Source organism: Melitaea cinxia, chromosome 20, assembly GCF_905220565.1.
Source record: "Melitaea cinxia chromosome 20, ilMelCinx1.1, whole genome shotgun sequence".
NCBI lineage: Eukaryota > Metazoa > Arthropoda > Insecta > Lepidoptera > Nymphalidae > Melitaea > Melitaea cinxia.
The window spans coordinates 11477176-11549264 of NC_059413.1; the positions used below are offsets into that span (position 1 = coordinate 11477176).

A 72089-nucleotide genomic window follows, 5' to 3' on the forward strand; every position below is an offset into this window, starting at 1 on the left:
GCGGCCCGCTCCGGCTTCGCATGGGTATAAAATATATAGCCTATGTCATTCACTGAAAAAATGATTAAAATCGATCCAGTAGTTTTGATTTATTCATTACTGCCCGCGCATAGAATAAACGCTTCATATAAATCATATGCTGTAAAGGGCCATAATATAGATCTATATTAAATCAACAAAATGTATATAAGAGTGTATGCTACCTCAAATTGCTTATTTTCCACCCGGCAGGATGTCCATATCTTCCAAACCACTGAATATTTAAGTTTGAAATTTATGTATAGTAAAGTTCAGGACATAAACTATCTTTCATATGTTTCGAAAACACGATTCCATAAAATTTTCTCGATACAAAAAAATCGCAAAGTTACCTCTATTTTTGTATTAAAACCTTAATATCTCAGTAAATATAGAGGTTATGGACTTGAGATTAAGCATGGTAATTGAAATAAGTATGAAGAACATTTTATATGTTGCGTTTTTTGAAAAATAACTATTGATAATGTTTGTGGGGAGAAAATACATATAATTCGCGCGATGAACAACCAAGCGCTCTCAATTCTCATGTGTATTTAGTACGGGTGAAATCTGAATTCGTGCTGAAGTATTTAGTTAGATAAGAATTAATGCTGTATTGGTTAAAATCGCTTCGAAAATTAGCCATTATTTGTCGTAAAAAGTAAATGACAAAAAATTTTTATTGTGGGATATCCATAAGAGACAGACATATACCATAGCAGAGTTTTCTGTAGACCTTTTCAATGTGTACAATACTTAGTACATTATTTTGATAAATCTCGTAGGGTTCAGCCTGCGTTTGCAATGTAAGCGGAAAAAATGTAATTATTTACGACATCACATTAGAAACCTTAAAAATAACAGATTTCTCCACTATTTAATAGATATTATTATACATATAAAGCTTCCTCTTTAATCACTCTATCTATTAAAAAAAAACCGCATCAAAATCCGTTGCGTAGTTTTAAAGATTTAAGCATACAAAGGGACATAGGAACAGAGAAAGCGACTTTGTTTTATACTATGTAGTGTTACATGCATAATATAGCAGAGGAACACTGATAGTTTCTAATATAACGTTATAAATAAACACATTTTTTTGCGCTTATATTGCAAATATTAGATATAATCTGAATCTCGAAAACGGCTCCAACGATTTTCATTATATCATGTATGCAGGAGATTTCGGGAGATACAAATCGATATAGCTAGGATTTATTTTTAGAAATTGTCCTTATATCCCTGTTTTTAGGCAATGAAAAATTAGCAACAATATCGTTAGAATACGAAGGCGAATTTCACCACTATCTCTAAAGATGTAAAAGTTGGAAAATCGACAGGTTCTGAAACGTATAGACACGGGTTCAAATCCTCGTGTGTACAGATCGATTACTTTTTCCCCTTTTTTTCTAATTGTACTCGTGATTTTTTATTTAAATAACCAGTTCATATTTTTATTATTATGTGATTATGTTATGATCGAAAGTTCATCTTTTATCAATATGTAATTCGTATTTGAATATGATTTCCAAAAAACACGATTTACTAAAAAAAAAAAAAAAAATTTTTAATCTTTTATTTAATGTGAGTTTAATCACTTATTATGTCACCTCCGTAACAGAAATTATACAAAATGACAACAACAAAAACAAAGCCATATACCAATGAATAACATTATACCTAGTTAAAAAAATAAAATAATAATACACCGCGAACCAAGAACAAAGCCACAGTTATGGGTGATTTGTTCTCGGTCCCCCCCGCATATGACTTTTGACACTTACAATATGATTGATCTAATCTTACCTACTCTCTTAGATATACAGCAAATAGCATCATGATGCACAGCACCCTACCATACATCTAATCCGGTCGATAAACATCGTCAATGACATCACAAATTGGACAATTTGGAGAATTAGTTTTTCCCATCAAGTTTATGATCTTATTGGATGAAATGTGACCAGTACGCATTCTCAACAAAGCCACTACATGTATTATGAACCATGGGTAACGAAGCGGCTCAGACTGTACTGAAAAACAAAAAACTTTTCTTTCAATTGCAAACGCTTGTCAAAATACTGGCGCCTTTTGGATCTGCAGAGTGCGTTTAAGTTACTAAGCCAATCTGAGTGTTACGGCAAACATGCATATCAATCCCTTCGTAAGCTGCTTGTAATAGATAAAGCTTATTACTCGGTGCAGGATTACATAGTTGATAAAGATGTGTGGACTTAGTGACGCTGTATTTCATGCAACATGTTTTTAATTTTGTTCTAAAACACAGTTTATATATTATTTTCAAAAGAGTAACTGCGGAGTTTCTTGCCCATTCTTCTCTGCAGAATCTACATTCCGAATCGGTGGTAGCTTCACTTTTACAAAAATAATAATTAATTTTTAAAGTTTTAATTTGTGTTTGTAATTGTAAATAACGATTCGAAAGTGCTCTTGGAGCCTATTTGAATAAAGCTATTTTTGATTTTGATTTTTGATTTTGTCAGGCTGATAAGTCTGCCTCATCCACTGGATCACAACAGTTTTATTTATTGCATGGATTTTGCAAATAGTATCTAGAATGACTACGGTTATCGGTATCCCTTGAAGGCTCGAGGATATCAGAGCCAGATGTTGAATGCTACTTTTAGAATCAGAGAAAATGACAAAATTTTACTGATATATGTGCATTATATATGATAAGGCTTCGGAGATCGCTACGAGTTCACAGTTCATGATCGATATGTTGGCATTGATTTTAAATTTAGCTTTAATATTAAGCTGATGATCAAATAAAGAAGCTCTATTATTTACTAAGGGTCGACAGAGATCTCAGTCTCGGTTTCGGCATTCTCAGCTACAAATTCTACCGAGAACTCTATTTCGGTTCTCGGCGAAAAATCGCCGAGCTTCTCGGCCATAACCGAGATCGTTGTAAGTAGGTACGGTATAGGGTAATGGGATTCAAATCTACCGCGCGCGTCCACATTCGTCACTTAGTGGCAGTGCGTGAGAGGTTTATCGATTGTGATTGGTCAAACATGGCGGCAACAGATAAATTCGACTTATGGGCAGCTTATGATTTCATAGGCTTGTGAAATGACCCAATGACCAATGACGAAAGCAGTTCAAGTGCTGTGATAGAAATAGCGCTTAATAGCTTGCTTAGAGTGCAAGACTACAAAAAAATACAAATATATTTGGGTATTGATATTTGTCACCATATCAAGTACTTAGGCCTGTAGTAAAAAAGTTTTTTTTCAGCACCGCCTACTAGAGTAGCGAGTGAACAGCTCTTTAGCAGAGCTGGTCGATTCTACGACGTGAGGCGACATTTTTTGAATGGTGAATACGTACAAAAAATTGGTTTTTATGAGCTACAACATCGTGTTGTACAATTTTGATTATTGAAACTATATTAAAAAAAATTGGTTGTCTGTAAAATTGGTTTACAGACGGTAGTTTAACGTGACAACGTCACAACAAAACATATCCTTGGACGTATAGGCCAATCGAGTATATGGAATATAGATAGATGTGGATCGCCGAATATATCGTAGAATCGATCGAATCGAGCTATCGATATCGTGGAATGCGTATGGATAGTAAGTACATATATGTAATATAGATAGATGCGGAATCCTTTTTCGTGTATGCCGCCGGTGTTCATCGATTTATTAGACGTTGTCTCGTCAAAAATATTATTACATTCTTAAATACTATATGATGCGATGTTTGCAGGCAAAATACAACGTAGGTAGACAAAAAAATAGTCAAGTAAATACGCATTATCAAAGATTACTTCAAAAATTGTAATCAGATCTCGATGAAACTTAAATGTGACCACATGATAAACATCGACTTTCGATTAAATTAAAAATCATTAAAATCGGTACACCCAGTAAATAATTATGCGGATTTTCGAGAGTTTCCCTCAATTTCTCTCGGTTCCCATCATCAGATCCTGGTTTCCTTATCATGGTACCAAACTAGGGATATCTCCTTTCCAACAAAAAAAAAAAAGAATTATCAAAATCGGTTCATAAACGACGGAGTTATCCCCGAACATACATAAAAAAAAATTATATATATATACGGTCAAATTGAATAACCTCCTCCTTTATTTATTTATTTATATTTTATTGTACACCACAACTATATTTTAAACAATAAACACATTAAAAAAAAAAAAAAACATTTGCAGACTGTGAAGTACAATGGGCGGACTTATGGCTATTTAGCCATTTCTTCCAGACAACCCAATTAAAGGAAGGATAAATTTAATAGAATCTCGAGACAGGGTAGGTGGTGCAGTTAAGTATATGATAAACTTACATGCTAATACATACACACTAATACTTATACAGAATACACACATAAATACATACATATGTATTTACATATACACATAATACATAACCTTATTATAAAGTAATGAATAAATAAAAAATAATCATTGTTATTATAATTGAAAAAATTAATAATATACATACATATTAAACTCTGAGTGAAGAACATATTGTACAAAACTCGTTTTATATCGTCTCCAGTTTATGATAGTGACTTTTCCTTTTTTTGAAGTTGGTTAATAAACATGATTGATTAGGCATAATTATGTCTTGTAGCGCCATCTATTGCCGATGAGGCTTATTACATTGCAACTGATAACTCACACCGCTATTTAATAGCAGTATTTAAATACCAATAATAGGTGGCGCTAGTATACTTTGAACAAAGAATAGCATTGATTAACCTATTTAAGGTTGTCAGCTATGGAATAAATGTTACGTTTTAAAAGTACATATTATATTAAAAGTAGATACGTAATTGTACTTATAGCAAATGAATTTGACTAAGTACCACGTTTTTAAAGAACCGTATATAATTTAAGATCGAATAATAGCAGAGAAAGTATTACAAGATTCTAAATAAGTATTTGACCACTGACTACTTAATATCGACTTTCTTTTGGTTTTAAATAAAATGAAGTTTCTGATGTGACTAACGTCCCCAAAGTGTAACTAAAGTACGTTAACTAAACTACCTACGTACGTAACGTTCAAGGCTGATATTGTAAAAGGGCCGCAGCTAGTAAGTACACGTTTTGTGCTTGACAAAAGACTTACCGCCAGTTTTAATATTCTATCTCTGAATTTTCTGACTGGAGATAGAATTTTAACGTCAGCTCTATACAAATTGTGTCAAAAATCTATCGCTAGTAGGCAATACCACAGATGAACTGAAGTAGTGAGTATTGAGGTAGGGCACAGCAGGAAAATTCCTGCTCAAAATATGAAGCAGCCCGATTGGGGTAGTACCTCGACTTTATAAAATATCTCAGCTAAATAATACAAAAAAAAAAAAAAAAAAAAAAAATAAATAATGTGATCCTGTTGGTGAATAAGGTGACCAGAGCTCCTGGGGGGAATTGGGCATGGGTTCGGCAACACGCTTGTGATGCTTCTGGTGTTGCAGGTCTATAAGCTACGGTAATCGCTTACCATCAGGTAAGCGTACACACGTTTGCTGACCTTGTAATAAAAAAATGCCTCGTTGATGAAGTATTTTTCATTCGTAAGGATTCATATGCCTGGCCTATAAATAAAATAAAATCAGCATTTCATTTTTGTTAAAACAAACAACGGTAACAAAGTATAACAAAAACGATATCCTGAAATTTGAAGCATTTATTAGTTAATCATCCAACCAGTTACTAGAATTTGCCTAAATATTTCTTGGTATTTTTGTTTCGTTTAGACTCACGAATTTCACATTAGTTTTATATGCTCTGACACATTAGTATTGACCGGAATATTGGTATATGTAGTTGGTAGTGACCATATTTTTTGCATCGTAATTTGGGTTCAGGGCTTCTGGCCGCTTTCGAGTCTTGGTGTAATTATGTATGCATACATACAGGTAGGTGTGTATATTTATTAAAAAGACGTTACAAATATATATTTGTTGTAGGTACATATATCACTTAGTTGTTACCTAAATACCGACTTAGGAAAAGATGACAGTGCCTGTATGTTTATTTATTTAAAATAACATCCACAGTCCTAAATGCCCATACCATTTGTACAACATCATGAATTATAATTATACTTAATGTATGGTAAATTTGTTATGGTTATAGTACTTTATATTGAAAATCTTAATTTTTATTTAGTGCGTGCATGTTACACATAATTGTTATTATATTATTTTCAAGTAACACATTAGATTTAAGAAAGCTGGAGCGAATTTTATAATAACCAATACCAAATCTTTTATTACAATCATATAATACATATAGAGAGATACTAGCTGACCCAGCAAACCGTGTTTTGTTATATGTTATTAGCTCTCTTACGCCGAGTTGCACGAAACAAAATTAAAATTTAAGTAGAGCTTAAACTAATTTAATCACAAGAATTTCATACAATTCTTGCGATTAAATTAGTTTAATCACTACTTCAATTTAAATTTCTTTTCGTGCAACTCGGCGTTAATCCCAAACCCCCTTATAACTTAGGGGTATGACAAATAGATGTTGGCCGATTCTCAGACCTTTCCAATCAGAAATTTCCAAAGAGAAATAATAATTTAAAATATAAATTGTGTTAGCTGACAATCTTCCGATTCAGAAAAAAATTGCCTTCAATTTACATTTACAATAATACAACGTACACAATGTAGTAATACTACGTATATGTATAATACTCAGGGCCGGCCCTAGCCTATTCGGCGCCGGGGTGCTAGCTGTACCTATCGGGGCTTAATTTTATGGAATGACAGCTTCGTAACTGACAACTACCATAGTACTTACATTACCCTGCAGGGCGCCCGTGTGCCGCGCACCCCTTGAACCCCCTGGTAGGGTCGGCCCTGATACTACGTACCTAGGTAATCGTTAAAATAGGTAATTAAATACGTATTATTTGAGACAATTAAAAAAGTACTCGTAAGATTTCGATTAAATTTCATCATCAAAATCGGTACTCACAGTAAGTTATGAGGTAAAATATAAACACAGTCGAATTGAGAACGTCTTCCTTTATTTCGAAGCCGTTAAAAAATGTCTTTTCCATCCTGTATTATATTGGCGAAAATATCCGGATTACATTCGGAATTATTGAAAGCCATATTTCAAGTGAAGGCGGAAAAATATATAAAAAAAGTGTGTGTTTACTTATGTACGCACGTAAGAAGTTATATTTCATTGGTTAGGTAACTTAACGTTGCTAACTTCTTCTTCATTGACTAGCTAACTTTAGTGTGTCGGTTTTTATCGAGACGGACATCATAAAAAATAACTCTCATAATTTTTCCCTAATGCGCCAAAAGAAGTTAACTTCAAAAAATTAAAATAAGAAATATTTTATTAAATAAGCGTAGATATTTACTACTTTCTTTAATTAATTATTAATATTAATTAATTTAATTTATAAGTGTTTAACTTTTATAGTTTAACCTACATTTATAAGAGCATCGATATGTACATATTTCTATGGTGGATTAAAGTCTTACGAAATACCCTGGAGTAGGTCGTAAGAATTAATACAAAGAATACTTAACAACCGCTCTGGTGTAGTAGTGCGTGTGACGTGTCGGCGCCCACACATCGGCAGTTTTCGGGTTTGGTTTCCGCTCGGGATGGATGTTTGTATTTGTAGAGATATTTCTTTCCAGTTTGGATGTCTGTCCTTGTGGGTCTCCCCACCGTGCCTCGGAGAGCACCTTTAGCTGCCAGTCCTTGTTGTTATCCCAAATACTTGATAGCGATCGTTACTCATAGTATGAAAAATATCCGCCAACTCGAAGAGAAGCAGGTTGTTGGATTAAGCTCCAATACTTCTCCTATATGGAGAAAGAGGCCTATGCCCAGCAGCGAGATGTTACAATCTGAATCGTGAAGTAACATGAAAATTATTTTTCTCAAATATTTTATTTTCACTACAATGACTCATGACTGTAAAATAAATGAAAACTATGTTTCCACACAAGACGAACTTTTATATTTTTAATGACAACAATTTTACAAATTTTAATTATAAAATAAGTTTAGCCAAGTTATCTCTATAAGATACATCTACTAGTCAACTTATTACCTCACGCTAGCTGAACCCTGTGGTTTCATCCGCGTCTATTTGATGAAAAATGTACAAAAATATTATATAGCTTTGCTCGGTAAATGGGCTCTCCAACATAAAAAGAATTTTATTTATTATATTCTCAATTGAAATTTGAAAACCGTGAAATCAGTACGTTTTTATAAAAGTTTTCCATTCGAGCATATCGACACCTCCGACGCATAAGGTCTTAACGCCCTTTTTATTGAAAACCCATATTTTACATTATCGTAATTACGTATATGAGTTTTATAAATTCCTGAAATCAGAATCTTATTATTACTTTTAATTAACGAGTTTTAGAAAATTTAAATTTCCTTCTCGTTTTCGAGTAGTGACAAAAGTAAACTTTAAATGGCCATACTGTAAACTTGCCATATTCTGTATACGACCTTATGCGCCGGAGGTGTCGATATGTACTTCATTATTTAACGAGTTCAATAAACAAACTCTTCAGCTTTATATTACTAGTACAGGAAACGAATGATAACCCACGTAAAGTTAAGGTAACAAACGAGTTACCTTGTTAAGACAACGCCCCATAAGCCTCTGTCATCATCGACACGTCATGGTATCCAATAACTTAGTATAATTTCTACATAACATTAGCGAAATTATGTGATTACTGGTAACTAGTAAAATCCATTAATTACCAATAAGTAATAAATTAGTATTAGGAATATTTTCTAATTTCATTCCGGTTTATGGGTATAGCGTAAATACGGCATAAATACTTATACATTAGTCTGTACCACCATTTTATAAGAGTACATGTTATTTTTCGGCACTTGAATATTTTTATACCTTCTCTTCTTTTGTTTGCAAATAAATGAGCTAAGTTATTATTAATGTACTTCCTTGAAAGTTTTTGGACGATAAGTAAAAATGGAACCAGTTCAACTTTCATTTTGGCTTAGCTTTTTTTTCAACTATGGGATCGGTTTATTTCCGAAGTTCAAGGAACGTATTACTAAATACAATCACTAAAGAGTTAACAATAAGAGTCATGCTGTTTTATCAATTGTGAATGACTCAAACTATGTAAAAAAAACCATTTTTTACGGTTTGTCAGTCATCTTGGTAGCGAGGTGATTTTTCTTTTATGGATCTGTATATTTAGCTTTTTTTATTTTAAATAAATATTAACAACAATTCTAAGACATGTAATTTGTTGTATTAGATGAGTAATGTTATCGTAAATAGCGATTTAATTTACTTATTTTTATTACCAAAGTATAACTTTAGACAAATATATTTGTTGGAAGCTTTAAAATTACATTTTTGTAAATTCTCTTAAACTTAACCCATCTTTATATTATATTTAGTGTAGAATAAGATACACATAATCCAATAAAAGAAAAAAAAATTAATCCTCCTTTGAACATTTAGTGATGAAACATTAAGTTGCTTTATGTAGTTTATTCCAAAAGTACGATTTTAACTTTTATTTCAATATAAGGACCAAAAATTTGTGTCAATCGTTATAATCGTAAAAGGTCTACCTGTACGTAGGGCGTTGTTTCTTTTACAAGCGATCATTGTGACATTTTTTGATAAAACAAATTTAAAAAACAATAATAGCATTGTTATGTATCTCCCAACATCATAAAAACACTGCTTTTGTCACAATTACTATAGAAAATTGGTTGTTGACCATCTTGTACACTCAACAGCTAAAATCTTTCTAAGGTTAAAATGACACGAGCTCATACGTACTCGTACGTACTGTTTTATCAACAGCAGAAATTCGTACACATATATATCACTACAAATTACAATACTATTTATATATTAAAGGATAAGTATAATGTCACATTTGACATTTTTTTTTTCAATTATTCACATCAGCATCCTGGCCTTATTATTTATATAAAAGGTTTCTTAAGACGTCACAAATAAGTTTTCTATACGTTCAATATAAAATACGTAACATACTTAATATTGTGAAACGCTAAAAATATTTCAATAGGGCACACAAATATGGACGATATAACATTATAACATTCACTGCACGATATTATCAACATAGTCCTATTGATTTATTGCTGGTCTGTTTAAAACTTCATTATAACCAAAAACGTCACAAAACGAATTTAGAATACTAAACTCTTTTCGTAAATATGTTTCATACGGGAGAACTAAGAGAATTGAAGTAATCATCATTTTTGTATTCTAACTACGAAAGTAGAAAATACAAAAACACCAGAAATATTTAGTACAAAAATAAAAAAAAAGCACTCGCGCCACATCAACCTACATTGGCGCTTACACGTCGAATGATTTTTGGATCTGCGTGACGGCGTCGCTAGCTTCGCGGGTGGGGCGGCTACAATCTTCATCGACCACTGCATTCCGCTCCGCACACGACGATTCACGAACAGTGTCGCCGAGAGCCGAGGCCCGTGAGACGGACAAAGGAACGATATAGGGTCAGCGTTGAGCTGGCGTTGAATTTACATTGAAGAAAAAATGTACATAGATCGTAGTGTGTTTATCGGCCGTGGTTAAATAATTTGCAAACTGAATTATATCATTTTAGTCTAGATTTAAAAGGTTAGTGACAATTTGTATAAGGAGAGTTAATATGTATACAAAAGTCTTTAATAGTGGAATATTTCATGCATGCAATGGCGTCTTATAATTTAGTCGATTACCGTTTAGTGCGTCAGCAGCTGTATGTTCAAATTTAAGTGGAAATAGAATTTATACGTTAATCTATTGTACGCTATTCATCAAATTACATAAACGAGCTTATTCAGCTTGACTTAATGCATTGATCAATGATAATTTGTAAAATCGAATTATTAAATTTCCCCAATTAATATTTCATATATGTCCTCGTTTTACTAATCATTTAACTATATATTTTTTTTCTTTTAATTCGTAAGCTGCTCAAGCGGACCAGCAAGAATTACATAACTATTAAAATGGTTTGGACGCTAAGGTATGTTATACGTAGAAAATATATACATTCATGTAAAATGAAGCGTAGCCCAAATTTTTAGTTCCAATTAATATACCTAATATACACAATTTTTCGTAAGCAATAAATAATGCAAATCTAGTATGAAGGAATATTAACATGAAACGTAATTGGTTGAAAAATGTATTTTTATAATAGGTATTGTATTTCTTTATAAGAAGTACATACATAAATCTGCATCAATTAGGTATTAAAAATATCGTTCAGGCTCCTAAGGGTAATCGTGCTGAATTATAATAACACGTTATAGCCACTCAGTTATAAGATGCAATTTCATACAACGCCCCAGGTATAATTTCCTGGTAGATATCTACCTACATCTATTTTATAGTCTGTAACGGAACAAACAAAATGCGAGTTAGTTCATCGCGCGCAGAGTGGGATAGCAATTGTAGCGGGCCCACGAGCGGTAGCCATTTTGTCGTTCATTTTATTCGACGCTTCGCGAGGAAGGGGACACGAGTGACGGCGCTGGCGCGGCTGTGATCCTGCATTGTTCAGAAATTAGTTATTGAAAAGAACTTGTGATATTGCCTCAACGGCAGATTAGAAAGGAACTAACACACCATACATTTTTAATACCATAAAGGAGCAAAATCATAACATTAGCGAACGCGAGTGATTTATTCGTCCACATGTTCGTCTTCCGAATAAATTTCCTTTCATAAGTGGTCATCTAAAACAAGTGCTAACTCCGTTTTGTCTTTTTGATTTGGCGTGAATAAAAAAGTTAATAGTAAGTAACGATTTGGGACTCCTTTTATTTGTTATAGCTTCAAATTATTTTTTTTCTCTATATAAAAGTGGTTATAATAACGTGGATTCAAGTGCATTTGTGTCTGTGCTGGTGACAAATTTATGCTCGTGTTAGTTTTTGTCGAGCATTGACGAACTTTACCGAAAGTTACCGATGTTGACCGAACTGTTGAACGTAGTGTTGGCGTGCTTAAAAATATAATCTTAAAAGAAATATTTTAGTCTATTCCAATTTCGATATAATAATTAATAACAATAAAAACTAGAATTTTAAATTTTTAACCATAGTGAAGTTCTTTGACTAAGAAATAAATCTCAATTAGATATTACAATTGACTATGATTTTTAGGGTTGCGTATTTTGAATTTCGGACCTCCTATTTCATCGTAATTTTTAGAAATTTCTGACTAACGTTTAATAAATATAAATTATTTTAATTAAATTAGGTATGATAATTAGTAAATTAGTAGGTTTCAACTGTTTTCGGACTATATTCGTTCATAAAATTTTTGAAGTTATACTTCTTTTGGCGCTTTAGGAAAAAATGATGAAAGTAAATTTTTACGATGCGCGCTCACACTCACGAAAAACCCGACACCCTGTACGTCTACCATGAGTTTTTGTTACAAGCGCACATGACATAACTACAGTAGTAAACGTAGAAACGCAACAGGAATAGTTATCTATACCATACCTATTATGAGTATTTCTAAATTTCACTATAGAGTCTATCGAGCACTCGATAAGACTTATAGTTTTAAATCCGTTATATTGGTATTAGTTACTAATATCTTTATCTCTTTCTTCCGTATACAAAAAAGAAAGAGTAAACATGATGACTTTCGAATGAAGTGAGGTCTATACGAAGTTTAAAATAATCCGACAAAAATGCAAAGCAGCATATTACAGTGTATTCATGCGAGCTCAAGAACTTCTAAATTTTTTCAATTTATTCCGTCAGTTTAAATGTCTAACTTAAGTTGTTGTCAAACACTTGTGAAACAATCATATTGTTTAATTGTTATACAATAATTCTAAAACAACAAAATATAAAAAATGAGAACTAATGCTTCCCAGTTCGAACTTATGGTGTATTATATGAAAAAGTAAGTGTTTATTTAAGTGTTATGGTTATTTCTTTCTTTATTAACGTAAATCGTGATCATAATTTTATAAATAAATTGTATAATTTGTATTATATTATTATATTATTTCGTAAATTGAATATAGAAAATAATATTGTTATATCGTAAATTGTGTTTTAGGAACGGGGCTATGTTCTACCAAATATAATGCAATTAAATAGTATATAAACCTAATAATTATAAACTTCTCGCACGATTTTTTCAAGTGAGTGACGCAACTATAATAGTAACGTTAAACAGGGTGACATCTGTCAAATATGTTACTCATGGTAGCGAATTGTATGAAAATATCGGCGCTCTAGAATGACATTTACGAGTGTAGTTAACTTAACTGTCCTGAGAAAACTTATGGTACCAAACATAGTAATGATAGTATCCGTTAGAGGCGCTGCTCAACTTGCCATACAAATTTTCTACTACACTCGCTAACGTGTATCGTCTCTTGAAACTCATGGTAGACGTACTGAAGTTAGCTAGTTAACGCAGAAGACGTAACGTTAACCAGCCAATGAAGTATAACTTTTGACTTGCGTACATAAGTACACACACTTTTTTTAACTACATTTGTGGCGCCAAGTATTTTTTTCTGGTTCATTTTTTAGAAACATAACAATAAACAATCTTTATTTAGAAGTGAATTTTAACATAGTGCTTTGAAATATGGATGAGTTTTCGATAGATTTTTATAGGATGCCTGCTACTTTCATTTGTTTTTAAATACAAAATAAACTGTACTTTATTAGCAAGGTGAGTTTTGAGCACGCTATTAAGTGGTTTATAATTATAATAATTAGGCCTAGCTCGTTTCCCCTTTTAACCGACTTCAAAAAAGGATAAGTTCAGCAGTTATTTTAAAACGATTTTAAAAAAAGAGAGTTCTCAAATTCAAACAGTCTTTTTTATGAATTACCTCTTAACTTTTTACCGGGTGTAACGATTTTGATGTTTCTTTTTTTTCAATCGAAAACTAGGTAACGTAAGTACGTTTTTTACTTGTCGATGTAAATTGAAGTAGTTTTGGTAAGGCTTTAGATTTAGAACCGTTGAATTATCTAAGCTCAAAATTTGACCGTTTATCGGCATAATTTCGTTACAAAAAAAAAATAACCCTAACCTGTCTAACTTCAAAATGACGGTTCTTAATCTAAAGCCTAGCCGTAGTTTTTTTTTTTGTTTGCGAACAAACAATAATTTAAATAAATAGGCAAACACTAATAATAAAAGTGTACGGAACACTTTGTTATGCTTAAGAGTTCGATGAAGATTGAAATCGTTTTCGAGATCTATCTTTACATTATTTTTGTGTATCGTTTCACATTGAAGTGGTTTCAAATTTCGCATGAAATGGTATATTATTTTTTTAATACTGCGTTTGGTTTCCTTTTAGGAATCATTGCGACTTCGTAGACCAGATAGTCCAGACTTTGAAACTATCCAAAGTGATAGTCAATATTAGTTTAATATTCCTCTAATGCCTTAAAATTTTACAAATTGTTCAAATAACTTTATTATATTATTTTTTTATGAATTTTGTTTTTTTTTTATTTTTAATATGAAGTATAGTATAAATACGATATAAGAACGTATATCCGTTATTTAGTTGGTACAAATACGTGATGGTGTAGTTTAGAAAATTAATTCTACAAGCTATATTAAGTTAGTTATAAGAACGTATCTTTTAAGAACTGAAGTTGTTTATGCTTTCTTAATACCACCTGTTGCGACAGCTTTCTGAACAATTTTCTGAAAATTTTTCGTTACCGCGCTATTGCTGCCTCGTTAACTTTCATGAATATAGCATTTTCTGTAAAAGCAAACCATTTCTTGATTTAGCGATATAAGCAGCTTGGACGGTTACAGATTTATATATGCAATATACATAATTATGGTACAACAGAATGCTGGTGCTTATTATGTGGTTTCATTTAGATTCTGACTCTAAGATCGGACGAGTACTTTTTGGGTTGTCTCTAATAATGCGTATTTATTTGACTATTTTTTCGTCTATCTACGTTGTAGTTGTGATCGTTTGTGAGCAAACAGTTATTCTGTTTTACTCGACCAATTTTTGCCGCTGTTAAAAAACAGAGGTTAATTATAATAAAATAAAATTAAATAATTTTGTCAAAAAAAATATTTTGGAGTATGTCAAAAAATTAGATTAGGGTCACCCTTATCATTTAGGGGTTTGAAAAATAGATGTCAGCCGATTCTCAGACCCACCCGATATGCACATAAAATTTTATAAAAATCGATCGGATCGTTTCGGAAGAGTTTGGTAACAAACACCGCGACACTACAATTTTATAAATTAGAACATATGCATATGTATGTGATATTGCGATTGTCTACGTGCAACCAGGTCTTTTTTCTCGTTGTATTGTTGTTTTCGGATGAATGTGAGTCTTATCGAGTTATTTAAATTATCATCTACCGGTTACGATGAACTGTACATGTATTTATATTCCTAAATATTAAGCTTAAGTTACATCACTTTTAACGTATCTCAACATGTGCATGATAAATGTACTAAATGGACGTCAGAATTTTTATGTCTTAATGTTATAAGATGATTAAATTTTTTTTTTGCTTAGGTCCTCGTAAGGCGTCCTCGTAACAGTAAAACGCTTATTCTTTATTTTGTATTGTATATGCAGTAGCGCATTGAATCTTATTAAACATATCTATATATTAATACGTGAAGCAAAAACTTTGTACCCTTTTTTACGAAAATTTCGCGGCCGTAGGAGTATGAAATTTCGTACACTTATAGTTTATATAGAGAAGGAGTGCAGAATGCTAATATTTTTTTCAAATTATGTATACCTAAATATATGTTAAATTAATTTAAAAAAAAAAAGAAATATTACCCACACTTTACCCACACACACGCATATTATACTCTTTTGTTGATTGTCAGTCTGCAGTCAAGTTAAAAATAAAAAAAGGTTCTTTATTTTCATAATTTTTTGGTTTTCTTAATTTAAACTTTAATTTATGGTCGAATTTCGACCACTGGACGACCACTGTAAGTATAATTTTTTAATCATTTTTACCGAGAACGCTAGAAATGGGGAGGTTCAAGTGGTTGAAGCTTCGATTCGAACAAACTTTTACGTACTTAAAACGAAAAGAGGTTCTTGTTTTTGTTAGCCCTTTTATTTACACCGTAATTGTATAGTTGATTTTATTTTATACAGTGATAACAAATTTTAAACTAGAATAGTATTTAAAAATGTAATGTTTTTTTTTAACACAAACGCATATTCGGTTTTACCTCATTAATTGTTACTTGTCAGATTTTCTAAGATCGATAATTATAGGATAAAATGTCGTCATTGTAACGTGTTGCTTTATAGCCTATGTACCACATAAAACCCTAAACGCGGCGCGATCTTTATCGCGAAATCTATTTTTATGTTTATCGCATAAAATTTTTAAGGCATATTCAAAGTTCACACATTTGTATTCTACTTCATATTCCTAGCTGCTGAATATGATCTTCGTTTTGATAGGTTTCATTACCACTTATTACTAGATGTTACGTATGATTTTGCTTTCTTTCGTTTTTTCTGGTAATTTCAGCTATGGCCTGTACAGTGAAGTATATATAACTTATAAAGCCCTCGAGTAATTAGTAATTTATACGTATTTCTTCCTCTAAAATTTTTCTATTTATAAAAACTGATTATTCAGCTTATGTTTTTAGTGTATGTATATAATAATACTAGTTGTGCCCGCGACATCGTCCGCGTGGAATTCAACAAAAAAGTTATTGTTCAGTTCGCTGAGTTATAAAATAAATAAATTTCTAAAATAAATGTAGCCTAAGTCACTCCTTACTACATCAGCTATCTGACAGTGAAAGTCCCGTCAAAATCGATCTAGCCGTTTCAGAGATTAGCTGGTACAAACAGATAGACAGAAAGACAGACGAAAATTGTAAAAAATGTCATTTTGGTATATGTACCTTGTATACATCCATATACATTTAGTAAAAAGCGGTTATTTTAATATTGCAAACACTCCAATTTTATTTATTTGTATAGATATTTATACTATAATAATACCAATACTCTATGTATATAATGCTGTAGATGATAATAAAAATAGGTGTTTAATAAGTAATACACTTGCTACTCAACGCAGATTTACTCGCGTTTATTTTCGGTATTTTCATGTTATTAATTATTTAGTTTTCCATTGAGTTGTAACGTGACGTTTTTAGACATTCATACAAATAAATAAAATTAGAATGTCTATTTGTAATATTAAAATAACCGATTCTTACTAAATGCACATGTATACAAGATTCATATATTACAATTTTGGTCCGTCTGTCTGTCCGTCGTTTTGTTCCGGCTAATCTCTGAAATGGTTGGACCGGTTTTGACGGGAATTTCACTGGTAGATAGCTGATATAATAAGAAGTAACTTAGGCTACTTTTATTTAAAAAAAATGTATATATTTTATAACTGCGAACTGAACAAAAACTTTTTTGTTAAATTCCACTCGGACGAAGTCGCGGGCACTACTAGTTTCCTGATAAGAATTCTATCTTTCGTAAACATAACTTTATCTTTGTTAACGTAGGTTCTTACATTAGATCGTTCGAAATTGTTAAAAAATGGATTACTATTGTCATTATTGTAGATATTTGAGAAAAATATAAATGATTAAAATGTACATATAATTGGCAAATATATTTGAACTCTATTTGTGTTTCAATAGTTTTCTGTAAATTTTTAAATTTTTTGACATATTCAATAGCTTATTCTCTGTTTTTGCATTATATTAATCTTTTAATACCTTCGTATACAAAGACAAATTTATTCTTGTGTATTCTTATATATTAATTATCCTTTAGTTTTGTTTTGTCAAAATATTTTGTTATCTTTTGCACTTATGGTGTCAATTAGTTTGGTAATAGTAAATAATATATTAAATATATTATAATTGTGTTGTATGATTCTGTTTTGCCTCTTTTTAGCTATTTTTAACCGACTTCCAAAAAAGGAGGAGGTTCTCAATTCGACTGTATTTTCTTTTTTTTTTTTTTTTTTATGTATGTTACATCAGAACTTTTGAGTGGGTGGACCGATTTCGACAAATTTTCTTTTAATCGAAAGGTGGTGTGTGCCAATTGGTCCCATTTAAATTTATTTGAGATCTAACAACTACTTTTCGAGCTATATCTAATAATGCGTTTTTACTTGACGCTTTTTTCGTCGACCTACGTTGTATTATACCGCATAACTTTCTACTGGATGTATCGATTTTGATAATTCTTTTTTTGTTGGAAAGGAGATATCCCAAGTTTAGTACCATGATAAGGAAACCAGGATCTGATGATGGGATCCTAGAGAAATCGAGGGAAACTCTTGAAAATCCGCAATAACTTTTTACTAGGTGTACCGATTTTGATAATTCTTTTTTTGTTGGAAAGAAGATATTCTTAGTTTAGTACCATGATAAGGAAACCAGGATCTGATGATGGGATCCCAGAGAAATCGAGGGAACTTCTTGAAAATCCGCAATAACTTTTTATTAGGTGTACCGATTTTAATGATTTTTAATTTAATCGAAAGCTGATGATTATCATATAGTCACATTTAAATTTCATCGAGATCTGATAACTACTTTTTGAGTAATCTTTGATAATGCGTTGTTACTTGACTATTTTTTCGTCGATCTGCGTTGTATTACTCGTCGATGTAATTGAAGTCGGTTTTTTTTTCGTTTGCGAGTAAACACAATTATTTAAACTGATTTTTATTATTTTAGCCCTCAAAATGGATTTGGAGTACGATCGCAAGTTCGAGGATATGAAAAAATACATTCCATTTTTGGAAAGTATGATCAAAAGACTGGAGAATACAAATTCGTCGTTAAATCCGAGACAGGCACAGCTCGATAAGATCAGGTCTTTAAGAGATCTGCTTTTGGACAAGAAAAAGAGGTGCACGGCTTTTTCACTATTCGAATTGTTTTTCTAATGTCATTTTAAGTAGCTGAGCTGACTGATAATTGTTCTATATTGTTAACTTTCAAACACGTGAAGTGAATAATTATCAGTTTACCTACAACTTCCAATTTTATGCGCAATTTTTCTAAATTAGTGAAAAATTAGGTGAATTATCAGTTCTCGAGTTTTGAGATTCATTTTTAGTTATAAAGGTAGATAACATTTGTTAAGTTATTACTTACGCAGGATTAACACATTTAAGTATAAGTTAATGTATTACCTTTCCGGATGTTAAGTAATAGTATTTGAGACTTTTTTTTTATTTGAACCTAAAAATTAAAAATAAAACGTTTAAAAAATAACAGTTTTTTTTGTTACAGGATGAAAATGGAAAATTTATTAAAATGTGAACAGGTTTTGATCAATTTGTACGAAAAGGTTGAACAGGTTCGTTTGTTTTAAATATAATACGTAAATAGAAAAGTGTTATATCATGCAGACTGCTATAATTGCTTATTTTTTTTAGAGAGATTCATTGCCGATATCCAAAAAAGATGGAAACTCATCGCAAAAGGAAAAAGCCGATTTGAATACGGTTAGAAATAAGCTTAAATCAGCTGTGTCAAAATTGAACAAGGAAAGTGAAACTTTACCAGAAATTGCAAGGGCCAGTGAGACGGAAGAAGTGTGCGTGCCGGGAAGTAAAGAACCAGCGTTATTTCAGCGACGACCTAATATATCATCTACGTCACCTACGCGTCTACTACCTAATAAAATTAAAGAAACTTCGCCTCAAATGCCCAAACGAAATTATACGCGGGTTTTACTCTCCCCAGAACCAAACCAAAAGAACTGGTCGCACGAGGAAAATGCAACAGACAAACCTCTTTTTAGTAGAAGGTCACCAAGAAAGTCGCCACGTCGACGGTCGCCGTCTTATCACAGAAAAGAACGAATAAAATCTTCTAAAGGTAAAACGCAGGACGTCGAATCTAAAGATCTTAATATTACATTAAAAGTTCCTGAAGAAAGCTTAGACTCATTAAACACTAAAGACATATTAACAAGAATAATAAACTGTAGTGATAATGACGTAGATATTGATACATTGCGTGAGTTACGTTCGCAAATACTTGGGGAACTAAAAGATACAGGAGCAAATGAAGACATTACTGATTTAATACTCAAATCATATAAGAAAAAAAGTAAGAAAGAAAAAAAAAGTGAAGAAATTGAAGAAGGGGAGTTGTCTGACAGTGAGAGTGAGGCGATTGACAGTATATACGGCAGCTTAGTTATAAAGGATAAAGAAAAAATATGTATAAATGCTTCTAATAAAATACCTAATGAAAAGAATCAACGTAAAATAAAAATATGTCTCGTGATTAATTCTGATAAAACTAAATCTACAATAACAAAAGAAAAACAAGAAAAAACACTGTCGATTGATAAGTCTGATTTTGAAAGTTTTGTTGACGAAAAAACAAACAGTGAAAAAAATGAAAAATATGATACTTGCGATGATTTTGTAAAAAATGACGTGCTTGAAGAAAATAAACAAAATACCGGTTCTGGTCAAAACATTCCCGTCGAAGTTAATGATCTAAAGTTTGAAAAAAATGCTGACGAGGGAAACAAAGAAAGTGCAACCTGTCAAAAGAGTGAGAAAATAGAGACGACAGAAATGGAAGTTCAAAAAGGAAAAGATGTTACAGAATTAAAAGAAATTGAAAAACCTATATTTTATAAGCCACTCGTAGAAGAAATTAAGAGAAAAACCAACGATGATCAGACCAGTAAAAGTCAAACTCATTTGTTTGAAGAACCGAATAAGGATACCTCACAAGACTCATATAAGTCGACTGAAAATTCAAATGTTGAAATACCGTTGCTTGAACCAACAAAAAAAGTATCAGAAATCGATATTCTTCAAGCTTTGAAAAAAGAAATCTTAAGTGAAACTAATAATGTTCTGAGTTCAGATGCCGTAACGCCTCCACTCCATCAACCCAAAATAACGAAAGTAATTAATGCTCACGAAATTGGATCTAAGAAAAGAATATCAATCGAAAACTATAAAGCTAAATCAAATGCCCCATCAAAAAATACAGTTGGTAATGAAACATCTAGTGGCATAAATAAAGATGATGTTAGTAAAAAAAATAGTTTGAAGTTAACGGAAAAGGAATGTGAACGATTTAATTTTTCATCGAAATTAAAATTTGATGAAAGTTCTGACGATGAGGATGACAATATATACGATGATAAGCTATACGATGATAACTTAGCTCCTAAATCACCGGATCATGAAGATTTCGCAGATACGGGTATTAAACCACCGGTAATTATTCCAAGTGACCCTGTTCAGACAATTGTTAATTCAGATATTGATATAGATATGAGAAGTTTCTCTAATGTGAATAATGACGTTAATAGTGCGTTTACGTTTGCAAAAGAAAATTCTTTCAAATCTATTATTACTGAGAAGGATTTAAAAAAAGAGAAAACATCAATGCCATTAATTGATCCGAGAAAGAAGAATGACGTAAATACTATGGCTACGTCAGAAAGCCCAAATCCGTATATGATAAATGTTGACAAAACTCCAAGGTCAGCTGTAAATTACGTGAATTCAGCTGCAAGAATCAATTTACATCAAAACGTTACTTCTAATACACCACCAACTTTAAATGTTAATGTAACTACAAACAGAAGCTTAATGTCGCCAGATATGTCTTGTGCGACATCAATTATAACACCCAATATGGCTCCTTCTTTACCTCCGAATCTGACTCCAATAAGATTACCCAATGTAAGTAATGTCCCAAATATGACTCCTAACGCCAGATCTTACGATAACGATGATTTCATGAAGCAAAAACATGTTTACGCACCAATGTTTCCTATTGATATACGGGATCTTGGTGAAAAACAATGGGATGGTTCAGACAGTAATCGATTACCAATAAGGGAAGATCCAAGAAATAGCTCGACACAAAGAGATATAGATTATAGAGATGCTAGAAACATATCAGTAAAAAGAGACTCAGATGTTAGAGGGACACAAAGAGATGTTGAATATAATCCTATGTATGAATCATATCAGAAAAGTCCCATGAATGACAGATTTACCTTCGAAAAAACAGATCCAAGCTATAGGATGGATTGTCCTACAACACCAATTCACCCATTTGGGAGATTAGATTGTCCAGCAACACCTACTCCGACTTTTGGAAGGATGGATGTGCCTATGACGCCTGTTCATCCTTTCGGCAGGTCAGAATGTCCGACGACTCCTAATCATCCTTTTGGAAGACTAGAATGTCCGGCGACTCCTAATCACCCTTTCGGTAGGCTAGAATGTCCGACGACTCCTAATCATCCTTTCGGTAGGCTAGAATGTCCGTCGACTCCTAATCATCCTTTTGGCAGACCAGATATTCCGTCAACTCCTAATCATCCTTTTGGCAGATCGGAATCGTTACTTCCCACGCCATTTATGAGACCGGATTTTAATCAGCATGTTCCAAGCCAATCATTTGCGAAATCTATTGATCCAAGGTTAAATAGAAATTCAGATTATGAAAATTACCACAACCGGGACGATGATAGAGATCGAGGTTATTTTCAAGAACACAAGTTCAATTCATATAAGTCAGACAACAGTAATAGAAATAATAATCCTGAATCGTTTAGAAGATACCAAAGAGAACAAAGTATAGGGAGAAATGAGAGAAATAAAAACTTCGATAATAGTGGACGTAGTTACAGGAAACAACGCCGAGAAACAAGTGCTGGGCGGTACAATAGAGATTATGACAATGATAAATTGTATACAAAAAACCGTGGATCAAGTAATAGAAATCATGATTATCGATATCAAAATGAATATAGAAATTGTGATGAAATCGACAAACGTAATTATTATCGCGAAAAAAATATATGTCGAAATTCACGCTCATCGACAAAAGAATCTAGTGTGGGTAAAACTTTCTCCAAAGATAATCAGTTATCAGTTCAACGTCATACCGGCCATTCCTTTATCATTGACACCAGTATAAATACCACATTTCAAGATAACAGGCATAAGAATAGTTTTGACGCTCGAAGACAACGTGCAGCAAGCGTCGGTCGAACTTTAAGCCGAGGCTCTAGTCCACATAAGGGTAAAATCCCTGATTCAAAACAAATGTTGAATAACTTTAAAAATAAAAATAAATTTTCTCGTGCTTGTAGTGTTGGAAGAGAAATAATAGAAAGTCAGCTTGATTTTAAAGACATTAAAGCTGACTTAAAATCTTTCAAACTAAAAAATGAATCACGATGGAATAAGGAAGAAAGAAATATGGAAGATAGTAGTAAACTAAACAAATATTATGATTCTCGTAGCCGAAAAGAAGAACAGAAAAGTTTTACTAATCTGGGTAACGTAAAATATTCGCCAAGGAAAAACAATAGAGATCCCAGGATGCAACGTGAAAATTCATACGAAAGAAAAAGTAATTATAGAGACGATGATAGAAGCAAATCAAGAGATTCTAAAAGTTCGGGCATAGTGTATTCCAATGATAATATTACAAAAGGAACTATTTTAGGACCAGGTTATGGCGTTAAAAATTATAAAATACCAAAAATAAAACGACCCCAGGAAACAGAGGTAAAGGAAGAAGGTACCGAAAATAAATCAAAGGACATTGCGACTTTAGCGGTAGAAAATAAAAAGTCAGAAACCAAAAAAGGTTCAGATAAATATATGACTGATAAAAAGGAAAGTAATGTAACAAATGATAAAGCACTTTATTTTAAAAATAATAGCAAAAAAAGTAAAGAAGAGGCGACAAATAACCTGAGTAAATGTGAAGAAATTAAGTTTGATCTAGAAAATACTCTTTCTTCTGAAAGTGTAAAAGAAACAACGACAAAAAATAAGACTAAAGATATGCAATCCATTATTAATATAAACAGTGATTCGCAAGAACTTACTTGTAATAACTATAAAAAGCAAGAAATAGTAACGCAAAATAATCATGTTGATGTGGCAAATAATTCAGTTGATAATGTGGAGAAAAGAATAACAAGATCCGCTAGTAAAAGCTTGTCATTAGATTCTTCTATAGAGATTTCGCCTATAAAACGTCCAAAAAGAGGTAAAAAACCGTTAGTTTACGAATCAGATTCTGATGATAATGACAAAAAAGAAAACAATGCATCCTCTAAAAATGTCGAGTCTCAAGAAGAAACAACTAAGAAAACAACAGACATAATTGACGGAAGCGATGTAAATGATAACAAAGAAGATAATACTCAAACAGTTTTCGACGATTCATTTATGAAATCCAATGTTAAGAAAGCATGCAGTAGCTTAGATACTGGCTTTGTGATCGACGACCTTGAAATTTTTTCAGATAATATCGTAACAGATCCTGTTATTGATAATATAAACGCTTTGATAGCAGATTTGGATCAAGATCTAGACTCTTCTAAAACTACAACTAAAAATAATTTTTCTAGAGAATTAACTCTTGAAACAATGCTTGAAAATATAACAAGTCCGGAAGAAAATGAAACAACAAACGCAATGAATGAGGAATTTTCCGAAAATCTTAAAACTGAACTAGAAGAAAGGGTAGATAATAACTCAGAAGCTGATAATGCAAAGATTGGAGCAAACTCTAAACTCGACATAATAAAGACGAAAAACACTAACGATTTACAGACTGTAAATGATTCTAAGCCTGTCAAAACTCAGTCCTGTGAAAATAAGGAAACCGTTGAAAGCGAGAGAATAGAAAGTGAAAAAGAAAAAAGTCCAGAGTTAGTATTAAACCATAGCGATGAAGCAATTGTATCTACTTCTGGAGATGAAGACAAACTAAGTGTAGATCCAGAGTTACAAATATCAAAAAACCTTAATATTGAAGGTAAACCAGATAGTACAATAAATATCAATTCGTCAATAGACAGCGTTGAGTCTCAGAGGAATTTACCTGATAGCACGAATGAAATAAACAGCGAGACGAATTCTGTTATAAGCTCTACACATAATGCTCCTGATACAACAAATAATAAAAATATTACTAAACCAAAAGAGGTACTTAAGAAAATTAAAGAGCTAATTGGTTTATTAGGAGATCATGATAAAATAAAAAAGAAGTTAGAGAAACTAAGTGAGATCGTTTCCGACGACGAAGAAAATGTACTTGAAGAAAAGAAAACAGATTCGAGTGAATGGCAATTTGATAAAAGTGATAATCCACCTCCAGTTTTACAGCAAGAGCAAAATAAAGAAGTTTTTAATAAAGATAACCTATCTGATAATAGTCTGGAACTTTTCAAACAAAGTGGAGAGGAGGAGAAAGAAGGTGATTCTTCTATGAGAGAAAGTAATGATGACGAAATGATATCCGTACCTGGTGACGAAGTCACTATAAAAGAGAGGGAAAACGAAATGTCTATTGAATCTTCACTACAAGAAGATAAAACTGATAATCAAGTTGATGAAGTAATAACTTTGGAAGAAACGCGAGTAACCGCTAAAAAAAAGAAAAATGCTGCGCAGAAAAAAGGCAAAAGAAAGACGTTAACCAAAGTTTTGCCTGTTGATGAAAGACGTTTGACCCGATCAGATGCTGCCAATTTGCGTTTTGATAAATCGGTTGTAAAAAAACCTTCTAGAGAATTACAAAAATTACAGGACGATATTAGGGAAATGTTTATAAGGGATGACGTTCTTAGCGCTACAGGAATAAGAATGTGTCGTATAGCGAAATTAGTTAACGAGGTGAAAGGTCAGAAAGAAGAACAAAGTAATGAAATCAGCAACCAGGAACCTGTGGTTGTTCTTGAAAAATGTAATGATGTTAACATATCTGAAGATAGTTCTATGTCCGACAAATTAAATAAGAAAAAAACGGTAAAAGGAAAAAAGAAGCTTTTAGACTTCGATAATATCGAATCTGTTGAATCAAATAAAATTCCCATGAGTAAAAGTTTATTTGTGAAATTAGACAGCAGCTCGGTTACGAACATCAAAACAAAAGTAAAAGATAAAAATGATGACGCTGATCCATATATTTTTGAAACGGATTCTGTAAACGAATTAAATAATACTAGTGACAAAAAAGAAAATAAAAGTTCTGAATCGGAAAATGAGTCTGTAAATTCATTCCGGAGCTGTGGAAGTACGGATGTCCTAGCCGAAGTTAAGAAAAAAGTAAAACGAAAACGAATACGTAAAGGATGGAAAGAAGGTGTAATAAAACCAAAGAATAGGAAAAAAAAGATAGAACGTAAACCTGGTTTAATGTCGTCGAATGATGATTCTAATGAAAGAAAAAAAGATGTTGAAATTCCAGATCTTGATTGTTATACTGATAAAAGTTATTGCTTTAAGAAAAATCATCCAACATATGACTGTCGATTATGCTTTTATAATGGAGAGGATATAGTAGTACACTATAAGAAACAACATCCACACTCGGAAATACCACTGTCAAGATTAAGTGAATCTGTAGCAATGGAGGCTATAGAAGAGTCCGAAAAAATTAACTTTCAAGCGATGTGTAAAGTATCTTCTAAGAAATATACTTGCAGATTTTGTTTTAAAGAATTCGGTAGACAGAAACCAGTTTTAGAACTATTCTTTTGGCACGTTGTCAGCTACCATACTGGTGAATATAAACAGCTTTGTGCTGAGTGCTTAAATGTTACTCGATGTCCTTTTAAATTAGATATTCCTCCCCCTCCAAAAGATAGTAAAGGACAATTACTCGGTTATGTTTGTGAGAAATGTAACTTTACTCAAGTTTCTTTCGAAAATCTGAAAACACATGTTATCCAACGACATAATGATGAACATACTGCCGTCTATACAATTAATTTATCAGTGCCTACGAAAAATATTGTAAAGAGTTTCTTAATTGAAGATAAGGATATTCATAATGCAAATACCGAAAATCTATTGCCTCGTGTATTAAGAAGTTCCCGATCAAATCAAAGTTTCGGAGATAGTAGCGATGTTAAAAGCGACACAACAGATGAAAGTTTCCGAAATCGCAAAACACGACAAAATATGCCTATAGAAAATGAAATTATATCTAAAGTTGCAAAATCGAGTAGCATTCAGTCAAAACTTATATTCGAAAACGATAACACCGATGATATATCCAACTTTGATGATAATGAAATTTCTAAAGTCAAAACTGAATCCGAAACGAATGATAACCAGGATAATTTATATATTGATAGTTCACGATTTGAATCAGATCACCAAGCAGAAGAATTTGAGACACCTTCAAGTTCTAAGAAAATGGATGACCTTAATATTATAAATGATATTTGTACTTATCCACACTTTAAAGTTAAATTCTCTGAATCTGGATCTAAAGAATACATCTGCTGTATTAATGGAAATAATCTACACTACCGAACTACACTTCTAATTTCCTTTAAAAAACATGTACAGTTAAAACATTCAGAAAAATGGGATGGTTATTGCTATATTTGTAAAGTCATTGTTACACCACAAGGAGTACATTCATTTAAAGACTGCTTACAACACTTTTTGGAAAAACATATTGATAGTTTTCCAGTTTTAGAAGAAACGTCTGAACAATTATTATTTAATAATAAACCTGATGCTTCAGATAAATCGATTTGTGACAATATAGGAGCAAAATCTTATATTAATGTGCGTCCATTGGCAGAGCTTATTTCACAGTCTAGTACTTCTCGTATAGCTAATGAAAGTGCTTTGCCATTGCCAGTGATTGAAAGTGTCGTAAGTCTGGGCACCGGAATTGAACAATCCCAGCCTAGTCCATCTTACCCGATTACTGACAGCATAGAGGTCGTAAAACAGTACAGACATGAGGAAGCTCAGGCTGCAGTAATGTCACGAAAGCACCGCGTCGTTCTGGAAGCGATGTTGTCCAAGATTAAATTAGTACAAGTGTTTAAATGTTCGGGCCGCTTTTGCTCCTTTACAACAGATAGTGCTGAAGATGCACTACTTCACGCATCTACACATAATCGAGTTGGTGGAGAAGATTCTCTTAAATGTGTTTATTGTGATTTTGATTCTTCTAATAATGCAATCGATTTGATAACACACGTATTCAAGAGTCATGGCTGCTGTCAATATGTGTGTGGAATGTGTTTCTACCGTGGGGCTGCAAGTCAACTTGTGAACGCCCATATTAAGAGAGTCCACTCGACAGCTAATTCAGTTACAATTTTTTATACAGCATTACAAACAGCATCAATAAACGAGGACAACATTTTGTCACGAGAAGCTGCGGTTCCGTATTATCTTTGTTGTGGTAAGATTTCTTGGAAAAGTCACTTTGTGCTAGTAACGATTAGGAAATAATTAAACATTAATTTACAATTTTTTTTCTTACTATATTAATATTAAAATAATAAGAAATATCTCTATACTCTATTTATAGTTTTTAAAATTGATATTTTCTTCTTAAAATATGTTATTAAAAGTACGATGTCAAATTAATTTCTTGTTTTGTTCTTACAGCTAGTAGTGGCTCTGACGCTCCTTGTAAGTTTAGAACGTATACTCCAGGGAAATTTTGTGAACACTTACAGATAAAACACTCGGATGCTACAGAACATTCGTGCTTTGTATGTATAGTACTTTTGTTCAAAGTATGTGCTATTGCTGTAAGAACGAAGGATAATATAATATTTTTCTTATAGATGTGCTCAACTACCTTAACAACACCCGCTGACTTGATTCGGCATCTTAAAACTCACGGTTTAAAATTATATCAGTGTACATGGTGTGTGTTTGGAGCTGATAACGAAACAGAATTGCTTGAACATGCATCGGCGTATCATCCTGATAAACAACCAAAAGCTTACTTAAGAATAATTACAAATAAGGTATTAAAGTCTTTGGCTGTAGGATAAATAAATATGTTAAGTATTGTTTCAAAATATAACGTAGCACTTTTATTTTTTTTCAGGAAGGTACGACGGAATATAGAGTTTTGCCTTTGGCGCACTTAAATAAATCGGAAATTCCAGCTGTTGAAGTTAAGTCAAGTAGTGTCAAAGAAAATCCCGTTAGAGAAGCAGAGCGATCTATTGATCTAGAAAAGCTAATCGGTCAAACAACTCGCATGATTGAATCGGTACCATACGTATCGGAAAAAGAAACTACTGATAAAGCCTTAACTGAGACGGGTAAAGACCCAAGTGCATGTGAACCGCTCTTAAAAAGTGTGAATATTTTGGACGATCATCCCAAAAGAATTACTATACAACATGAAGCAAAGAGTGGGGATATTCCCGAAAATAAGTTACCACCGAATATAAAAACTGAAACGGAAATGACCCCAGAAAAGCTTCATACTGATGTTGTGTATTGCTTGGACAGTGATGAAGAAGAGTACAGTAAGAATGTAAATAATGTAACCACTGTTCAATCTTCATCTAATACGCAAGTTAAAGCTCAAGCGCCAAAAATCTTACCTCCAACGCAATTATTTTTGTGTTCGAAATGTGGCTTGACATTGAAATGTGGCTCTGGCTTTAAAAAGCATATAACGGCCTGTTTCATTCAAATATCAGGTCCTATTCCATGCGCTCATTGTTCAGCGAAAGTAAACAGAAAGTATATTTTAAACCACTACACAAAAACACACTCAGAATGTGCTCGACAATATGCTTGTCCTAAATGCCCGAGCAAGTTTTTTACTACTCTCGCGCAAGTCAGAGAGCATGAACGAAACTATCATTCATTAAATACAAACAATTATTTAAATGTAGATGAAGCTTCTATAGCATCTTATAGTAAATCGGGAAGCAATAAACGAAAACGTCCGCTAGTAAACAAAGAAAAAGCTGGAGAACCGCTCCATAAAGTTAAAAAGTTTGGACCACATGACGTGAGCTTGTTGCCAATTAATCCGATTTTAGATGATTATGTGTTCTGTTCTCTTTGTGAGTTTAGCACGAAAGTTCGACTTAATATGGTAAGACATTTACAACTTCACGCTGAACAACAAATCGTACCTCAAACTGCGCCAGTAAACCCGGTCCCACATTTAGAAACTAACGAAAAACATTTCGATAAGATGCTTAATCTTGCGTCAAGTTCGATAGTATCTAGAATGCCGGAAAAGAATAAAGTTGATAGCAATACCACAATAACCCTCATGATACCTCCAGAGGCAGTTTCTCGCTATCCAAAATTCGTTCCCGAAAGACATCGTCATACATGCGGTGCGAAAGGTTGTACCTATATATCGGTCGATGAATCTATGTTAAAATGTCATTGGGAGACATTGCATTCTGGCACAAGTGACTATCATTGCGTTCACTGTCCACCGCATCAGCAATTGGATACATCTAAGCCATTGACTGCTGATCGAATTATCGGTCATTTGAAAATGCATGATTCTTCATTATACGCCTGTTCTTTGTGTTCATATTATCACTATAAACGCCATATTGTCGAAAATCATTTGTCTGATGTTCATAAAGGTGGGCAAGTAATGGTGGTGCGAGAAGAAGGTAACGTGATACCAGTAAATCCAACCCCGGCTCAGATATCTGCTCCAACAATGGATTTGAAACCATGGCTTTGTGGTCTTTGTAATTTTAAAAGTTTGTTACGCCCGGAAGTTGTTGATCATTGTGCCAAAATACATAATTCTAAAATGCAGTATAAATGTGCCTATTGCGCATTCAGGACTTCCAACTCCGAGAACGTCACAAAACACCAGAGTAAATCACATTCAGATAAAAAAGAAGAAATTTTCTATTATTATTATCGAGAAGATTCCGTACCTCAAAACCCAGACGGTATACCATTATGGCAAAAACAAAGTCAGAAATGTGATGTAGGTTCTGCACCTAGAATTAAATCTGAGGAGCCAAGTGAAGTATCTCCAACACCACAAGTTTGTCTTCCATTATCTAAAATTCCAATTCCAGAGGTGGATCTAAATTTGGTCAAGAAAGAAGTGAATGAAACTGTGGAAGAAACGATTGAGGATTTGTGTAAACATTTTGGTACATTTTGTGAGCCAAACGGACTTAAATACAAGTGCACTTTTTGCAAAAACGTCGTAGAAGATGATTACGACGCAATGCAGTCGCATCTTTATGAAGAACTACAATATAGAAAGTAGGTATCTGTATGTATTTTAGACGTATCGATAATAATCTATATTCAGAACAAAGTGATATTTACAAACATATTAAAGCAATTTTATTTAATATTTCTTGCATAGAATCAGAAATAATCATAAAAATATTACGGACAGTGTTGTAAAATTTGTGATCATCATTCAGAAACAACAGCACTTTTTAGTTAAAATAATATAAACACTTTTCAGGTGGGGTTGCAGTATATGCTCATATAAAGCATTTCATAAGGCAGGATTGAGTGGCCACATGCAGACTGAACACAGACAAAACAAAGAACCAATTGCCTTGGAGATAGACAACAGGGTTGAGACATGGGTGACTAAACTTCTAGAATATCAAACCGAGATTATAGAGAAGAATAAAGAAAACCTTGCGATACATAAGGAAGAGTTGTTAAGGTCTGCTCCGGGGCCATCGAGACCAAAGTCTCCTATTCGTAAAACAGAAACTAGTCATCAGTCATCATTATCCATGGCTGAATTGGAACGTTTATTTGGATCGCTAGGTATTTCGGTAAATATGTTGTTTTGCTGCCCTAAATGTCAATCTACGTTTAAGGATGAAGACTCTATGAAAAACCATTTGGAAAATGAGTTAAATAAAATAAGGTAAGTACAAAACTTTCATAAATGGTGTGCTGTTAAAACAACTTGTTAATAAAATTGGTTGTTCTAAAGACCTATTAATATGTAGAGGTAAAAGTTACAATTATGGTTTCCAGGTGGTTCTGCAGCAATTGCTCAATAACATTCCAAACTTACCACGAAGCACAGTTTCACTGCAGGAGCGTGCATATAGGACAGTCTGCGCGGCCGCTTGAAGCGACTAGAGATATATCCATCCGATCGGCTTGGATCGAAGCAGTTATCCGCGTACAAAAACTCAGCATGAACTATGTGCCTCTATCTGCAAAAAATATTGACAAATGCCACATGGAAACGGAAGCAAGTAATGTGCCAGATAATTCTTTATTAGTCGTGCGGTACGAAGAAAGAGTTGCCACACCAGAAGAACAAATGGCACGTGCAACACCAACTCAGATAATTTCAAGTCAGGATAGTGACGATGATAAATTAGTCATCGATGAACCAGGAGAAAGCCGAAAAGCCAGAGCGTCTAAAGATTGTCCTCATTGTAGTTATAGCACAATCAATGGTGGAATACTAAACGGTCATATATTACGTCATTATAATTTAAGACCTTTTATGTGTGCCTATTGTAATCTTACTGGAAACAAAAAGGTTATATTAGAACATCAAAAATTTGCACATGAAAATCTACCGTTGAAGTATCGGTCCACTCCTATTCCTGCAGAATCACCAGAAGAGTTTTTAAAAAAATCGTCAGTCAATGTGATTGATACAACCAAATTAATATGCTTGGTATGTCGATATTCTTTCACAGAGGCCGAGAGAGCGACGCACGTTCACGATAAAACATTAACGACTTTCGGCAAGAAAGGGGAAGTTGTAGTCAAGTGTAGCCTTTGTTTTACGTTACACAAGGATATCAATGCATATAAGAGTCACCATAAGAGTTTTCATGGGTCTGTAAGCGTCAATTACGTGTTTAGCAAACTGACCGTAAATGACGCTAAGAAAATGGTATATGCTTGTAGTACTTGCGAACAGGAGTTTAATTATTTGAGAGATTTGAAAATTCACGCTAATGCTAATCACGGCTCTAATCTTAAGTATACAATAGTTTCGAAGTCTCAAGAAATAGTTCGTTCCAATGACGAAGTTATCAATGTAGACGACGAGGAAGATAATGGAAGGAAAAAGAAATGCGACGACTTCTCAGATGTTCAGTCAACCAAACATAAAAGAGTAGCAAGGAAATCGACTACAAAGCTACCATTTAATAAGCCAGTTGCAAGAAAATCGACAACAAAATTGCCTTTCGAAGTTCAAAGTGAGCACGAGGAATTTTCGTACTACGGTACGAGACCCTCTGTTGACGATCTTGACGGCGTGACGACAATGATGTCTTTTTGTAACACGATGGTGCCATTTACGTTGAAAAAATTAAGTGAAGTTATAAACATTAATCCAGTTGTGATGGTTGAGAAACTGAACGAACCTTGAGTGTTGCTAATGACGTTGATTCGTATGGATACTCAGTAAGAAGGTTGTTCTCTGTAAAAAATGTAGCCATATTGTCATGGCAGTAAATCTGTGATTTTTATCGCTCTGTATAATTATAGTTGATTAAGAATGTAAGTTAAAGATAGTTCATTTTCCAATCTTAACCCAGGCGAATAAAGCATTTGTATTTTTGTTAGTAGGTAGTAACTAGAAACATGCATACAACGTGTTATTAAACTAGCGTCCTTCCATTTAACTGTGATATCAGAATCGGTATTCAAACTTAGATATGCAAATAACTTGCCATAATGCTAATGAGATTAAATATTAAATAATTATTATTTATAAAATTACCGTCGTGTTTAAGTCAGCGTGTTAATGACCGAGTCACCGGAGTTTTATAACATTTTTTTTCAAATTTGTCGATTTCAACTTACGTGGTAGTAAGCGGCACTTACAATTGCTTAATATTTTTACGTATAATTTCAGCTATGGTATGCTTTCATCTGTCTATATGGACTTAAATGGAAGGACGCCAGTTTAATAACAAGTATATATTTAGCATGTCTTTATGGAAACTCGTTGATATTTTAATTACAATTTAAGAACAAGAAGTGTACTGTTATAGTCTTTGTTTTCTGGAACTAAGATTCAGTTTACAGTTGCATACATAATCTTTATTAAGATTTAATTGTAAATGACCCAAATTGATGTCACTCACTTAATAAATATATACATAATTTCTATATATCGATGTTATTTTATAATTTTAAGTGTCGTAATATATGAATCCTCACTAATATCACCCTTTTTATTTTTGACGGATTTGAAGCTGTCCCTTCGTTTTGTTTATATTGTCTATTATTAAGTTCTTAGATTTTTTTATTGTATAGCCATTAATTTTATCATTCAATGATATCCCTTTTATTGAAGGAAATATAATTGTCCTGAAAAATGAAGAAGACTAAAAGATATTGACAAAAAATTAACTAATTAATTTTAAGTACGCGGGAAAACCGCTAATATGATTTTTGTGGTCCAACCGCGTTCCTGTCTCCAACGCCACACGTTTTTTCTACGGCACTACAACGTAGTATTGCAGTCACGGTCTTATTACACAGGTTGGGAAACTACAGTGGTGGGGGTACGTCGGCTTAATGGTTAAAGCCACCAGAGGCATGAGTAGCATGACGATGGTTTAGTGCGTAAGACCGTGGTGCTGTGCAACGAAGACAGAATAGCATTGTCTCTTTCTATCACACGTCGCGTATTTGTGTTTTAAAATATAACTAATTACAATAAAAGTCAGTCAATATAACCAATACAGTGAAACGTGACTCAATTATACCAATTAAAATGAAGGACGTCACTGCACCACATGTCTGCACTAAGCGATAGTAGTGACGTACAGCAACGTACAGCGGTGTTAAAGCGAACGAAAAGTTAGACATTATCGTACTAATCTCTCACCATTGAAATTGGGCTTAGTGTTCTAACCTGTGTGGTAAGACCGTGATTGAAGTAGAAAGTGACAGTACCATAGACCTACTGAAGTAGATCGATATCTTCATATATCATTTTCAAGACATTCATTACAACCAATTAAAGGGGAAAAAATGTATTATGTTGTGGTTGACTCCTTTCGGTGCCATTATCCAATTCTAGCTTTAACAAAACCAGTTCGGTTTATGAGTAGTCCACTTGTGCGATCTCTTAAGGAAGTCTCTTAATACGCTTTACCTACCGCCATTCACACTTACTATTTGTATACGATTACGAATCTTTACTGTGGAGTGTGGGATGGTCTTTCTCTATCAAGAGTTATAATGTACTAGTGGACCCGGCAGACGTTGTCCTGCCCGGAAAACAGCTACCAAATTTGATAGCTTACATACCGATAGCAGCGTCACCTACCGGGTCCGATTGAGATAAAAACTATCATATCTTCTAAGTTAGATCAAATTACAGATGCTTACAAAAATTGATTCAGTAGTTTCGGAGCTACATACAAATAGCATCGCCACCTATCGGGTCCAATTGAGACAAAAACTACCATATCTTCCAAGTTGACCAAATTACAGATGCTTACAAAACTTGATAAAAATTGGTTCAGTAGTTTCGGGGTTACATACCGATAGCTGTTGAGATAAAAACTACCATCTTCCAAGTTAGACCAAATTAAAGATGCTTATAAAACTTGACAAAAATTAATTCAGTAGTTTCGGAGTTACATACCGATAGCAGCGACACCTATCGGGTCCAATTGAGATAAAAACCACCATATCTTCCAAGTTAGATCAAATTACAGATGCTTACAAAAATTGATAAAAATTGATTCAGTAGTTTCGGAGCTACATACAGATAGCAACGCCACCTATCGGGTCCAATTGAGACAAAAACTAGCATATCTTCCAAGTTAGACCAAATTACAGATGCTTACAAAACTTGATAAAAATTGGTTCAGTAGTTTCGGGAGTTACATACCGATAGCAGCGCCACCTGTCGGGTCCAATTGAGATAAAAACTACCATATCTTCCAAGTTAGACCAAATTATAGATGCTTACAAAACTTGATAAAAATTGGTTCAGTAGTTTCGGAGTTACATACATTTTAAATTTTTGTAACTAATGAAACAATGTTTTTTAATTATACCATCCAAATATTGAGGGGCAAAAGGTATCTTACAACCTGGAAACCGTATTTATACGAACACGAACGATTTTTAAATGACAATAAATTTCATTATAATTCAAGATAATCTAGATTTCTGCTAAAAATTTTTATATTTTCGGTTACGAAAAATTAAAGCGATAATCTTCTTCTTCTTATATATAAAAATGAATCGCAAAATGTGTTGCTAAGCGCAAAACTCGAGAACGGTTGGACCGATTTCACTAATTCTTTTTTTAAAATGTTCCTTGAAGTACGAGGATGGTTCTTACGGAGAGAAAAATTCTAAAAAAAAAAATAATTTAAATTTCCTGAAAAAGTCTAAAAAGAACATTTTTCTATACTCCCATACAAAAGATTTGTGATAATACTTAAAAGTCAATTTAAACTTTAATGCCATACGATAAAGTTTGTGTTAGGCGATACGAAGTTCGCCGGGTCAGCTAGTAATAAATAATAAATAAATAAATATCAACAAAAACAGCTTTCCGTTTGATGTATTACAACGTGGTCAAGATCATGCTTCAGAACGCACAAAAAAATCACACTTCAGCCTATCACAGTCCACTGCTGGACATAGGCCTCCACAAGTTGCGCCAAAAATGGCGTGAACTCATGTGTTTAGGTCATAGTCACCACGCTGGGCAGGCGGGTTGGTGACCGCAGAGCGAGCTTTGTCGCACCGAAGTAACTGCTGCCCGCCTTCGGTCTGTGAATTTAAAAGCCAGCAGTTGGATAGTTATTCCGCCATCGGTCGGCTTTTTAAGTACCAAGGTGGTAGTGGAACTCTGGTATCTCTTAGTCGCCTCTTACGACACCCACGGGAAGAGAGGGGGTGGCTATATTCTCTACTGCCGTAACGACACAGCACCCGTAACCACACAGCACACCAAATACCACACAAAGAATAATAGTGGAACAATTTACTTCATTACGGATGCGGCTTTATTCAATATGACTTGGCCACTTTTTAAATGCAACAATTGTAAAACGTTCTTCTGAAAACTTAACAAATTCAGATACAATGTTCTTCATATAGGTAAATAGGTAAATGTCAATATGATTATATTATGCGTGGCAAAAGAAAGATGATGCTGCGCCAAATTTCAGTAAAAATGATCCTTTCCTGGCTACTTAAAGCATATCTTATTGTAATGCTGTTATTACGACTAGGTAATCTAAATTCGCCTTTAGCCACAGTATTGCTTAATGTTGTGAAAGACGTTATTGCTATTTTGTACAAAATACACTAGTTTTACCGTCATACCTTAACTATTTAAACTTAAAAACACATTAAAGTACAAACTGTACATATTTAATTATTTATGTACGGATTTTGGTCACATTTATTATTTAAACATTTATTAAATTTACGTATTATGACAATTTATTGCACATATAAAAACAAAATATACTTGGTTTTTAGAATTACGCATAGATCAAATTATCAGCAATCGATAAAATTTCTGTATCTGTAATTCTATCCATTATTGAAATTGCAGTTCATCTGTTAGAAGGTATAGAGACGTCGACTACAGACAAAAAAAACGGGTTTGCCTTAGACCACACGACTGTAGTGAAACTTCTGCACAATAGGCCTGCACAGATATACGAAACATAACATGACAGAGAGAAATAAAATGTGTACGTAACACTCTCGTCACGCATTCGTCAGCTTTACTCCCCAAGTCAAGCGTGCGTAAAGTAGTTTTAGTTGAAACATACCCAACCAAAGTTTGTATAAATTGAAAGGTTAATAAGGCACATGATAATTAGGTACTTTATTATTTAACCATAATATGAAAGGTTAAGAAAATCTATCTAAATATTATTTAAAATGTACCTATTTAGTACAAAATGAACAATGGCTTAAAATGTAAAAAGTTATTTGATTAATTTATAACAAATGACATTTATTGCAAAATGCAATAACAATTATTAGCAAACTAACAGTTGCTGTTAAAACAAGCCGCATATCAAAAGAAAAATAGCAAATTTCATTTAGATATCCAAGGAACAAACAATACGAAGAGTGTAATCTACGTTGTGTAGTGATGGACACATAGATGGCGTTAATATTTTATAAGATGTATTGTATTGTTCCGGCAGATGGCGCTGATAATATATTCACTGACGCGTTAGATAAACAGAAGTTATGAGGTACGTAATTTATACCAAGGAACTTAATAACTTCCTTGGTTTATACTTAGTACAAAAAAATAATAATAAAAAAAAAAACAAAAAACCCGCCTGCGTGAAGAACAACTAATAGAAAATCAACTGAAAAATCTGGAACAAGATAAAAATTCAATATGCACACAAAGTCAGCGAAATAAATAGAAACAATATCAAACATTTTGTGCTGTACGTTTAAAATATATTAATACGGTAGTCCTTCGAAACTTTATGCAACGTCGTAGATAACATGCAGTCGGAGACATGCACAAAGAGAGAATGATTTGACTTATCCTTCAATTTCATTTCATTCGAGAAAAATTTTTTTTTTCATTAACTACAATGGCTTCGTGCAGTCGCCATGTTTGTTTTTTTTTAATGACACCTATCTAAGAACACTTGGGCAGCTAAGACGAACCTAACGATACCTCAATTATGTAAATCCGTTCAGTGGTTCTGGAAATATGAGGTAGTAAAGAATATTACATACATACATACAAGATACGCGCGAAAAACATAACCCTTCCTTGGCAGTCGGGTAATAATTAGGCAAATTCGAAGGTAAGAACCTTCGAATTTGCCTAATTTAATTTTTTTAAAACTGAATAATAGTAAGCAAGAAATGAATTTATTCATCAAAACCAAAATTAATTTTCTTATTGTACTACGATTTTTCATTGTCATGGGTAACATTGTAGCATCATATTGCCCTTAGGCAACCGCCTTTCCTCAAGCTTGCCTTATTTTCCTGTTTGTATTTGCCCTGATCCGCATTGCTCCTTAACTTTTTTCCCTCTATCCCACCATTTTATGATGGCCTTCTTTTTTTATTGCTGTTTGTCAATTTTGTTCTGTAACCTTTTAAAATATGTAGTTTTAAATAGTTTTCTCCATTTGTTTTCATAGGTTCTAAGTGTTGCACTGAGTTTCTTAGTGCTCAGCATAATAAATCGTACGCCCAAACAATTTTGATGATAAATTTGCTATCAGCGTTTTGTCTTTATTATTTACTTACGTATTTGAATTTAAGAATATAACAATATAGAAGAAAGTAGAAAAAGAAGCTTCATTGGCTAGCTAACTCCACGTTGCTAACTTCTTCTTCGTTGACTTGTTAACTTCAGGGTGTCGGTTTTTTTCGTGACGATGTATGATGGACGATAACGTACTTTTTTCACAACACGTGATATCGCTTATGATTATGATGTAACCTAAGGATGCTTTGAGTGTTTCATTAGATATTTTATATTCACCGCTATGCTACAGCCTATAATATCCCACTGCTGGGCATAGGCCTCTTTCCCCATGTGGGAGAATGATCAGAGCTTAATCTACCACACTGCTCCAATGCGGGTTGTCGGATATATTCTCTACTATGAGTAACGATCGCTATCAGGTGTACATGATAACAACCGGGACCGACGGCTCTCCGAGGCACGGCGGGTACACCCACAAGGACTGGACAAACGCCCACACCACGGCAAATATCTGTATGGCTATTACAAATGTTTCTTTGTCGTGTGCGGGGCGGGTATCGAACCGGCAATAGTCACAAACCAGTGCTGTGACCGTTGTGACAACGCGGCGTCATCTTCACCCCTTATGTAGGCTAATGATTAGCAATTAATTCTTTAAATAATAGATACACTATATCGATGGCGAGACAGCGTTTTATATCTTATAACAATAAGTACAATTAGATAAATGTTTGACTACGAGTTAGTGCAGTGTATGTAGCCATTGATTTTTATTGGACATATCGATGTTGGTCTGGGCGTTTTTATTTATATTGTTTGCTTTATATTGTTGGTATTCTGACGCAGTATTCTTGTCCTATTGGCTGTTGAGTGTTCTATATAGTTATTTAAAAAGTGGCATAAATAAAATTTTTCCTCACATCAATGTTTTTATTGCCTAAACGACTCATTAACTATTTGACCGCTTTTCCATTTTAATTTAAAAATGCACTTTAGTATGAAAGCGTAGGCTTTAATGGTCTCCGGTGCTTTTTATGAAAGCATAATTTTAAAATGAAACTTTTCAACGCTTGCAACCCCTTTGAAATGGAAAGCCTTAACGGTATTTCCTCCATTCGGTCTTTAATTTATACATGACCTAGACGCTTTATGTGAAGCGGTTTGAAAATATACACATAATTCTACTGACCACATTAAAATATAAGTATTAAGCTTTAATAAGCAAAAAGCTTACCATAAACTGAAACCTACTATTTTCCAATTTTACGCTGAAAACTTATTGACATACAAGTGGGAGTGTGGTAAATATTGTAGTTAGATATACATACTCGTACATAATATGTTACACAAATACTCCTTCGGTTACACTATCATCATATAAGGGTTATATAAATGATATTATTTTGTTCTCTTTTATTTTATAGACAACATGTATAAATTCTAATACTTTTAATAAAGAATGGTAAATACTTTACTTAACTAGACTTGACCGTATGGAAACAATAAAATGTAGATGATATCAATGATATAATTGTTATAAAATAAGTAATTAGGTATGTTATTAACGAGTTAACATAATGACCTTTGTGTTTGCAATACGTAGTGCCGAATACAAATTACATGGTTAACAAAAAAAAAAAAAAACTCAGCAACGAACACTTCTTAACGTTTTTAAGCAATCTTAGACTGGGCTGAAGAGCCAAAAAGAACGCGGATAGGCAAAAACAACTAACAACTAAGAGGCAATGTATATAATGTATGTTTATACATTATAGCTAGTTTCAGCGGCTGGCTTTGCTCGCATTTGTTTTTTCTTACTAAAAGTATCTAATGTTGCTTCTAATACATCCAAGAATATGTGTACAGAGTTTCATGATGATCGGTTTAGTACATTTCGCGTGAAAGCGTAACAAACAAACTTACTTTCAAATATTTATTTATTTATTTCATTTGGACAAACAGTAGTTGCTACATTATAATTTTCACATAAAAACTATAGGTACTACAATTAAGCTTAAATGCGCAACATTTTAAGTTGTCACAACATGCACAAAAAAATGTAACACTAGTATTATTAAAATATTATATCTTCAAATTGAAATACAGATGAGTATAATTAAAAATAGATTTAGTAAGTTAAAAAACAAACATAAACAGTAAACACAAAAATCACTTATAATTAATTAATCCCTCAGCAATCCCAAGACAACTTTTTTGAAGGCAGGTAATTTATCATTAAAAACATCCACTTTCTCACATATACTATTATATATCTTCGATATACGGGATATGGCAGAGAATTTTTTTAGGTTAGTTCTGGCATACGGCTGATGCAATAAACCCGAGTTTATATGCCCGCGTCGAGGTAGACAACGTGGAACATGTAATTGAAACGAACTCAAATATATAATATTAGTAGAAATAATCAAAAAACCTTCAAACATGGTAAAAGAATTCCTTTAGTTTAGTATTCAGTAAATAAAATAGGCTTTTAGTCACACTCAGTGTTGTGTAAAGGAGGGTCATACCGCCAACAGAAACTGCTAAAATATTTTTTTTTTTTTAGTGAAAATTGATGACAATATTTTGTGACTTTAAAAATAAAATCAATTCATTTTTGATTAATTAATCAGTGAGAATAAACAATTGTATAAAACCAAAATTATAATATATACATCTGCCTGGCTACGATAGTAAAGAATATAGCCACCCCCTCTCTTCCCGTGGGTGTCGTAAGAGGCGACTAAGGGATAACACAGATCCACTATCACCACCTTGGAACTTAAAAAGCTGACTGATGGCGGGATAACCATCCAATTGCTGGCTTTGAAATACACAGGCCGCAGCAGCGTCTTCGGTGCGACAAAGCCAGCCCTGCGGTCACCAACCCGCTTGCCCAGCGACTGGTGATTATGGGCAAAACACACGAGTTCACGGCATTTTTAGCGTGAACTTGTAAAGGCCTTTGTCCAGGAGTGGACTGTGATAGGCTGAAATGATAATGACGATAATGAAAATTATAATGTGTCAAAGTAATATATTGTTTTTTATCAAGAATCATTTGATTAAATTAGTATCATGATGATCACATATTCATGATACCAATGTACATGCACTTAAAAGTAATATACATTACTACAGATGTTTTTTTTCTTGTTAGAATCCTTGACCACCTGCACTTCATAGAGTGTAGGTATATATGTGCAGTTTTTTTAGTAATTGTACATATAAATATATATAATATTGATGATGAATATGATATATATATAATAATTGATGAAATAAACATTTATTATTTATTTATTATTTATTATATAACAGCCAGACTTGGGACGGGAATAAACCCATCCATGGAACAAAAAGCAGGTTCCCTACATACTGAGAAAAGGATAAGTCAATATATAAAAATAGATAACCGTTCGTTAGTTTCGCTAACACTCAAGCGCCACAACACGGCACGCACAAAGCGGGTTGACCGATTTGAATTTTTTTTGTGGTCGCATATTATTTTAATTTTTGAATCGGTATCGTTAAAGCTATTTTGAGTTTAAGCGAGACTAACGAGCAACTATTGTATGTGATACGAATTTTACCGGCTAGTTTTAAAAGTTTTAGGCTTAAAAAATACCTACCGAAACGTTAGTTTTTTTATCTTTTTATACCACGGGTTATAAACAATTTACGGTTTACCTGCAAGCGGTTCCGCACACTAAGAGTATTGTAAGCACACTATCGATCCTATTCCCGAAGAACTGTGAAGATCTGGCTCCCGTACTCACCATGGGAACACTACGTAAGAGCCACCGTAGTATTTGTGCCCGTTCACCATTGGAACGTACTGTTTGCCACCATTAAAAAAAAAATTAAGCAATGTCAAGCGACTACGTTTAAAAATACAGTCCTGTAATAGACGGAGTGAATATCACTAGAATGATACCGATAGAGTACCCTTTACTCGCTTTGATTACAGTACTCCAAAAATGTATATTTAATTTACTCGGTGCGGCGAATGCGGTAAACACAGCAGTGTTTGCTGAAAGAAATACGTTTCAAGAGGGTTCTCATATTTACGGAACTCTTATATTATTCCCTTAATCATACCTTTGATTATAAGATAAACAGATCGGATAACTGATAGGTAAAGGTATATTTCGAAATTCGAAAAATTAATATGAATGATATTTCATTTCAATCGTAAGTATATAAAATATAGCCTCAATGTTATTCATTTAACATCTTGATATATATTTATCTTTTTTTTCGTACGTAATATATTTTTTTTACGTTTGCATTTTGTTATTTTGTATAACTTTTATAGTAAATATTTCTGACGTCAATATTATCGTAGGATATAACATGCATACTCTACTGTCTTGATAATAGACCCCGCGCTCCCTCCCCTTAACGCACTGCATTTGCAACTCCTCTGAGTAGGGCTGTAATGTTTTTTAATCTATATATTTTGCCTAGCCTGACTCTTGAACAATTATATTACCTTTTTAATTTTTGTTAATAATGTGTTGCTATACTATATAGGCTAAAAAACCACCAAAAATTGTTACAGGTTTTTTTTTTATATCTCTTCAAATTCACATATCCCTAAAATACCATAAAGGTTTCAATGAAGTTTTTTCATCAATTGTACGAATGTCAGTGTGCCATCGCGAATGCCATTTACCACCGTCCAGCTGCCACCATTTCGAAATAGGTGGGCGACCTCTAGGCGAACAATTTTGATAGCACGTGACTAGAAAACCAAACCGTAGTGTTCTAGACTTGATATTACTATTTTTATATAAATTACGGTTGGTTTCTGAATAGTAGTCATTTAGAATTTAACTTATTTAAATGTTTATTATACTTAAATGTGCCGTTTAATATATTCGGGGTTTTAACTGACTTCCACAAAAGGAGAATCTTAATTCGATTGTATTTTTTTATTAATGTTACCTCAAAACTTTTGGTTGGGTTATTGGCGATTTTAATGATTTTTGATTTAGTCGAAAGATGATGCTTGTCATGTAGTCCCGTTTAAATTTTAATAAGAGCTGACAAGGACTTTTTGAGTTGTATCTAATAATGCGTATTTACTTGACTAATTTTTCGTCGACCTATGTTTTATTATACCGCATAACTTTTCGCTGTGTGTACCAATTTTGATGATTCTTAATTTAATCGAAAGCTGATGCTTGTCATGTTGTCGCATTTTAATTTGATTGTGATCTGATTTTTAAGTAATCGTTGATAACGCGTATTTACTTGACTCTTTTTGTACCTAAATTTTATTACTTGTCAAAGTAATTGTATCCGTTCTTTTTTTCATTTGCAAGCCAACACAATTATGTATCTTTGTTTTTGCCTACTGACTGAAGCGACCAGTATTGATTAGGTATCAAAGACCCAGGAGCAGAAAGTAGGATCGGTGGTTAATGTAATACAACTATTAGACCGTGGTTTTTTTCGTACAGTATATTGTGGTGTTTTTCTTTTCAATTGGACATATAACCAACTATGTTATTATAAACCAACAAAGTATTAAAAATATGCCTAAGAACTAGTTAATTTGTAACTATTTAGCTTATAACATGCTTTTGTAACGGCTTTACCGTAAATTACTTATGTGACTATGACTTATTTTAACAAATATTTTTACACTGTATCTGTCTTATAGCACTTTTGTTACACTATGCATTCCCATAACAATAGAATGTTATAATAACAACGTATGAATGTTATAATCTAATAATGCTCAGGAGGTGAAAAGGGGGACTCTTACAATTGTTAAGAATGTTCTCGAGTTTTTGGTCATTTGTTAGAATTTGACAAGTCTCTTTCCCAATTCTATTAACGTCATCATTAATTTTTATTAGAGTTAACTCTTAATTACTAACTTTTTTTTATGTAATGACTTTTATTTTACTTAAAATTATGAAAATATCGTTATTAATATATTTAAAAAAAGTGATCCATCAAAATTGTGATATCCTCCAAATTAAGAAGAAAGTATTTAATATATCTTGGATAAATTTAAGTCTTAACTGTTAGTTTACCACACGATAAAATTTTTAACGTTTTCGTAAAACTGGTTATGCTTGGATTGACCAAACATGGTTCCATTAAATGTCTTATTCTAAGTTAAGTTTAGTAAGAGATTAATAGAGTAAAAGTTCTAATAGAGTAACAATTAGGTTTTTAAAACGTTTAAATAAAAAAAAAAAAAACACTTTTAACTCTTGATTTAACGCTACCGATTTGATAGCCACGTAATAGACTTCCTGAAAAGGGTCTGTTAACAGAGTCAGGTGAAGGGTAAAACTTTTAAATGGTTATTAGGAACCCCCTCAAGTTGGGTTCATTTGGTTAATTTTAATTGCGAAAAAGTGCTATTTATATGAAGGTTATGTGCCATGTATATGTGATTAGAATTTGACGAAATTGAAAAAATTGAAGTAAAAAAGTTTAGCTAAATAGTATAACTTGGTCTACTAACTATTTGGTCTTCGCAAATATGACCACGTTTCCGAATTTCGCAATTGTCTCAAGTGGCTTCCGATTCGCTTTCGCAGGAATACTCACATACTCTCGCTACTATATTGTAAACTTTTTCATTCTGATACACCTCTGCACCTTAAGGAGCGTTTCAAGTATCTTTGTAATACGCACGAACGCACCCTTAGATCTGAGTACTTTGATGCTCGAAACTCCAGCTCACACTACTTCTTTTTACTCCAATTCTTTTTCAGTTAAAGCTGTTCAACTTTGGTACGCTCTACCTCCTCCTATAAAACAAGCCCAATCCCTATCTTGCTTCAAAGAATACCTCAAGGCGCACTATTTGTCACTTAATACGTCATAATTGTTTTTATATCTTTGAATAATATAATGTATGAGTATTGCTGCACTTGTATTATGTATTCTATACTTTTATCCATATTATATGTATTTCGTTTATAAGTAACAGTAACAGCTTCATTTACAGGTATATTTTTTTTAATGCGTATGTTTATACATGTATATATAAACATATATTATATATATTGTGCTGATTGTTGTTATGTACAATAAAGAGTATTATTATTATTACAACTTCTTGGGAGTCTATAACAGGCTCACAGCTGCAGCCTTTCGATTTACTATCAACCAGTGGCAACTTTACCGATTTTACTGTATTGTGCGATGTATAAAGGCCTGCAAGTATCACATTACTTTCATATGATTACCACTTTGAAATTTAACGGCCTTCAAAACAAGGAAGAGGTATTCGATTTGATTGTATTTTTTATATATGCTATCTCATATCTTTTTACAGTTTGCGTGGCAATACTATTATTATTGTTTATGTTAAAGTGAAAAAAATGTTTTCTTTTTTTAAAGTAATAGGCTAATGCCTTGAATTCCTGCAGTCTGTGGTAGCTTATAAAGATATAAGCTACATTAGATCTTCCCCAATAACAGTTTTACTTTTGAAATCATATATAATGTTGAAGAAGTAAAAACATACGTGCAATAACCTCATATACTTATTCGTACAAATATAGCATAAAACAATACAGGAAAAAAATAAAATAAAGTAAAATACGCCAGCCCATCCGTATTTTTTAAGCATGGCTCTCAAAAAGTCAAACGATTTGATTGAGTCTTCCTATTTTAAAGTCAGACAGAAATATATATCGGATTAACTACAACGTTTTGTTGCGAATATTTCGATTCGTCAAACCCACGTCTGATTTTCCATTTTTTTCCCGAAGTGGATGGCTATAAGCTTTGAAATCTGTATATACAAGTTTTGTAAAAGTATGCAATAGATATACAGTCGAAACGTTTGTTTCAACACTCTTATTTCAAAATCTGTCTTAGAAATATATTATATATTAGTAGAACAGGTAAGTGATTATGAAATTTACGATTTACGGTATGAATGCTTGTCTGTACATGCTTTATAGAATTAGACAGTTTACCGATGTGGAAACGGCTAGGCTCGTCTACTTCGCCTACTTCCATAGTGTAATGTCCTATGGAATCTTATTGTGGGGCGGAGCAGCTAATATTGAAACTATTTTTAAATTGCAGAAAAGAGCCATCAGATCTATTTATAATCTAGGTTCACGCGTATCTCTTCGTGAAAAGTTTAAAGAGATTGGTATACTTACGGTAGCTTCACAATACATTACAATAATATAGTCTTTGTGAGACAAAATATTCATTTACATAAACAAAGAGGCGATACACACAATCGTCTTACTAGAAATCGTGATAATCTCGAAATACCATCATGTCGCCTGCGCAGAGTGCAAAAATCCTTTGTGGGGTTGAGCGTACGCTTATATGATATCATTCCGAAGGAGTTGTTAGATTTGCCACTGCACAAATTTAAACAATGCGTAAAAACTCACTGAGTCACGGTTATTACAAAGTGAATGACTTTCTTAATGAAAAATTCTAGTATATTTAACATGCATTATAAAAGTTTATTTAGATTAAATATATTCTTTTCTAACAAAGTTTCATTGGATAAATCGGCTAAGCATCCGGCTAAACACAAGTTAGTATAGAAAACTTATAACGATGTAATAGTAAGTAAAACACAAGTTAGCATAGAAATTTTGTTATTAGTATAGTTTATTGTAAGTTAGTATTGAAAATATTGTAAAATGAATATTTTGAAAAGTGCATCTGCTGAGTTTCTTGCCGGCTCTTCTCAGCAGAATTCGCATTCCGAACCGGTGGTAGATTCATGAAGTGTCATAAGAGCCACAGGTTGGCCTACATGAAATAAATAATTTTGAATTTGAATTTGAATCGCAAACTAGTGTTGTGCATGAGCCCACAAAGGTTTCTGAGTTGGTACGACCAAAAAAAAAGCATAGCAACACGCGCAGGGTACTACAGCTAGTCTCTGTTAAAAACATCTCCTAAACCGATGGTATGAGTAAAAGTTAAAGTTTTCTTTTTAAACAGAACACCGTAAAAGTTTTGAGTTAAAGTTAAACAGATCAACTCCTCTTTTAAATTCTAACGATGTAACTTAATATCATTCACCTTTCTTTTACGGAAATCGTTATTCGATATTTTTCTCTTTTAATTACTTTCGTACTGAGTTATATCGATTTCATTGATGTGATTTGTTTTGAAATTATTCTATTAATAGCTTTTATTTTTATAATCTATATTATATTATCTATACAAATAAATAAAATTAGAGTGTCTGTTTGTAATATTAAAATAACCGCTTTTTCTAAATTCATATTTATGTATACACGGTACATATACTCGAATAACATTTTTTTTACAATTTTTGTGTTTCTCTGTCTGTTTGTTCCGGCTAACCTCATAAAATCATGTAAATATAACGTATAAAGACTATAACGCATATAATTTTTTGGCCTTCGTCACATGAAGATGACACGGAAAATCGATGTTTTGACTATTTAATGTACAGCATTGGTTTTATTCCCATTTTATTTGTATGTGTGACATTAATACTATCATGGAAGTGTTCGAAAATGGACGTGAGAATGTGAAATAATGATTTTTAGAATAATTATTGTGTATTTTAAATTTTTAATTGCACTATCAAGCTTTGAAGAACATTGTTAGTTTGCCACTAACACAATATGAGCATAACCTGAAATAAATCATTTCTTTTCATTTTTGGGAGATGAAAATCCTTAAAATTGTTTTTTGGCCATAACTTTAAAAGTATGACACCAAGCTATTAGCTGCTGCAAGCTGTTTTGAAATAATGTTTAACGAGGACGTCGTGTTGTGTCGAATTGTAAGTTTATAACTGACATTACTCTTTTATATGTAAAATGTATGTCCATATAATAGTTTATGTTAAAAATAGCCAGTGTGCAGAGGCTAATGTAGCGTCAACACTATTGTGAACTGAACCAGCGGATTGGAAGGACCGCTTCCCGATATATACTTACTTAATAGAATATTAACGTTGGAAGGGTGAAGAATTTTCTTTGAAAGCTAATGTTAGAGAATCTAACGATAGTAATACAAAAATATGTTTGTGTTATTATGGTAACGAAAAATGACAATTTATTTGAATAGATAATGGTGTATATAACCAAAAATAAAGAAACAAGTATACGGTCAGGACGTTCCCCCGAATAGTGATGTAAAACGGTTTCATAAAAAGCCCGGAAACGGAACACTTATAAGAGTATTTAATATGAATAATTTATTTGAAAATTTGTATTCGAAAACTTTTTAAAAAATTCGGCCAGCATTCTAGCCAATCAAGCGTATTCGTAACTTATGTTCAAATATTTTTATACACAACCGTTGTAACAGGTCCTTAGCGATTCGTTTTTATTTATATACATAAAGATATGTAGAAGATTAATAATGTAATTCACGCTTTGTTTGATACCGATCGTGCTTAAGTGAATTCGTATGTAAATTTTTTAACGGAACGGTATAGCACCGCACCACTGCGTCACTGTCATATTCATTAGTGTTGTGAATTCTTTTATCGATATTTTTAATTGATTTAGTTATTACTATAATTTATAAGAGGTAATGTAAGAGAATACAAAAAATATTTTTGAAAATATTAATACGTTTATTTTAATTTATTATATAGGCCCCAAAAATATATTGTGATAATTTTACATCAATTGTGATTCTGCATGCATTCAGCATTGCTTACACTTTTAAATTAGGCAAGTTAGTTGTCATTTAACGGAACCGCGTCTCCCGACGGGTTAGAGTATGATCAATTACAGCCTATGTCAGTCTGGAAAATGTAATTTTTATACGATGGAATTATTATGTAGCACAAATCCTATTACTATCAGTAAACCATGATAAACGCCAAGTAATAAAACTAACCTATGTATGTATTTGTAAGTAATTCTACATACATACTCGATACTCGTATGTGTGAGTGACGAGAATGGTCAATCCGATACCACTATCAGTTTAAAAGGCAATCAGTGACTCGTACAGGCGAATACGCCAAGGAGATTTATTTAGAGCTTTCAACGCTTCCTTTAAAAAACGTACACTTCACCATTTCATTCGAGACGAGCGATCTGATTCAAAATCTGAAACTTAAATGCAATTTTTGCTCATTTATACGAGACACGACTTATTATTTTATTACATGACTCCGGTGCAAAAAGATGAATGTTATAGGTTTAACGCCAGTGTCTGTCTGTCTATGGTATCGTAGCTTTTGAATGGATAGACCGATTTCGATGCGATTGATACTTTGAAGATTATTCGCGTAAGTCGTAGAGTATTATTTAATATGTATACTTTTTCAAAATCAAACTTTGATTGTCTAACTTTGGTTGTATTGTGATATTCTAAGTTGAATTGCGATCTCACGAGGAGACCATAGACCAGACCAGACCCATAGATTGAACTTCCTACCCTAGCCCTCCTAAAAGGTTCCTGTTCTTCCTTCGCTGCTGGTGGCTTAAGTTTACATAGTATAAAACAAAGTCGCTTCCTGCTATCTGTATGCTTAGATTTTAAAAACTAGTGATTCCAGAGAAAGGTTTATAATACATGCATAATATAGTAGAGGAACACTGATAGTTTTTGCAACCGTGCGAAGCCGGGATGGGTTGTTAGTATAGAATATTATCTAAATCTATAATACTGGTGTATTTTATATTGTTATTGATATGAATATTAGTTTTAATCTTCGTTTTGATTGTAATGTTACTTTTATTGCTAAGCAATTCCGACAACGATAAAAACATAAAATACTGATTTATACATACATATAATAATAAAAAAATCTATTGAAAAACTATTTGTAAGTAAAGAATTATTCAAAATTCGATTTGCGTTTAAAAAGCTATTCTCACTAGGTTTTATTAAATGTATAAAATTCCTAAGTGATAAATTTTCGTACACAAAGGCATGGATTTAGTTGGACACACCTTATTTCAGACTATTTCTCAGAGATATTTTAATAAATCATAAAATAATAATCAGAATTAGAACTTAAAATCAAAATCAGAAGAATAAGAAGAAAAAAATCTATATGTAATAACAGTAACTAGCTACGATTTGAAAAAGGTTTAGACACGATTCATTTATTTAATGTTTTTACTCTATTTTCAAATGCTGACAAATAAATGTTTATATATATTCCTCACGTGATATAGGTAGTGAGTTGCCAGAGAAAGTCAGTCTGTCAGTCTATTTTAAGAGAAATAACCACAGCAATAATTACAACAAAAAAAAATATACAAAAAAATTCCCTTTATTCTTCAACTAACAAAATTTAACAAATTACCAAATTCTGTATTATAAATCTACCAACAATAGAGCACAAGAAATAAATTAAAAATAAAAGTCATCGACATCGACTTTTTCCGTCACTATTACTATGGCTGGCGAAATGCATTAAAAACGCAAAAGGTTTTGACGCGGCACAAATTGACAGCCCGTGAATATCCGTAATATGTATGGGACAGACAGCGCAGTCTATTTTTATATTAAAACCAGAAAGGCATAAGAAAAAGCGAAAAATAGAGAAACGCATTTATAAATGAAAAAATCTATATCAGAAAATAATATAAAAAACATTTTTAAAATCAAGAAATAAACGCTGTAAGATTTGAATATAACTCTCATGTACTTAAGATTTTTGCATAAGATTGGAATACAAGTTTGTAACGTACTATATGTAGCAGAAATTTTTAGTTTTTTTGCTACCATTGCTCTTTTGTTATTATTTTTAATGTTGTTTTTAGGGTTCCGTACCTCAAAAGAAAAAAAGAACCCTTAAAGGATAACTTTGTTGTCCGTCTGTCTGTAAAGACCTTTTTCTCAGGAAAGCGTGGATAAAGGAAAAATTGCGAAAACTATAAATTTTTAGTTACATCATATCGTGCAACAACGCACCTTCGGTGCGCGAGTCCGATTCGCATTTGGCCGGTTTCTTTTTTGACATTCATTAAGTATGCATAATCACTTTATAAGCGAAATGTTTTCATTTATTTTCGAGCGAGGGAGATTTAAACGGGAAATATCTTGCTTGATATATGAAGTAGCTCGACTGGGAAAGTGCCTAAACCATCGCACCGACCTAGTACCGACCGAGTACCTAAATCTAACCAATAGAAGAACATAGTAGAATACTGATCTCAAGTAGTCGGCGGTTAGTTAACAATGTAGTCAGGGCTCCGGGAGATCTTGGAGATTGTATAAATTACACTAGCTGACCCGGCAAACGTTGTCTTGCCGCTAAACGCTATTAAAAATAGGAGTTGGTGGTAGAAGGGTGAATATTTAGGGTTGTATGTATTTTTCAATGCCAAATCATAATAAAATAAAAATATAAATTTTTTTCACAAAAAAAATTACTCTTATCATTAAGGGGTATAAAAATAGATGTTGGTCGATTCTTACACCTACCTAATATGCACACGAAAATTCCAAAAAAAAATAACGGTCCAGCTTTTTAGGAGTAGTTGAGCAACAAACACCGCTAGAATTTTATATATTAGTTGGTACTAATAGTAAAATAATAATACTTGCATATAACTTTTTTTACAATATTTTTAATCTGTTATAGACTATAAATATTTTTAAATCGCTAAATGGAATACGCTTGTCACTTTTGGCGTTAAATTTTAAAAGGTAATTTTGCGAACAGGATTTAACCACGGACCGAAACGATTTTGACATCCAAAAATTTGTTTGTATTTTTTCTGTTCCACCATCACATACACATTTATAATACTAAATGCACCTCGTGGTTTCATCCACCTAAATTTTGATTCCATGAGATATGTGTGGAAATAAAAAGTAGCTTTGTGTTATTCTTGGTTTCCAGACATCTACGTATCACGTTTTATTATAATCAGTTCAACAAAACATCCGTCCATGCTCACAAAATTTCGCATTTATAATGTTAGTAAAATTAAGAATATAAATAAATAATTGTGTTTGCTCGCAAACGAAAAAAAAACCGACTTCAATTACATCGACAAGTAATACAACGTAGGTAAAGACGAAAAAATAGTCAAGTAAATACGTGTTACCAAAGATACTCAAAAAGTTGTAATCAGATCTCGATGAAATTTAAACGTGACCACATGATAAGTATCAGCTTTCGATTGAATTAATAATTATCAAAATCGGTACACCCAGTAAAAAAGGTATGCGGTATAATACAACGTAGGTCGAGGAAAAAATAGTCAAGTAAAAACGCATTATTAGATATAAGTCGAAAATAAGTTGTTAGATCTCAAATAAATTTAAATGGGACTAAATAACATGCACCACCTTTCGATAAAAATTTTTTTATCGAAATCGGTCCACCCAGTCAAAAGTTCTGAACAAACATACATACAATCGCATTAAGAACCTCCTCCTTTTTTGGTAGTCGGCTAAAAAATAGCTGTTGCTATATTTGTCCTCTCATTTTACTGTATTTTTACTATTAGTTTCTTAATCAAATAAATAAAGGTTATAATATTTATATATGCTTGTTATATATGTTATATTTCCTTCCATATAAAGTTATTTGTTTTTAATTTATACTTCCCAAGGGTACTTATAGGTTTAATATGAAAATAAGTTTGTTTTTTTTTTCTTTTTTTTTCACCGTGTTAATGGTTTTGTGTTTCCTTTTATTTTTATTTTTTTTGTTTTTCATGTTTGTTAATTTAAATTTGAAACGGATGGATGGTCGTAATTTGCCTTTTTGATTATATTTCATTCTTGTTTCTTTTATATTTTTTTCTGTGCTGTGTACCATCCCTTATAAATAAATAAATAAATAAATAAATTAATATACTATGTCTGAGCTACTTTGTGCATCATGTTTATGATGTGCTTACACTCTTATACATATAACGGGCTTAACACTAGTTGTCCTTAACGCTATCTGACGTATGACGGTATCCAACATATGATTCATTGGTGAAAGTTCGCGAAAAGTTGCGAGAATCAAGTACTTACGAGTACTTAGTTTGAAAATTTTAAAAGTTAAACCAACCAGATCGACTTACTCAATTATCTACAAAGATAAATCTCGCGACAAGCTTTTAAATCATATAAATTCTGTAATAATGCTATGTGTTGATAGTAGATTGTTTTAAAGGAAAGGTATCTTATTCTTCTAGTGTATTTCAAATAAGTATAATAATTTTAAAAAAGTTTTTTTTTTTTTTTAATTTTAGCGGTTGCTGGACAGATTTCTCTGCTATTCTAAACCCTATTATTCGATACCCATAACGTGAGACAGAATAAAAAACTTAGTCCACCATCTTAAGAAGTTCGCAAAATTGGATTTATAGTAACATCACTTTAATTTTCGAGTTACTTTCATCAAACCCTTTTATTTGTTACCCATATTGTAGGTGTGCATTAAAAATAGCTAGTGCGCCATCTTTAAAAGTCCGCCATATTGGATTTAGAGTGATTTTAGTTTTCGGGTTAGTCTTAGTAACCCCTTTCATTTGATAACTATATTGTACGAGTGCATTAAAAACAAGTATTTCACCATCTTATCGGCGTTCTGCCATGTTAGATTTAGAATGACGTCAAATAGCTAACCATGTATTGGCATTCAAACTAAACGCGTGTACCTACTTAATTCATAATTAATTTCAGCTCAATCGGTTAAAGGTATATGCTTCAAAATTGAGACAATCATACATACTTATATACATACAAACTTACCACGTAAAAGCTTTTAAATATATATGTATATATTTATCTCGCAAAAGATGTTGTGGATAAAAGTCACTCTTAAGGGACAGGTCTCAGAGTCACTGCTTAGCTTTTCTGTATAATGCGATTTCACTCTCTTACCTCACTTTTCTTACCTCGGGCCTGACATCGTGATTTGTGTCTGAAGGATTAAACTCCAAAAAATTATATCCTTTCATAGTTTTCCGTTTTGAAGGTAAATTTACACTATAACTGTCCTTGTTATCCTATATTAAACGTGTTATCTTGCGGCACCTCAAACAAATGAACAACGAATGAACTCTATAGCATATATTTGTACAGGTTTTGGTATTTCGTGAGGCAATTTTATTCTCAATTTTCTATTTCATTTCACATCCAATCCGAGCAATTGTTTCGGGTGAAATAATCTCACGCCCCTTTTACTTAACGCGTATAGATCGTGACTATCTATAACACTACCTTATAAACACAGCATGAAATGGCGAAACTTGAAAAGTGTACTTTCATCACGCTTTTTAAGGGAGAATAGTTCGTAATATTAACTTTTAAGTGATTCAAAAGAGCAGATAAATTGCATATTTAGATTTATTTAAATTATCATTGAATAAAAAATTGTATTTTATTTGTTTCTTTAATTTTAGCGTTCGTATTTTATATTATATCTTTGTATATGGAACTAGTCGTACTATGTAACAGAAGTTCCCTTAGGAAGCTCCCCTTGGTTGAAGATATTATTTACACCGCTAGCGTTAGGAATTTTCGGAACGAAGTTCCTTATCGCTTTTTCATATTTAACGAGTAGTTACCACAAACCAATTATTACTGTGGTTGGAAATGATGATTAAATATATCTTAACTATTGTTTATTTCTAAAATTAAAAAAAAAAATTATAAAATAAAATTTATAGATCCTAATTTTTTTATTTGTTATTACCTTAATCATCTATCCTTCATCATTCTGTGTTTAATTTAGAATTGTTTTTTTTTTTTTAATTTTTTTTTTTGATTCCATGTACAGTTTTGTGCTTCTTACACATACCCTTTATTTACTCTTTACAATAAATTATTTTGATTTTAAATTTAACTATGTATTTTAAAATATAAATCACGACTGTACAGCAAACGTCTACGAAAAAGCGAAAGGCACTTCGTTCCGACTAGTGGTCCATAGACCCTTCACGCCGTTTTTGTTTCACTCTACTAAAGAAATCATTATGATTTATAATAAAAGGAAACATAATAAAGGTGAAACGGCGTGAAATAGTTTCTTCACAAATAAGGTAATATTAGAGACGTTAATATACATAAGCATTTTTGAGCTTAAATATTTTACGATTCATTTTAAATTTTTAAAGCTAATCCATTTTATTCATGGCAACTCCTTTATCTTACAAGGCTGTCGAAGATGGAATTATGATTGATTCACGCGATGATCGTCCATCTTGCGAACCGTCAGCGTTCGGTTATAAATATAATTTTAGAACACATATTTGGAATTATATCTTAACGTTATTCGAAATTTAAAATTTATAAAATTAAAAAAGGTACAAAAAGCGTACTTTCTATTTAGACATGTTCCACCTTTTCAATTTTATCTCGAATTATTATTTTGTTGTAATGTAATTACAACAAAAGATGCATTATATTTATTAGTTATATTAATGCATATTATTAGTAGTATCTAAATAGCATTTACAAATACGATGCCGATGTAAGAAAGGTTTTAGATTTAACACTATTTGTAATAATATGACAAGTAGAATATTTTGTTTTTCTTTATTAAAACTCCTTGTACTCTTCGTAGCCCAGTTGTACTTATAACATGTTCTCTATCCAAAGTATGTCTGCAAGAGATCGCTTTTTTTAGCGATAAAAGATTATTTTAAAAGCATGCATGTGTTTTATATCTAATTAAATAATATATAATTTAGTTGTAATACATAACTGTATTATAACTATAATTAATATAGGGATTGCCACAAATTTCTGATTTTTTGCTAATAGTGTTATCAGTCTAAAAGTCTTGCACTCAGAACTCGACTCTGTCTGTCTGTGTCTAAGAACTCTGTTGTTATTTCTGAATAGTGTTTAAAGATAATCGTAGGCTAATTTAGTAGATTCAATACTAATTGAATATACAAACAGTTATTTACATATTGTTTTCTAATATCTATAAACATTAGAAAATTTCTCTCATTATAATGAAATAACTTTTTCGGGTTTTATTGCGGTTTATTAGGTTTTTTGGATGCCCGATGTTACGGATACTTTACGGCAACCGTGGTCACGGGAGGACTAACTTTTTTATTTATAATTTTTTATTTACTTAACAAACTAATCTTTTTTATTTATAATTCTAAAATTTATTACTTACGTTATAAATTGATTGACTATTTTAAATTTTTTTTAGATTTTCTTATACACAAACGCTGTCTTGACAGTAGGCAGCGCAAAAAGAATTATTCAATTTCATATTATACATTTCAGCAATTATTTTTTAATAAAATAAAATAAAAAGTATAGTAAAAAAATGTCTCATAGAAAGGGTGGTAATAATTAACTTTTATGTATGTTAATTTTAAACTGAATCATCAAAAGTAAAGTGCAATAACGGGTCGTCAAAAATAATGTTATGAAGCACCGCAGACGTTTTTATTTCATCTCGGCAAATGAGCAAGTGTGCCATAAAAGCTTCATGTCTGTGTCCATTTGGAATATAGTCTTATTATTTAGGGTTTCATTATCAATACAAGGGATTGGAAAATACTAAATTTTTGATACATCGAAAAGATAATACGTAAAAATTTATTTAATAATTAATTTTTAGTAGACTACTAGTTAGTTGGGTAGTGTTGTAGTGTAGTTTGCTGTGTGGTTACGGCATTAAGAATATAGCCTGCCCCATCTCTTACCGTGGGTGTCGTAAGAGGCGACTAAGGGATAACACGGTTCCACTACCGCTTTGGAACTTAAAAAGCCGACCGATGGCGGGATAAGCATCTAACTGCTGGTTTTGAAATACACCGGCCGAAGACGGGCAGCAGCGTCAACGCCTGCCCAGTGTGGTGACTATGGGCAAAACACATGAGTTCACTCCAGTTTTGGCACGAACTTGTGGAGGCCTATGTCCAGCAGTAGACTATATTAGGCTGAAGTGATGAGACTACTAGTTGACTTTTTGAAGTAAAACTTCTTTACGAACGTTAGACTTTGGGGAGTAAGCTGGTTAAGTTGAGAGGTAGATAGAATGAGAGAGAGAGAGTTACGTATTTACAAAGTTTTACTTTAGTCGTGTGGTCTAAAACATACTCGATTTTTCTTTCTTTGACTGTTTTTGATTTGATGATGTCTCAAAATTAAAGTGAAAAATACAGTGTTATTAATTTCTTCTTATTCATTTTGGTTCGAAGCTATGATTGAATGTTTAAATCTTTCAGAAAATTAAAATACACTAACTTACTGTGTTACTATTGTAAAATAATATATGTCTATATTTGTAAAAATTTTGAATAAAGAACTTAGATTTTAGACATTTGATTTCTTTCTCTGAAATATTGGATTTAATTTCAAATACGATTTTCTAATTTCGTACTTATTAATATTTTTAAAACGCTTGTTGTTTGCGTATATAATAGAAAAATAATTAGAGCACTTGTTCGGAGTAGACACGCAACACTTTGCTCTTGTAAAATAAAATCATTTCAAGTGTCTAAACCATTCCTTGCGTGATTGAATTTCGCTTATTCAATAAAAGAACTTAAATATGAACTGTGTTTGCTAAAATCTTACACTAAATTCACGTAATTACCACATTTTATCGTCAAAAACTGTTGTGTTAAGTGCTGTTATAAAAGTTTATATTGGGTAGTTCAGTGAGCGAAACTAATAATAAGACAATTACCCGAAACTGATAATAACAAACATTTGCTACGGGCCGACCTATTGGATCGTCAAATTCGCTGCATTTCCTTAAGTTACCGGTGGCGTAACGGCCAAGACGCTTAGATTGCGCATTATTCGTTGGGGCCCGAGTTCAAACCGCACACCTAAGCTGTTTTTATTCTTAAAATTTTATCATTTAAAATTTGTGAAGAATGAAATTTCAATGTTGTAAAAGTACGATAGATGGCGCCGGTAGTGCCCTCATATGCTTTAACTGCAAACATCACTATCATGTTCAATGTTTGTATCCAACCGATAAAAAGTCAATTAAACCTAATTTGAAGAAATGGGTATGTCCTGAATGCACAAGTAAACAACCAAAGCCAGCCAAAAACGATAATACTCCAAGAAGTTCCTCAAAATTAACTCAAAGCAACGATAACGTTACTATAAACCGCGGCGGCGCACAGTGGGCTGGGATTACAAGCCCACTGTGCGGCGGCGGGTCCAACGCGGTGTTATCACCCGGATCACCTTCATCTAGGGAGGATACTCCACTATCGGCTGAACTGGTGCAAAGAATTATAGCCGAGGAAAACGATAAGCTAAGAAATGATTTAAAAACTCTGGTTCACCATGCAATTTCGGAAGAGCTTAAATCTTTAAAAGTTGAAATTACAACCATCAAGGACTCCCTGAGTACGTTCAAGCAACAATTGGGTTATCTGTCAGAGCGTATCGAAAAAGTCGAGACGGATATAAAGCTTTGTGAGTCAGTGTCTTCTGATATATGTTATCTCAAATCCTCCTTTGCAAAAATAGAAATGGAAAAAGATAAAATTTTTCGACAATGAACAATGATCCCTTGCCAACTAGGTTTCAAAATACACCGCATACCGTTTATGAAGATCTTGCCGCTGAGCTCCGTGAACGTGTTCTGAGATCAAAGAATATTGTCGTTGTGGGCATTCCGGAAGATACAAACTCGGATGTATTGAAAATGAAAGAACAAGACAAACAAAAACTTCTATATATCCTGCATACTATAAGCCCCGATTCCCCTCAACCAATTAAAATATACCGTTTGGGAAAACAAATCTCCGGAAAATCTAGACCCATAAAAGTTTGCTTTGAATCTGAGAGCACAGTTAAATATTTATTGCGTAATAAGACAAAGATAAAGAACGAAAAATTACGTATATACTCAGATCAAACACTACTACAAAAGCAGTATATGAGCACCTTGCGTGAGCAGCTGGCAATGCGCACGGATAAATGAGAAACTAATTTAACAATTAAATATATTAAAGGCGTTCCGAAAATCATAACAGGATCCTCAAAAAACTGAGAAAAACAAATCAACACATTAGTAACATAAGTAATTCACAACTAAACGATAATAATATTACTTACCAATTGGCAAATAATTACCAGAATATTGTTACAAGCTCTTCGTCCCTTAAATGTTTTTACGCAAATGTGCGAAGCTTACATACTTCAGGAAAGCTCGAAGAACTAACTTGCATTCTGAAATACATACCGGCCGATGTGCACATTGTGCTGCTAACAGAAACCTGGCTAACGTCAGAATATGAAGCACAATCAATACAAATACCCAACTATACGCATGTCTTTAACATCCGATCTGGTGGTACGGGAGGTGGTGTATCAATCTTTATACATAAAAATTTTACCTTTGACGTAACTGAATCGCTTTACAATGACACAAATAACTACCTGTGGATCTATATTAACAAACTAGCTCTAAATATAGGATTGGTATATAGACCACCTGATACAAACGTAAATGACTTCTTGGATAGATTCTCAACATATCTCGAACAGCGAAAGCGATGTGTCGTCTTTGGTGATTTCAATATCAACCTGCTCTCTAATGACTCCCGAGCAATGGAGTATCAAAACTGCATAAGGGAATCAGGATACATTTTATTGAATAAAATTGATGTAGAACATTGTACGCGAGAGACGAACACAACTAAAACGATAATAGACCATATCTGCTCGAACGTGAAAGAACACCCATTTCAATTTTGTTTAGTTGAATCTAGTATGTCGGATCATAAACAAATTTATTTTGAATTAAAAAAGCGTATAGTTGTGCCAAAGCCAAAAATACAATACGAAGCAGTTAATTATACATCTCTTTACTCTGATATGTCGCAAAAAAATTTCACTAACGAAAATCATGTTTTCTCTAATCTGGAAAAATTCATTCAAGAAAATATAAAGGCCTACAAAACACTTAAAACTAAAATTCAAAACTTACCAAAGGATGATTGGATAACACAAGAAGTGATTAATTGTATCAACATACGAAATAAAGCATGGGTTAAATTCAAAATGAATCCCAAGGACGACAAATTAAAGGAGCAGTTTACAATTGAGCAGAATAAAGTTAACAAACTGATCAAACGACTAAGAAAACAATATTATCTCAATGCTTTTGAGAATTGCAGGAGGAAACCTAAGAAGATGTGGAACTTAATATCCAGTCTAAGCAACAACAAAGTAAAAAACTGCAATGTCCCATCAAAACTAGTAATTAATGGCGATATTATTACGGACTGCACAGAAATATGTAATACGTTCAATAACTTTTTCTCAACGATTGGCTCTGTTTTGGTGAATTGTATTCCTACACATTATCACAACCCAAACACTCACCTTTTCACACAACAAAACACATCGACTACTCTTTTAAATAGATTCAAACCGTGTACATCGCTGGAGGTCTTGAAAATTATTAATAATTTGGACAGTAATTCAAGCTCTGGTATCGACCAAATAAATACTAAAACACTAAAATGTATAAAAGATTTAATAGTGGATGAATTAGTCGCTTGTATAAATAAGTGCTTAGATGAAGGATCTTTTCCTGACAGCCTAAAAATAGCTAAAGTTAGTCCCATTTATAAGTCTGACCTAAAAACTGACCCAAGTAACTATAGGCCTATATCAGTTTTACCAGTCCTCTCTAAAATATTTGAAAAGATACTTTACACGCGAATATATCAACATCTAAATGAATTTGACTTTCTCTCTAAAAAACAATATGGATTTAGGCCGAAGGCTAATACTTTAGCAGCTACCATTGACTTAGTTAGTAATATAAAAAGTGCTATTGATAAAAAACAGGTGGCCGTAGGCATATTCATTGACATCAAAAAAGCATTTGACGCGGTGAGTCACCCACTCTTACTTAAGAAGCTTAGTTACCTTTTTAGTGACACAGCACATAATATTCTAAAGTCTTACTTAGATAATCGATATCAAATAGTCAAGATTGGCGACAGTAAAAGTACTATGGCTAAGTTAGAAGCACTAATGCGGAGGTGGGGGGAGGACCTGGCGGAGCAGCCGTATGGCACATGCGTAACGGCTGCCTTGCGCCCGGTCCTTAAGCGGTGGATGCGCCGTAAGCGCAAACCCCTCACCTTCCGTCTGACGCAGGTTCTCACTGGGCACGGCTGCTTTGGTCGGATACTTGTGTCGGACGGCCCAAAGGGAGCCGACGACTGAATGTCACGATTGTGGCGCGGCGGTGGACTCTGCCCAGCACACCCTCGAGGTGTGCCCGAGATGGGCGGCGCTACGTCGCGATCTGACGACAGTCCTCGGAGGGGACTTGTCACTGCCGAGCGTTATCACCGCGATGCTCGGCGACGACGAGTCCTGGAAGGCGATGGTCTCCTTCTGCGAGACAGTAATGTCCCAGAAGGAGAACGACGAGCGGATGAGCTCCGTCCGCAGGCGACGAACGGGGGTGCGTAGGAGGCGCTACTTAATGCGTTTCCAGTAACACCCCTGTGCCCATGTCGGGCCGGGATGGGAACCCGGTCCTGCTAGACATGGCGTCGTCGGGATTGTTCAGAGGTGAGCCGGACAGTCCCATGGAGGAGAAGTCTGGTCTTTTCGCCGAGGCCAGCCTGTCGCTGGAGGGATCCTGTTGCCTGCAGATCCGGGACCCTCCAATTAAAGCGGCTGAAGACTCCCGCAGGGGTTTTGGTCGGTAGTGCACCCCCAAGTGCTAAGCCGACATACGGTCTAGGAATGCCTACCTTATAATCTAACTAACTAACTAACCGGGAATACCCGGGCATCCTGGATATCACCCGTAAATGGGTTACCCTGCGATATCAAAAAAAAAAAAAAAAAAAACTATGGCTAAGTTAACTCACGGTGTCCTACAAGGATCCATAGTAGGACCATTATTATTCTTGATTTACATTAATAGCATTAGTGAACTCGACCTAACTGGGGATATAATATTATATGCAGATGACACATGCCTTTTCTACTATGGAGAAAATATAAATGAAATTATGGCAAAATCTCAAAAAGATCTTGATACCCTTGAGGTTTGGTTTAAATATAACCTTCTCACAATCAATACCAGCAAAACAACATACATGATTTTCGCCGCTAAAAACAAAAATATTAATCAAAATTTAACGCTTAAAATAAATAATGACATTCTAAAAATATCCGAACAAGAAAAATATCTCGGGTTAATTTTAGACCATAAACTAACATGGGAACCCCACATAATGAAAATACGTAAAAAACTAATTTCTTTACTTGGTTGCTTAAGAAATCTATCCAAATGCATACCAGAAAAACTACGAATTGTTATATACAATACCTTAGTTAAACCACATCTAGAGTATCTTACTGAGATATGGGGATGCGCAGCTAAGAGTAACTTACAACCTTTACAAAGAACACAAAATAAACTAATAAAAGTACTGTATAAAATGGATTTCTTGACACCTACAAAACATGTTTACAAAATAACAAAGCTTCTTAATGTAAAATAGATATATACCTACAATACATGCATGTTAGTCAGAAAAATACTCAAAGGAACACTACAAACACAGTTACGTTTTGATCTCAAAAATCCCAGTAAATATAGTAAACGCAGGAAAAATACCAATTTAATACAGTTACCCAGAACCAGGACAAATTACGGTAAATTAAACATAAAATATGATGGAGCTAGAATGTATAATAATTTACCCGAATGTATAACTAACGTAAAGTCCGTGGCAAAATTTAAAGAATTGCTAAAAAATTACATTCTTAGTAACTTTGATTAAACGTAATATTAACATGCCTCTATTATAACAGGCTTTAAAAATAAATAAATAAATAAAAAATACTAGAAAACACAAATTCATTAATAATATTATATCAAGCACTCATACATAAAAAAACACACACAAATACACGCTACATACGCACGCATGCACCAACAGACGACCGCACGCACCAACACACACACACACATACATACACACATACACATTTATAAACAAACAAACAGACACATACATACACACACACATCTACAAACAAACACACACACACACCAAAACATATAGACACGCGCACCGAACATTACTATACCGTTTTCATATTTTTTTTAATGTTTCTCATTTTAAGTGACTATATACTGAAATTGTATGTCTTATGAGAAAATAAAGATTCCTTCAACCGATTAAGCTTGTGTCAAAAATAAAAAAAAAATTATTCGTTTAAAAATTAATACGCCGATATTTGTTGATAAATCTAATAACAATTAAATAGTTGAAAATTACTTATCTCGATGAATGAATAATAACCTAATATTATTTTTAAGGCACACCTGCGAGATATCTGTACACCTGTACGATAGCTGCAATCTGTATACACATTTTGATTTGTTGATAAGGTATTAGTAGACTCTGTACAAACATTGCTTGTAATCATTTTATGTGCGTTCTTTGTTTTCGATTTTTAGTACAAAATTTTGTTATTCATAGGGCTATATGAAGATTGTATGTATTATTATTTATATTTATTGTTATTCTAATATTAAACAAGGTCTGTCGTTAATAATGGATAATCCGGTAAGTGGAGGTAGTCCAGATGTCAGGCTGCAATAAAATAATTGTGTTATGTCAGTTTTATCAAGTGTAGAAAAATGATGTCCAGTTTTAATTTTTTTTTTTAAATTTTGTCCCTTTGCCTATTTAATCGGGACGACATTCATGCTCCAATTCGACGGATTCGCATTAAACATCTCCCTGCACCCTGGATTACTCCAGAAATCAAAACATTACAAGTGAGAAAAAACTTAGCAAAAGCAAAATATAGGTCAAATCCAACAGTTGAAAACCAATTCCGTTACAAAATAATCCGGAATCGCTGCAACAAACTCTGTAGAGATACTCATCGACGGCATATTTTCACATCTGTAACAGAAGACTGCAATACCTCTATAATTTGGAAATTTTTAAAAACACTTGGAGTCGGCAAAGTACACAATCAAAATGCATTTTCAAATAATATTGACTTAAATTTACTAAATAATCACTTCTCCTCTTCAGATGCTATTGATAATGCTATCAAGTCCAATACCATTTCTCTTCTTTCTGCCAATGTAAACTCCACATTTTCCCCATTTTCTTTTAGCCAATTAACCGAGGGTGATGTTAAGAGGAATATTTTAGCCATAAAGTCTGATGCTGTTGGTTCTGATAGCATTAGCCGGAAAATGATTATCCCTGTTATTGATTATGTCACTCCTGTCTTAACATCCATTTTCAATAACTCAGTTGCGACGAAACGATCGATCAAAACTCGCGTTAAGGAACATATAGCAGACTTAAAACATCGTCGCTATACTAAGTCCGCAATCTGTGAACACAGTCTAGACACAGCTAGCCATTATATTAGATTCGATAAACCACAGATCCTCGCAAAAGAACACCGATTCCAACCAAGGATGATCCGTGAGGCTATTGAAATTAAAAAACATCCAAATTTCAATAGAGAAGATGGCTGGCAATTACCACCTGCTTGGGACCCCATTATTAATATAATTAAATCAAAAACCAAGCATAATTCACCACAGATTAAAGACTCAATTAGCACATTCTGCGTAGATAGGACTATATAAGATATTGATGTATGTCGGGTAGTTTCGAATAACTTTGTAACGTTGGGACGTCTGACACCTCAGTCCTCCCGTGACCATGGTTGCTGTAAAGTATCCGAAACGTCGGGAATCAAAAGTTAACAATAAACCGCGATAAAATCCGAAAAAAGTTGTTTCATTAAATGAGTAAAATTCGCGTAAACATTAGAAAACAATATATATATATATATATATATATATATATATATATATATATATATATATATATATATATATATGTTTTTTAGTAGCTATACATACTTTTTTGTAATTTTTTAAAGTGATAATTATAATACTTATTTAGAGCGAACTATTCGCACGGATATAGCTAGTATTATTTAATTTGGTATATGTACCTAGTATGTTGTAAGAGAGCTTTTCAAATAAATAAATAAACATCAGCAATTGATGTTGTCTAGTAAGACATCCCTTCCAAAAGAGTGAATAAATGAAATGACATCCCTTGTGGATTCAGTGACGTTAAGCTCTTTCAATTGTTACGTTGGCTGAAATTGATAGTAAACTCTCACGTCTTTAAGGATGTGTCGTGACTCTGTTTCAAGCCCGTACAACTACCTTAATAAAATTTAAGACAATAAATTCTGTGTAGATATGGCTTTTCAAAACATTGGATTTTTGCGTACATAAGGTATGATTTTATATTATTTATTTTACAATTTTTTGTCTATTTATCTATTTCTTCGTTTGTATTATTGCGTAAAAATGAAACACAAAGAAAGCAATCTTAATTTTATGTATTATGTTTGTGTGGGAGATTGTTTGTCTTGCTTGTATTATTATATTGTTTTTTGGATGATGTGATGTTTCGGATGTGTTGTTTTCGGATGTGTTGTGTGTCGTGTGTGTTTTGTGTGTCTCCCTACTGTGTCTCAAAAAGCACATTAAGTTGTCGGTCCAGGTTATTATCATATGCACCAGATAGCGATCGTCGCACATATCGGGCTAACTGTCGGGGCGTCGCGGTAGCATGCGAACGCGATCCCGTGGCTCCCCGCTATGACGATGAGGGCACCGCTGGGTTTTAGTGGGTAGTCTGGGTTGGTCAGGTCCTCCCGCCGGCCTCATCGGCGGGGAGCATAAAAGCATTTCCCAGCGAAAAAAAAGAAATAAAGATAGCGACCATAACTCGTAGTAGGTTAATATATCCGCCAACCCGCAGTAGAGCAGTGTGGTGGATTAATCTCTGATCCTTCTCCTATATGGATAAAGAGGCCTATGACTAGCAGTGAGATGTTACAATCTGAATTGTATCGTATCGTATTATATTTGTAGTTTACACATCTGTTTTTAATATGTTTGTATTGGGCTATAAATATATAAATTGTGTTCACTTTGCATTTGAAAATATGCTGTTGTTTATCCTGATAGGTAAGGTGTTCATCATCATTCTATGAACTATAAAAGTGGAGTAGTAATCACACAGTCAAAATCAGAAGCAAAATAAGCAATTTGAGTTATCATTAGCATTGATGAATCATAGAAATTTTGTTATTAAATAAAATAACAATCAAAGATTTCATTAATTTAATGTAAAATATATTATTTCATATAAAAATTAAGTATAGTTTAGTTACACACATAGATTGCCGAAAAACAAATATAACATATAAATTCATGTCAAGGTACACGATATTTTGAGAGTTTCTAAAAAATAAATAGTCATTTCAAATTTTTTCGTGCCATTGGCTGAAATTGTCACGTTATTGTCCCATCCTAACTTCGTCATTTTTTTAGTTCTTTCTTTCAATACTTTTAGTTGTTAGCGGCAGTTATTCTATTATTCGTTGAGGTAGCAACGACACTGATGGGTACACGGATGCACCATATTGTGTCAGAGTTATCATCTTCAACTCGGAATTCAACCACCACTGGGAAATTCTAAATAGTAAAAAAATAAATGTTAACATCACATCTCGACAAATTCCAAACTTCTCGATTGCTTAATGTCTAGTTTTTAAACCAAGGTAGATGAAGTGTTTAGGTTCGATTTCCGCGAGGCAAATAAATAAAAAATTTGCAAATTTTTGCTTCTGCTGAGGGTGTATGTCGTCGAGTCTCCCTACCGTACTTAGTAGCGCAAGTAAAGCTGTCGGTTCCGGTTGTTTTAAGGACACCTGATAGCAATCGTCACTCGTGTTAGGCAAATTGTCCAATACGTCTCCCATATAGAGGAAGAGATCTATTCCCAGCATTGGAATGTTAATCAAATCAATCAATATAAATGTTAACTTACAGGCGGGAAGAAGGTTTCAATGAACATTCTCAATGTGTACTGAACCACCTCACCGGGCAATACCGGGCAGTAGGTATTCGTTAAGAAGTTGCATGTGATTTCGTTGTTACCCAAAGGGTAATCGATTTCAGTTGTTGCCCCGAAAATTGTAATCAGAGCCTTGGCTAGTGTTCTCATCCTGCGAATAGTATGGGCTGAAACGCGAGAAAATTGATTTAAAAAATTTAAGTTTTAAGAATGGCTTCAAAATATATAGTAAAATGGTATAGGCACTCGGGAACATCAGGTACTGTTGTTTGACATCAATGTGTTAAGAAAATTAAAATTTTTAAAATGGCTATTTTTTCTTACGTGCTCTGAACACCACATCTATCACAACATTCTCTCCTTGAGGTAGCAGACAAGGTGGAGTGGTGCAGCCTTGCACATATTGGTGAATCGGTAATTCGGCAGGAGTCACTATGCCTATAAAAAAGTATTTATTTATTTACTCTTTATTGTACACCACAATATGCAATTATTTTTCGATCAATAACACACTTTATTAACGAAAAATGTATAACATTCCACATGTTATTTGATATTCGTAACTAATATTTTAAAAAAATATATTTATCCTTTGTATGTAATAATTTTTCTTTAATAATAATAAGATAAATTACATTAAACTAAAAAACCTTAAAAACCTAAAAAATATTATTAAAAGGAATCCCTTTAGGCAAGTTCCGAAGATACTGGCAGCGTTCCCCCTTTGAATAGCTAGACTAATTCTTTGTCCGAAGTAGCTGCCAGCTCTTCGGTCACCTGTGACGTCGAATAACCTTTTTGCTATGTCCTTAAAAAGTCTTATAGCGCTAGGACCCCATGGACCAAGGGTCTCGACACCGAATGGGACAAAATCATATTCGGAGCCTAGACCCCTGTATTTGTCTGCTTTTGTTTTTTCAGCCGCTTCACAAGCCGCACCAGCTCTGTTGTTGGTTCCATGCAGATGGGAAGGGGCCAGTGTGTCTGAACAGGTTGCATCCCATACCAGCACCCGGCCCATCTTCCATGGAATCAAACTCATACCGTCCGGTCTCTTGCTATCGTCTCTTACAATACCAGTCGGCTCAAGTAGACTTGGCACGTTGACGGTGGCAAGGGACCGGCGTATGATATCGTTAAATGCGGCATGTCTCGAGAAGCGGCCTGTACTTTTTAGGCATGACAGACCGTGATGTCTTAGCTTGTCGACATCACTGCCACAGGGACATTTATGAGGAGCGCAGACCGGAACCCCAAGCCGTAAACAAGTGGCGATTAGGAGCGTGTCAGGCTCAAGAAATGTTCCTGTATTTGATGAAGGGTACGCGTGAAGCCAGTAGCCGGCCTCATGCGTACCTACGGCCAAAAGCCTAGCACGCGCCGAACCTGTACTACAGCTTAAAAGATTGTCATAAGTCAATTTGCAGTTTATGTCGTCCCATCTCCTCTGTGAATTCGGAGAAACTGAAAAATTTTGACCTGGGCATGCAATTAAAGCGTTTCTAGCTTCTTCCAAACCAGCAATCTCAAAGTTTGAAGGGGATGCCCTTAAAATTTTACTTATGAGATTTGCTGAACTATGGACAGAAGATAGGAAGGCTGGTAAAGCGACACTGGAAATTTTGCGAATCCCTAAACCACCATAACGGATAGGTAGGGATGCTTGGGTCCAAGATTGCTCATTCAGTTGCATATTAAGGATCGATTCTAAGATAATTTTGATTAAGTCGTCTACTTGTGTTCAAAGATCTGGGTGATTCCAAAAGGAGCAGCAACGGAGCGCATACGTAAATTTTGGGACGAAAAGACAGTATTTTAAGATGCAAAGTGCATAATGTGGACTAATTTCAAGGAGACGGTCAACTGAATTTTGAAATTTAGTGATTGAATTATTAATATATTCAGAAATAGATTTATCAAAAATTAGAGAACCTAATAGGTAAAGGGAATTGCTGTTAATGTGGACAGTAATTGGAACCTTATAACAGATATAGACTCCTTTATAATTAAGATAAAACTATCTACAACTTAATTAGCAGCCGGTGATACTGGCTCTTAAATAATAGCCAATCTAAAGTAAAGCTGAAGATTTTGTTTATTTAGCATTAAGCTCAGGATCGACAGTCTTACAAGTCTCTCCGTCTTAAATCGATCCTTTTGTGTTGATAAGTTGTCATTTGAAGTTGTTAGATGAAATCTCAGTAAATTATTGAAAGTAGAATTTGATATTTTTAAGGGAATTTTCGAAAAACAGACAGACAGACAAAAATTAAAAAAAATATATTTTGGTACATGTACCGTGTATACATCCATGTGCATTTAGTAAAAAGCGGTTATTTTAATATTGCAAACAGACACTCCAATTTTATCTATTTGTATAGATAAGGTAAAATTTATGAATGCCTCGCAAATCTTATTAATAATTGTGACTATATTAACTAATGAAAAAAATATCACAATTTAATCAACATGTTAAAATCGATAGCACAAAGTTAAGAACGTGTTACAAAATAATCTTGTTATAGAAATCAAGAATACAAAACAATTACAGGAATTGATATATATGTGCTGAATGAACGATTCGTTTTATTAAAGTATAATTTCTATCAATAGATGAAATATTAAACTACCGACAAAAACTTACATTGATTAACCGAAGTCACCTGACTCCGCACGATGACGAAAAGCGTACACAACAAGATGATTCGAAACATGGTACACGATTGACTGTTTTATCATATTTTTCTTTACATAAAAATTACTTATCAACTTGATATGATTAATCCATCCATCCAATATCCATCCATGAGTAATATCTGTTAATATGTGAAGATAACGTAATGAACAACTCACATGAAGGTATAATTGACTGCGATATTCCCATGTCCTAGTTGAATGATGAAAACTCGGACTATGGATGCATAATGAAGCGTTCATATCATACAGAAGGACAATATGGCTTGCTTTTAGCTGCCATAACTGGCGAGAGTAGTGCTGCCATAACTGTAGTGAGAGAGGTAGAAGGTAGTGCGTAAAAGTTTCATATAAAATTGATTCAAATCTAAAAGCTTAGTATCCTTTAGAGGAACGTAATGATACGATATAACACGATTCAAAAATATCAACAAGTCAATTTACTTCGAGCATGTTCTATTAATGTCATTGAAAGGTGAAGATTGAGCTAAGTGACGTGCCATTGCTGATGCCTATTTTCAGTGGCATTATGAGACAGTTTTCTAAAGCATCCCTTATTGGAACGAAGTTCCTTACAGCAGGCTTGACATTTGGCTGGGCGACCGAACTGAAAAAAATGTGATACTAAAACCGTAAGACAAACATATAACGGAAGTGACGTAATATTAGTCATACGACTGTAATATGATGTTTGTAAAACTAAAATATTACTAGTAAAGTTTTTTAAAATTATTTATGTAATTTTATACTGTTAATAATGGGGTCCCAAGCAGGTGGTAATTGCCAGCCATCTTCTCTATTGAAATTTGGATGTTTTTTAATTTCAATAGCCTCACGGATCATCCTTGGTTGGAATCGGTGTTCTTTTGCGAGGATCTGTGGTTTATCGAATCTAATATAATGGCTAGCTGTGTCTAGACTGTGTTCACAGATTGCGGACTTAGTATCACGTAGGACACCTCAGTCCTCCCGTGACCATGGTTGCTGTAAAGTATCCGAAACGTCGGGAATCAAAAGTTAATAATAAACCGCGATAAAATCCGAAAAAAGTTGTTTCATTAAACTTAGTTCCTACCTGGTGTCCCATGACACCACATAATTTTTGATATCCCTTATTACATTAATTCGACTGTTTTTAAGTCAATTGCTAGAATTTCTCCGTGTACTTCTTATATATTTAACTAGCCGTGCCCGCGAGCTCATCCGCGTGGGATTTGACAAAAAAGTTATTGTTTAGTTCACATTTATAAAATAAATAAATTTCCAAACTAAAAGTAGCCTGAGTTACTCCTTATCTGCGATCACTAGTGAAAGTCACGTCAAAATCCGTCTAGCAGTTTCAGAGATTAGCCGGAACAAACAGACAGACAGACAAAAAGTCTAAAAAATGTTATTTTTGTACATCCATATGCATTTATTTAAAAGCGGTTATTTTAATATTACAAACAGACAATCCAATTTTATTTATTTGTATAGATGAATAATCAATTCTTTGCTCGCTGTTATAGAATA

General features: G+C 33.2%; 3 protein-coding genes across 3 annotated transcripts; 2 read left to right on the forward strand and 1 right to left on the reverse strand.

Annotated features, from left to right (window-relative positions):
* Nucleotides 1-10439: 10439 nt before the first annotated feature.
* LOC123663271 lies at nt 10440-34037 on the forward strand. The gene is made up of 9 exons (XM_045597961.1): nt 10440-10682; nt 18799-18973; nt 19360-19426; nt 19506-28299; nt 28509-28615; nt 28691-28876; nt 28960-31127; nt 31339-31758; nt 31872-34037. Exons 2-9 carry the CDS (start codon nt 18807-18809, stop codon nt 33235-33237), a joined length of 13275 nt encoding a protein of 4424 aa, XP_045453917.1. The 5' UTR covers nt 10440-10682; nt 18799-18806; the 3' UTR covers nt 33238-34037.
* A 25433-nt stretch (nt 34038-59470) lies between these two features.
* Nucleotides 59471-65069, forward strand: LOC123663272. The gene is made up of 3 exons (XM_045597962.1): nt 59471-59867; nt 60122-61821; nt 65013-65069. Exons 1-3 carry the CDS (start codon nt 59471-59473, stop codon nt 65067-65069), a joined length of 2154 nt encoding a protein of 717 aa, XP_045453918.1.
* A 2306-nt stretch (nt 65070-67375) lies between these two features.
* LOC123663273 (NPC intracellular cholesterol transporter 2-like) lies at nt 67376-70606 on the reverse strand. Its single transcript, XM_045597963.1, has 4 exons — nt 70528-70606; nt 68208-68321; nt 67857-68050; nt 67376-67501 (listed from the first exon to the last, which is right to left on the reverse strand). Exons 1-4 carry the CDS (start codon nt 70595-70597, stop codon nt 67376-67378), a joined length of 504 nt encoding a protein of 167 aa, XP_045453919.1. The 5' UTR covers nt 70598-70606.
* Between the last annotated feature and the right edge of the window lie 1483 nt (nt 70607-72089).

Coding starts and splice junctions, on each gene's coding strand:
- LOC123663271 (XM_045597961.1), top strand. CDS start 18,807: ATGGATTTGGAGTACGATCGCAAGTTCGAGGATATGAAAAAATACATT. Junction 18,974..19,359: donor CTTTTGGACAAGAAAAAGAG/GTGCACGGCTTT, acceptor TTTTTGTTACAG/GATGAAAATGGAAAATTTAT. Junction 28,877..28,959: donor TAAGAATAATTACAAATAAG/GTATTAAAGTCT, acceptor ATTTTTTTTCAG/GAAGGTACGACGGAATATAG.
- LOC123663272 (XM_045597962.1), top strand. CDS start 59,471: ATGAACAATGATCCCTTGCCAACTAGGTTTCAAAATACACCGCATACC. Junction 59,868..60,121: donor GCAGTATATGAGCACCTTGC/GTGAGCAGCTGG, acceptor TACATACTTCAG/GAAAGCTCGAAGAACTAACT. Junction 61,822..65,012: donor TCAAAAAAGCATTTGACGCG/GTGAGTCACCCA, acceptor TCTCCTCTTCAG/ATGCTATTGATAATGCTATC.
- LOC123663273 (XM_045597963.1), bottom strand. CDS start 70,597: ATGTTTCGAATCATCTTGTTGTGTACGCTTTTCGTCATCGTGCGGAGT. Junction 68,322..70,527: donor GGTGACTTCGGTTAATCAAT/GTAAGTTTTTGT, acceptor ACTTTTTTATAG/GCATAGTGACTCCTGCCGAA. Junction 68,051..68,207: donor AGATGTGGTGTTCAGAGCAC/GTAAGAAAAAAT, acceptor CTCGCGTTTCAG/CCCATACTATTCGCAGGATG.